Genomic DNA, 72,089 nt, shown 5'->3' on the forward strand with positions numbered 1-72,089 from the left:
TTTATAAACATTTTGAGTTTTCTATAGAATTGCATATAAAATGTAATTGTAAAATAGATCCTCTTGAATGGTTCCAGTGACTCCTTTTAGTTCTGACTTCTGTCTTCCGAATTAATAAATATGAAAGGTTCACAAGTTAAGATTCAGCGTTCACTAATCCACTCCTGAATGTTTATGGTACGTTTTTATTCCTGGAAGTATCTTGTGAACATATCCACAACTTTCACTACTATTTCTTAAGCCTGAGCCTAAAGTTGGAGCTAAAATTATGTTCAATCTGACCTTACACTGTATTCACAAAACCAGGAGATACAGAATGCTTGCAACTGCTAGTGGAGAATAATTTCCCTCTCCTTTTAACTATTTCTTATGTCTCTATTTCCAAAGATTTTGCTTCCTTTATTGAGGTGAAAAATAATAGTTAGTTTGAAATGTAACAATTAGGGGCTAGGGGTTTAGCTCAGCAGCATAAGCGCCTGCCTTGCAAGCAGGCAGTCGTGAGTTTGATCCCTGGTACCGATAAAAATGAAAAAGACCAAAAAAAAGAAAGAAATGTAACAATTTTTTGAGCTCCCAAACATCATTTTTATCTCAATAGCAAATACTTGAAATGAAAAGATTGGAATACAAACACACACGTCTAAAATTACTTGCTATCATTATAAATTGTTTTGCAGCATTTGATATTCATCAAATTGAAGTGCCCATGAACACAAACTAAGCAGCAGGATGGTCCCTAATTGTGTGCCCTGGAGCTTCCTGCAACACCAAGGCAACTCAGGTGGGACTCCGTCACTGTCCCTTTGCCTGTCACTGTGCAGAAAGTGCTGCTCAGAATGGGGCAGAGAGATACCCTGCCCTTTTTCCTCTGAGCCTAATGAAACATCCAGCTCTTTCTTTCAACATGACAAATCTGAGCTCAATGGTCTTTATCCTTTTCAGCTTTAAATCATTTTTCTCCAAAATTTAACAAATTTAAAATAAATTTCACTTTTTCAGAATTTTTTGAGACAATGCTTGCACTTATAGGGCACGTAATGATAATTTGAGACCTGTATAAATGTGTAACAATCAAGTCAGGGTAATAAGCGCTTTTATTTTGTCAAATAGTCCTGTGTGTTGAAAATCATACTCCAATTAGTTATTTTTGAGTTATATCATAGATTGGTGCAGCCAAACCCTACTGTTGTAGCCAAACCATAGACTATTTCATGTTACAGAAATCGGAATGAATTCTTCCTCTCTGTGTTTTGGTCCTTTGGCTTGTAACCTCTTTATTCTCCCAACTTCTGGCAACCGCTATGCAACCGCTTTTGCATTCAGTTCTTTAAAGACACCAACTTTTGTTTCCACAAATGAATAGGAACATGTGTATCTGTGTCTGATTTGTTTCACTTAAAAACAGTGAGATCCACTGGGCTCTATACATATTCAGGGTAGAGGAATACACAGTTTTCTTTGAGCCTTGCCATTCTCTAAGGATGGCCTAGGACCATGCTCATCCTGTGAACCATCCCAAAATTGATTAGAATTGAAATTATCTTTACCAACAGATAGGAAATAGGAAATATTGTAGAGAGTAGTGACTGTGCCCAAGAATTTAAAGACCTTCTTTATTACTCTGAAAAAAAATACCCAGGTATTTACAACCATTTTTTACAGACAATCTCTGCATCATTTTGTAAAAGCCAAGAACAATGCATTTCATTTAGAATGAAATGGACTTAAGGTAAAGGAACACAGCCTCAACATGGAAATGTTTGGATTGGACTGGCACACAATTATGCAGCTAATTCACACTGTCACCTGCATTAACGTCACAACTTGCAGGACAATGCTGTATTTACTTCTGTAACAGCAAATGTGATATAACCTGAAAACATCTCAAATAGATGAATTAAAACGTGATAATACAACTGTAGAATTTAAACACGCTGCAGTCATTTCATCTTAGTAGAAAAACTCCTTCCTCATTAGTTTTTTTTGGAGATAAGATATTGTAGTGCAGGGTGGCCTTGCTCACTTATGTAGCCCAGAACGGCCTCAAACTATCCTTCAGCCTTAGCTTCCTGAGTGCTGAGATTGGAGGAATGTGTTACCATGTCTGGCTCCTCAGTGGTTCTTAACTCTCACTTGAGCTCAGAAATAGCTGGAGTCTTGAAGAAAGTAACAATGCCCAGGTCCTGCCTACCATGCCAAGCATGGGTATTTTTGAGTTTCAAGGTAACTTAAATGGAAGAAAACTATAGACTTTTTTTTTTTTTTTAATCTTTTCATCATTCCCTGATTGCAGCTTGCTTCTAATTCAGTGTCTTTTTAAAATTTAAAATAACATAATACATTATCGAAGTTTTAAGACATATAAAACTTAAGAGATATAAAGATGCAAATCCCTCGGAAAAGCCAGTCTCTCTCAACTAAACTCAGGATTTACCATATTCTCCCTGCTCCTGCTACCAAATTATTAAGAATGGTTTACATTTGCAATCTTCATTTCCTCAGCATTTATACCTGATCACACTCTAGCATAGCTTCTGTGTACTGACTGCCACCAAGCTATCTGCCTAGATGCCAGGTTAAGAACTGTTAAGCTAAACAAATTTTAGTCCTTGCTGTGATTCCCCAGTATTCAATAGTATCATATTTCTATCAACTTCCTCCTGCTATTGTTTGTGGAGGCCCTCTCGAGTGATCTGCCAGTCCTCCTCTTACAGACCCTCTTTCTCTTGCCTGGTCCTGCACTTATTATTCTCTCTTGGGACCAAATACACACCAAAAACTTCACATACCACCTATGCATGATAATGGCTTCCAAAACTGGGTCTCTTGCTCCTGTCTCTGCAGGCCTTGATTTTCAGACCTATATAATCTCCATGCCCAGAGGGGCTTCTATCTCCTTTCCCAGCTCCAAACTTTAAGCCACCATCCATAGTAATAATGAGGTGTTATTACAGCCTCCCCACCCATTTGCCATCCCACCTCCTACACAGAATGTATTTATCTTCCGTATTTCTCAAATATAACCTTTCTTGTATTTGTTGTTATATATTATTTCTGGTCTTCATTCTTCCCTGGTCAATCTTTAGACTGGTAATCTTGACTTTCAGCTCCTCCAAACTGTGAAGTATGATTTAAAATACAGACTCCAGTACAGTCTTACTCATAAACCCTAAACCCATACTTTTTACTTGGTATCACATATGAATCCATTCGCATGATACTTATAGTATATAGACATGTGTTGCATTTCTCCAGCCTTGGTTTATTATTTTCCCTCTTGCCCTGATATTCTAGCTGTATTCAACTATTTGCCATTCTCTCTCATGCTCTTGTCTTTGAATGTCAGTCCTCGTCCACTTCTCTTGGACAATTTGATCTTTTCAGTGTCAGTTCAGCAGTGACTGCCTGTCGCATGCTTGCAACCCTGGCTTTCCCTGTCCACTCTAGTGGCCTCGTCTCTGACATCACTGTTTCACCACTCCTTACACTTCTGTGCCGTGAACCTTTACCACGGACCTGCTCACACTGCACTAGTCTGTGTCTTCAATTTCTACCTTCCCCACAAAGAGATAGTTCCTCTCATACTAGTCCTGTCTCTGCAATCCCGAAGTTCAGCAAGTGTCTGATACATAGCTGAATTCTCTTATTTTCTGGAAAAAAAAAGGATTGATTTGATGGAAATTCAGAAAAAGAAAATCTTTCTCACTAATGTAAAGGAAGAACTGTCCTGTCAAAAGAAAAATTGGCATTCTAAACAAGAATGCATTAAAATTAAAATCAACTATACAAAGAAAAGGATTTGTGCAAATTATTCCAGTAAGTTTAAGTTAAATCTTAAGAAATGAAAGGTGTTGGTAATTTTGACCGTAGAGGTAGTCACTAGGGAAGGAGATTTAGCACTGACTTGAAATTTCATTCATAAAAAAAGGTTTTGCCTGTTTGCACAACTTGAACCTTTTACCTCAATGCTTCTTAATCTTTTTTGGTCAGACTTTTTTAAGCACCCCGCTTTCCACAGTCTCTACCTGCAAAATGCAAAATCAAAATAACAATTATGCCTTCTTTAAGAAATGTCTTCAACCTTTTCTCTGACTCAATGATTTCACTAAGCATTTGTTTCACTATTCAATTTCTGTTAGGTGACTTTTACATCATCTTTTTTGTCCTGGAAGTACTGTGCACTTATTATTTTGCTTATGTTGTCTCTGTACCTTTGCCGCATGCTTCAAAAAGACAGGAGCCAGGTAAGCATTTTATTAATTTTCCATCATCCTCATCCCAAGTCTGCCAAATACACAAAGGCTGAATGACTTTTCACCTAAGAATGAGTTAGGTTCAGGTAGTAACAGTTAATACTTATTGTGTGCTTAGTACTTAACACCAAGTAGTACCAACACTAAACCTCTTTAATTCTCACAATCACCCTATGAGGTATGTGGTAACCACATTAGGAATCTGAAGGACACCAAAACTATCTTAACATCTCACATCATGTATCCAAGAAACAATGGCCCTGGTATTGGAATACTGCCAACTGGTTGCCTTGACTAAAGGACACCAGTAGGTCTCCTTCCGTATTCATATCCCTACTTGTATAATCCTACAGGAGAGGCAGATGTCTGTAGGCCCAAAGGGACACACACATACACACACACACAGGACACTGAACCCTCTCTTAAAACTGCATTATTTAGACTAGTTTTCTGTGCTTTGTTTCTTCCACAAAACAATAATTTGTGGAAATCCCCTAACTCACAGGTATACATCTAGTTCACTCTTCCTAACGGCTGTCTTCCACAGGATCTATGTGTCATACTCTATTCAGCCACGCCCCCACACACTGTGTCCCCTTTGTTTCCAGTAGTTTGACACCAAGAACAATGCTGCATTAACACAAAACATCAGCAAGGCTGGAGGTGGATCAGGAAGCAGCAAGCTGTAAGTTCTAAGGAGGAAGCTGCTGTGTGCATCTGGTATTCCCGAATCTTCTCCTTCTCAGACAACAAGAAACATTTGGCCTATTCAGCTCTCCTTGGTCAGAGATGAGAAAGTGTGACATATTTTGGTGATTCTCAGTATCAGACTGCCCTGCAGAAGCCTATAGATTTGAAAGCCAGTCTTTGGGATACATGGCTCATCAGCCTTTCCCCCTATTGACACAAGCTGACCCATACAAGAGAAATCCTATCAAGATCCCCATCAGAAGCCTCATCTGGACCCAGAAGTCAAGTGAAGAGGAGGAAACATATTCTCAGCATTAGTGTCCCCAGAATCTATTCCAAGTCCATCTAATAATTTAATGCACTGCTACAAAACGGATTTCAAGTAAAGCCATCGTATAGAAAATTTAAAGTAGAAATACATTGACACAACGCCAGTTAATAAAATTAAAATCAGAGTAATGAACTGAAGAAAAATGGAATGGAAAACTACTGCATTTCCTTCCCCTCACTATAAGATGAATTTAAGACAGAAGATAAAGGGTATTAAACAGACCATACTGCAAACATTTGTACAGAAAATGGCTTTATAACAAAGAATCCAGGACCACTTACGCCCCCACCAGCTTCTACTTTCTGTTACTCATGAATCTAATGGATCTTAGGATAAATATACTTACACTAACCCATTCCACAAATTATATACCTATGAGAATTTTGTAATTTTCAATTACTCTTTTGCTTCAGTGAATGTCCTGTTCACTCTTTTCTATTCAATTTCAGTATGTATTTTGTGATTTTTCAACTTTCTTCCCTAGCACAAACTTTAGAAAATATCGAGCCGCCTTTAAGACCACTTAGTAGTCATTCAATTTGGATAATCAACTTTTTGAAGCTTGGGAAGATGATTAACTATAAATGTACCACACAGAACTTAACACTATCCTGTGTACAATGCTTAGTGTTTAACTCATAATACATACATTTTTCTCATATTCAAAGAATACTGACAAAAATTCTAGCGTATATCACAGAGAATGTCCTGCCCGCACCACAGCTCTGCCTGGAGTGATGGGCACATTGCAATGCCAAGATGTTGATCTAATGAGGAGTAATTACCCCATGTGCCCAAGGCACTTTTGATCCTAGGTGGCTAACAAAACATATACAGCAGTTCTGGATGCTAAGATGGAAATTTTATGGCAGCTATGACACACTCGAAAGGAAACAGTCATGTAAAGCAAGGTAGAGAAAAGTTAGTAACAGAAAGTTAGATTGGTGAAAGTTAACTTTACCAAAAGCATCCCAAAGATTATCACAGCTCTGGACCAAAGGTTATCAACTTTTTGGCTGGCGGGTGGTATTTTATAACGTAGTGCTGCACTATCAGAAAAAAACCGAAGAGTAAGTACCAACATAAGACATCACAACCACTTCTCCACAGGGTTTCTGCTATAATCCTAGACATGGGTTGCTCATAAACATGCTCATTTTTAAACGTAAATCTTCTCTTTCCTCTGAACGACTCTCTCCCATGGATCATGTCTCTACATTCATGGAAAAAAATAAATTAAAAAAAAATGTTATCTTTTATTTTCATAGGTACACAAATGACTTGGGATACCAATTACCAACATTTTACCGATTCACCCTTAGAATTATTTACTTTAAATCTTAGCCACCTTGAAAATAGTTTGCAGTAGTCTCTTTACAGTTAACCAACTGAGATTATAATTGAGTTGTGAAGTAAATTAACAGTTTATGGTTAGTACGTGAGCTCATTTAAACTTCTGAGTCCTAAATACCCTGTAGAATAGCAATTCCTTGTCTTTTTTGTTTTTGTTTTTTTGAGAACAGGGTCTCACTATGTAGTCCAGGCTGGTCTTGAACTCACATCAATTCTTCTGTCCTTGCAAACCAAGTGCTGGGATTACAGGTGTGTGCCACCATACTCAGCCTTCCTCTCCCTTTTTAAAAAATGACTTTTCAGCTTTATACAGTGACCCTTTAAAAAATCATATCCTCAATATTTTATTACACCAGAAATCAGGAATATCCAGTCTGAAAACCAGCCAATACAATACTGACCATCATTCTGAAATCATATGTAGCTTCTGACTGAAACAAAATTCCACAAGTCCATCAATTGAGTCCAGAAATGTTGCTGAAATCTGTAAAAACGTCTTGTCTGCAAATGTTGGTGGGCTGTGAATAGCATGGACTTACCACATATGGAAAGATTCACCTGCACTAAACTAACATACACCTAAACATTTTCTCAAGCATTCTATAGAAAGCCCTACAACTAATAAATGCTAGTGAATGTTAAGTCACAGCACCCTCCTCCCTAAGGCGCACCCTTGTTAGTACTGTGGATTACCAAATAGCAACACAGGACATATGCATGCACCTTGCCATTTAGCTCAATACAGTAAGCGCAAATAAGAGTAACTACTGAACTTAACGGCTTCACAAGGAGGTGAAGTGTCTTCCAGTTGCATGCTTGACCTTCTCAGGGGAACTATCTTAGAAAGGTTTGCAGTTGTTACACAGTACATCAAAAGAATATAGATGTTCCAGTGACTTCTGAACATAAAACTCCAAATGTACACTCTGATGTAGCTATTTGGTCATCTTATTTTCACAAAACAAAGAGTATACATTTCAAGTTATTTTATAAATCAGACAATCAAGTAAAAGTGGACATAAAAGTACTGTAATTTATAAGGCAAGATTTGGTAAATAGTAAACAATATATCATAAAAAATATGGAAAACACAGGGAAAGGTCTTAGACACTCAAAGCAACTCATCTTTCACCAAATTTGGAAAATAGGTGGACTGTATGCTTCTTTAAGAGAGAGTAAAATGACTTTGACCTGTACAGGTACTTATATAGGTCAAAGTCATTTTACTCTGAGTAGCTTAAGAAATCAAAACATTTCATATCTAAAAATATTCACAAATGGAGGCATTTCGTAAATATATATGATTGGAGGGAAAATTTGGACATTAAAAAAAAAAAATCCCTTAGAAAGGTGTTGCTGCCCCAAGTGGGATGCAGAGTTAAAGATTGAACAAATAAGCATGGTAATGCTATGCACAATTTACAGTGAATGCAACAGAAACATCCAACAACCAAAGGCCCCTAACAGCACCATGCTGTGATGGACTGTGATGGACTCGGAGGCTAGTAATGCTGACAAAAAATACTGCAGCTACAGACTAATGTTTCAGAAATAGTCAATGCATACTATTTTAAGGAAAAAATGGATGATTTATTATATAAAATTATGATTGGCAGAATACAGAAAAATTATTTCTCTTTTACCTTTACATATTTAGTATAAGTACCACACAAAGTGTAACATTTGGAAGAACATTTTACAAACTACCAAAAGGTATTCATTTGGTGAGGTTATTCAAGTCACAAATGCTAAGTAAATAAATGCACTTCAAAATATATGAAGTGTGAAATAATTAAGAAATCAGTGATCTTAAATGATTCCTTTAACAAAAACTGACAAACAACAAGCACAAGAAACATGTTGACAAGTTATAAAGAAAAGAACAAAATGCACTGATCAACAGGATCATTAATCTAATTTTTTTTAAAAAGTTGAATAATTAAGACTCAAAAACAGGATATTCCAACTCTACATATAACTTTTTTTTCTACCAATAACAGAAGGAAAGATTTGGAGGCCAACCATCCAGGTGCCTGTCAGAATATTTTCTCTGAAGTGTGCTATTGTTACATCGAGTTAAGAGAATGTATGCATTATGAAGGACAGGAAAGCAGTTACATCTGTAGAGGAAAATATTAATCTCTAGCACAAGCCTAGAATAATCAGCTTCCAAAGAATTCCTTTGTAGTTCAGTAAATCAGGGTAACAGTTTCACCCTTTAATGAAAAGGCAAATAAGAGGTCTCTGATAAGGTGAAACACTCATGGAGAAAACAGACATGCCTAAGAGAAATTCCACATAATAACTATAGTCTCATTAGTAAGGACTAATAATTAATGGTATACTTAAACTATTTTAAAAATGAAGGTGATTGGGGCTGGGTATTTAGCTCAGTGGCATAAGCACCTGCCTTGCAAGCAGGCAGTCATAAGTTTGATCCCCAGTACCAATAAAAAGTTAAAAAAAAAATGAAGGTGATTAATGAATAATACACACATCATATGAATTATATGCCAAATTACTGTATTCTATAGTCATAAGTGCTATTAATAACTACACTTGACATCATGCTACTAGAGAAAGAATTGAGACACTTAATTTCACATTTCAGAATTCCTGAGTCTTATCAGAGAAAAACAAGTACCAAAAAACAAAACAAAATAAATTTACCTATAGTAGGGCAAATAATACAAACCTGGGCATTAAGTTATTTAGAGTTTTAAAGCTGAAGATTATAGGAACAAATATGTAACTATTTCAATGAAACTATAAACATGATTTTAAAGCTTGGTTTTTTCAAAAGGCGTTTTGATTAAACAAGGCCACCTGAGTGACACCTTCAATGATGGCAAACCCACCATTTTAAAGGAATAATGTCTATTTCAAAGCCTAATTATTAATACAAAAAGGGAAAAAGTTTTTTTCATAAAATGTTTTATTAAGATTGCAATGGGACAGCCCTTTGATGAAAGATAGGAGGAGGGTAAAGCCAATGTAACCAAATTAGAACACAAGTTCTAATTTTGAGCCACTACCCACTAAATAATTTCCCTTTTGTTTTGCATATTACACAGTGAAAATAAAAATGTATTTATCTTAAGAGCACTTCAGTCCCACAATGCAGGATTTAAGCTTGTGTGAAAACATGTAAATGGCCCTGCATTAATGTGATGCCTGCAAAGATACATTCAACTGAAAGTTAATGTGTTTCCTAACAAGTAAGGAAAAGGGAAGCAAAGTGGTCCCACTTGAAACAATAAAACAAAACAACACTGTTTATTCTTTCTGGAGGGCTACCTAAGCAAACAGCAGCCAATAACATACATGTAAAACGAATACTTTTACTCATCTTTATAAATAAGATGCATACTACTATTCATGAATTTTATAAATAAAGATACTAAGCAGAAAAAAACGTTTGGGTTATCTCTCTGTTTGTAAGTACCCAGAAATAAAACGATTAAAAAAACACTAAAGTGCAGACCTAGAGGCCTTTACAGGCATGATAAAGAGGTGCAGCCAAAATTGCATCTACATTTACAGTTTACATATCCAGAAAATGATTCTTGCTTTAAAAAAATTGTGCAATTTAAAAACTAGTCAGTTTTGTTTGTGCCGTAATACAAATAGAAATTGTCTCTGCCACTAACACAGTGACTTCTAGACGTTGGACTGCACACTAGGCCCTGACAATCACACCTTTCTCTAGAATCATACAATATTGATTCCACCTCCAGAAAATGCTAGGGTCCTCTTGTTGCAGAATGAAGAGCCGCTGGTATTTGGTTGACTGCCTTTAACCAGAGAGGTTTTCAGTTCCATTTCGCAAGCTACAATAGCTGCATTCAACTCCACTTGGGCTCGATGTACTACATAAAACATGAGGCCTATGCTTATAACAATCTGTGAAAAGAAATAAAATATTAGTTATCGATATTATATGCAGAAAATAAATAAATCAATAAATATTTGGCTTGGGCTGGGGATTTAGCTCAGTGGCACAAGCACCTGCCTGGCATGTGCAAGGTCGTAAGTTCGATTCCCAGTACCAACAAATAAATAAATATTTGGCTTAGAAGTGCTTCACACAGGATGCTTCTTAAATATGATAGGCAAAGGCTCACATTTTAAATACTCTAGACACAGTTATCATTTATTTTTGTCTTTTGTTCCTTCTACCAAGAGTGGAGAGCCAGCATCTGTAGTAGGTGCTGTCTGGTAAATGCACAGTAAATATACATCCCTTTACCCCATATGAATCATGTTTGCTTCCAACAAGTCAAAATTTTCTATTTGTAACACAAAAGTGTCCTTCGAGGAACAAAAATATCTACTTAATAGCTGATTAAACATTAATTAATACAGAATTAAATAGGTGAGTTTTTAAATCCTCTGTCTCTAACATGTCAGTTCTAAAAGAAACAAGATACATTTAATGAAAATTCTTAAGTGTGACTCACGTGGAAGTAACACTATGTAAAGAGATGAAGAAAATGGTCAGAGAATTAAATGGGAGATATATGAATGAAATCCCAAGTTCAATTTAGGCATGCTGAACTAAGGCACCTTCCCGGGATCCAGAAAAGTTCAATGAATAGATCTGGTCAGAAGCAACAGAAAGAAGTCTAAGATAAGGACGCGCACTGGAAGCTGGGCGTCTACACAAACTTTAGCATCCACCAGATCCACTGGATGGCCAAGGAAACGTATTTTCTGCATGAGATGAGAAAATGTAGGCAAAGAGTCTTCAGAAATTATTTAGGAGATGAAAACAAAGGCAACACACTTAAGTCAGGCATGTGAGGGAGAAGTACACAACGATGATTCCAAAGAAATGAAAGGAAGATAGTATGAATGATGAAGGCAGAGTCAGCAGTCTGGGACTACTAACAAGTTAAGCTGGATGAGAACTAGAAAGTGCACCTAATTAGACAAGATTAATGATTACCTCAAGAATAGAGCCTGTCTTAGATGACAAAGTGTCTCTATTAAAATGAAATGAGAGAACCACAGGGAGGACAAGCCTTCTACAGGAAAAAAAAAAAAAAAAAAAAAAGCACACCTCTGCTACTATCAACAGGAAAGCAGGCCGAGGGCATGAGCAGGAGCACACAACGTAACAGATTTCTCGGTGGAGAGAGGGATTTTCCTTTTGGAAGTCTCTGATTTTTCCGTTAAAGAAGAAAAAACAATTTTTTAAGAAGGAAAAACGAAGCAGGAGAAGGAAGAGAGTGAATATAACCTGAAACTATTTCAGGCTACATTTTAACTATTTCAAGGAAATACCAGAGTGAGAAGACAGACAGTGTGGACTCAGGGCAGCAAGGAGAAAGCAGGTGGAGATCTGCATCATGAGTTAAATATTATCCATTTGTATCCATTTGTACAATTTTGCACCCAAAAAAACAGGTGCAAAACAGATCAAACTTGGATTTATCCAGAATTTGGGTTTTACTTGAGGAGAACCCCACAATAGAGGGCATGGAAAACAGTGACAAAAAAGACACTGTGGAATCTACGTTGGACATCAGTACAAGAACAGCTGTGTCAGGGCTGGGGATTTAGCTCAGAGGCATAAGCACCTGCCTTGCAAGTGTGCGTCGTGAGTTCGATCCCTGGTACCGATAAAGAAGAAAAAGAAAAAAAAATTAAAAAAAAAAAAAAAAGAACAGCTGTGGCTTCCTCTGATCAGCTATTTTGAATGACTTCAATTTTACTGACACTGTAGACTCACTTTAGGTTGATGTTATAAAGCTCAGAAACAAATCTGTGGTTTGTTTCTAGCAAACAGGGAGAACCTCATGAATACACTTACTAACTTTAACGTAAGCTTCATCATTTTTCCTTGATGCTAATTTTCTCCTTCAAGATGACTTCCTCCCCATTCTTCCGTATATATTTCATAAGCTTCCATTAAATCCTAACTGAAACCAATCAAGCCCTAACATCAACAAATCAAATTGAAGCTTGATTAAATCTTAATTTCCTCCCATAAATGCCTAGGTTAAGCTGAGCTTTTTTTTGGTTTTTTTAAGGTTAAATTTGTCACCTCAATGAAGAGGTAAGAAATCACTGTATAAAAGATGATTCTATGCTTTAAAAAACATTAGGAATCACCGTGAGTATAGCTGTATAATTTACTAAGATAAAAAAAAATAAGAAGTTCTTCATGGGCTACTAATGGATTCTAATTACCAACCAAATGTCAAAAGAGTTTTGAGTAGATTACTCATTTTCAGGAAATTAAAACAACAACATATACTTAAATTTATATTAAAAAATATACTGAGAATGCAGTAAACATCAAAATCTTATAGTACCTTGAGATTATTATAAACATTAAATTACCACTATACTATAGAAATAATATATAAGAAGTTTAACATGTGATCAATGTTGTATTAAGATAAACCAAATGCAATAGATTCTAGTTATCCAAAGAAAATACAGATCTGTACAAAAAAGTAGTAAAGAAAAAACTGACTTCTTGAATATCAAAGATATTATGAAATTTTTCTTAAAGCAAGCCCTTCACACAAAGCCCAAATAAAATATTGCTTTGTGATGACTTTGAAAATAATCAGTGAGAAAAAGAATCCCATTCTTACTCCTTTTTCTTCAGTATGAATTTTCAGTACATATTAATTCAGTTCGAAAACCTTCCATACAACCATACAATTAAGAAAATGTCAAAATACGTAGTATTAAAAGAACAAGGAAAGATCTAAAAAAGAAAAATACTCTCTTAAATTATGTTCAGTGAAATCTGACAGGTTATTAAACCAGCAAGGCAATATACAAAGAAAAAGAGCAAACACAAGAAAACCTTTGGCCTTAAACTCACCTGTAAACAAAAAACAAAATATCCACTAACACTCTGTTCTGCAATGACATCTTCCATTGTCCGCAGGGTGGTACCCAAGTAAGAATTCAGAAGCTGAGTAGGAAGCAGTCCAATTGAAGATGCCATCAGATAGTTGGGTAATGACAGATCAGTAATCTAGAAAGCAGATTAAAGGGAATGATTCATTACCAAACAACATAAAAATGTGTACATAAACCTTGCTAGAGGGTTTTACTTGGGAGTGGAGAAGGCTGAAATATTTAAAAGCACTTTGACTTTTTAAAATGATTACCAAGGAAATATATGCAGAATACAGATTTAGAATAAAATACAAATTGAAAGAAAATGTTAATATTCTGTTATTCTGCCACTGAAAGAGAACATTTGCAACTATTTTCTTATATGTGAATAAAACACACATGCAGATTACTCTGTAAAAATTTTAAGTATTCCTCGTGTAATTAAATATAATTATTCTTAAATGGCAGTGTGGTCATGGAGATGAGAAGCCAGATCACCTCAAAATGGCATTTCTGTGCTGAGAACTTGAGCCATGGAAACCATTATCTTAGATCCAGAAAATATGCACTGCTTATTTCTGTTTCTATGTATTTTTTTCCTTACTATTATTAAAAAAAAACACACAAATATAACAAAAACTTCTGCATATTAACTTACATGGAAGACAGCACCTAAAACACTTCCAAATGGGTCAGTTTCCTGGTATTCGTGCCTTACGGGTCTTTCCTGCTTGTGAGAGAGCTGGACCTACTGCTTCTTAGCAAACAGACTACTGCACAGAAATGATATGTCATTTCCAAGATTAGGTTACAAAAAGAACAGGACTTCCATCTCTTCCTCAAGCAGGCCAGCTGCCATACTGCAAGTAGCTCCCCAGAGAGGTCCATATGGAAAGGAAATGATTTCTTCCACCAACAGCTAACTAAGGCCCGAGGCTTTCATAGCCACAGGAGTGAGCCAGCATGTGGACTGTCAATTAAACCCTTAAAGGACTGCAGAATCTGGAGGCCCCCACTAAAATGCAGAGGGATTCCTGACTCACAGCAATAAGGAGACAATGTTTGCTGCTTTTAGTTATTAAGTTTTGAAGTGATTTTACACAGCAATAAATGACTAATAAAACATCAATCTCAAGTTATTTTACGATACATCACTTCAGAGTGAAATTATTGGCTCAAATAATAAAAATTTCACTCTGCTCTAAAATGCTAATTTATCTGTCAAAATGAATGTGTATGATTATCTTGCTACTAAACTGTTATGTATTAAATTTCAACCATTTTTAGTTTCATATGTCTAAAATGATTGTTATTTAATCTTTACTATTTTCATTCATACCAACATCTTTGTTATACATATTTTTCTATTTTTCATTTATGGCTTCATTTATTCACATTTGTCCTTTTTTGAACGCTAGCTGTTTTCCCTATTTATAAGACCGCTGTACATTTTAAAGATAACCTATAATCTATCACATGTGTATTATGTTTGCCCCAAAGCGTCCTTCATCATTTTTTGTTGCTGTGTTGAGACGGGGTCTTGTGATGTCACACAGACTGGCTTCTCACTCCTGGACTCAAGTAATCCTCCTGCCTCAGCCTCCTCAGTCGCTGGGATTACACATGCACATGGCTCATCTTTTAGGTTCTGACTACTAACAATTTTTTAAACATCTACATAATGTAATATTATCAATTTTTCCTATGCTTTTCTATTGCTTTTAGCTTTAGAAAGTCTTAGATCTCATTGTCAGTTTTATCTATTTTTTATTCTTTTCCTTTCAAACATTTACCGCTTAATCCTCCTTCTGGAATTTAAGCAAATTAAAAATGAAGATATAGCCTTATTCTCTCCCTTTCCTAAGGGAGAGAAAATAAGCCTATTTTCTTAGCATTACGTATTAGATAAATAAATTACTTATTAACTTGTTATACTTACTGTAAATTAAGCTAATGTATATAAAAGGCCTCTGAGGAGCTTATTACTGACCATCCACATTTCAAATCTGGTAGTTAAAACCCAAATTATAGTAAAGACTACCAGTTACAATCTGGCAAGGAATTTCCCATTCCCTTTGCACCTCTTCACTCTTCTTAGAAGTATCACAACCATTCTCATTACTTACTTTTATGGATCATTTAGCCATTCAAAAACCAAACAAATTAGTAAATTTTCTGTTAGGATTAAGGTAAATTTATAAATTTAATGCAATAGAGCTGAAATATCCACAGTATTCTACATTTTTCTCTAGAAATATTTTTACGATCACTAAGCATCTTTTTTCACACATCTTAACTAAAATTTGCTTGTCTTATCCACATACGTCACACATTTCAATTTATTTCTAGACATGTCATGTCCTTGTTACCACTATCACTGATTTTGAGAATAGATTCTCTGTACCCCTGCTGGATATTATTGGTATGTAAGAAAGTTATTGGCCATTTTATTAAACTTTTTCTTAAGTATTTAAGATCTGGTTATTGTAATCAGCTACAGGCTACTTCATACTACAATATAATCTAATAATCATGGAAATTATAATTTCATGAAAGTTACATTCACCTCCAATTCACAGATGATTAGATGCACCATAATGGTTTGGACAGACTATTACAGCAACAATACTTTATCAATTACTGACTCAGTAACTGTTCATTCAGATGTTTCAGTAAGTGTCAGAAAGCAACAAGGTGTCGAGCCTTTAAGGATTTACATATCAACAACTACAGACCCTACCTGAGACACAGAAAGGAAGCCTGCATAGACTATGTACTCAGCATTAAAGAATAGTGAGGAATTAAAATGTTGTAGGAGTTGGAGCCAAAGGGAACTCTGTAGTGTTCAGAATGGACGTGAAAGCTAACTGTAGGTTTGGTAGGCAATAATGGGAAGGATGAGGAAGGCAGGTGTTCCAGGAAGAACTTAACAGCACAACGTGGCAAGACAAGTACACAATACGTTAATGAAGGTGACAGTATGCTTTGGATCATGTGTAAGCCATGTGCAAGGGAAATCCTGCAAAATAAAGACAGGAAAGTAATTGGGGAAATGCTTGTTAATGGCCGTAAATGAAGCCAGAGAAAGAGTACCGGGGGTTTACCACCAGATGCAAGAACTTTTTTTAGAATACGTATGTCAAACACATAAAATCAGTAAATATAACATCACTGTAATTATGCTGCAGTTAATAACATTACATACTATGAAAGTTATCTTTAAAAACTTAAGTTATAGTCCAAAATGTTAGAATGCACATTTTCAGTCCGTATCATTTAAATGTAATGAAGTTTCTCTTCACTCCATTTGCCATTCAAGATGGTACCAAAATATGCAAATGGGGAGTTTACAACAAATTTCATTAATCTGAAACAATCATAACACTCAACTCTCAATAAGACTGTGGTCCAATGCATAAATTAAAGTTTGTCAAAACTTTCATAGCCAACTTCATCTTGGGGAAAAAGTGTTCTCTATATACATTTTCTTCCTGTAAAGTTGAGTATGAAAAGACAACACAAAACCAGTTTCAATCACTGTAATAGTTTTGCTGCAATGTTCAATGATTTAACCAGGTGAACTACACAGTGAGTTTTTAAACTACTACTTTGTTAAAAATGAAGATTTCAAACTGTTTTATTACAGCATATCTGGTATGCCAAAATCCTACTCTGCACCTCCATCTAGCACTAGTCTTTAATAAATATTATTTAGAGTATCCGTTCCCACAAAGAGACCTATCCAATATTTTCTTCCCAGTAAGCCCTCACCAATCCAAAGTCATAAATATGTGTCCTCATTCTACTTTTCAAAGAGTGACTAAAGTGAACAAAGGAACTAGAATTTCTGCCTTTAGTTGCTGGCTCTTGACTTGGGAGCTGTCCTTTAAATCCAAAGAAGCTGAAGACACCTAGCATATAGATGATATCCTGCTGATTAGTTTCTATGATGGACACACTAAAGAATTTCACAGAGAGCAAACGACATCTGATGGCAGATATACTCTTATTCCCAGAGTTCCTGTGATAGAAACCCAGTACACTTACCTGGTTCAGCAGGTGTGTTACGGCTTGGGTCTAGATGTCCCCCAAAAGCTTCATGCAGTCACAGATGGGGCATTTTAGAGGTGGCTAGATCTAGAATGAGTGACGCTGAGATGGTGCAACGCTAGGATCAAGGGCACTAGAATTAAGGGTACAAATGCTACCTATCGTAGGTAGTCTGGATAAAATATAATACAGATAGAATATAAATAGAGTTGTGGTCATTTCTCACTTGCTCTTGCCTGCCTGCTTGCCATGAACTGTTTCTCCTCTGTGATGCTTCTCTTTGTGTCAGTCTTCTTGGAGCCAGTCAATTATGGACTGAAATCTCTAATCTCTGTGAGCTACCTAAATAAAGTTTTCCTCCTTTAATTTTGGGTGTATTTTATCTCAGCAATGAGAAAAATAAGACAAGGTATTAATGTAAAACGTTCCTTCACCATGTGACCAAACAGGTTCCCGTAACACAACAGTAACATTCTGGATGCATGGGGAGAAATTATGACAAGCAAGAGCTGCTTTTACCTCTAAACAGGGAATGCTGGAGCTGATAATCAGAGGGCTTCCATCTTTATATCTGGCACAGAACAAGGTAGAGCTCTGAAGGAACTGGACTTCAGAGCTCCTTGGCTGTTTAAGTTTGTATTTGCTCACAAGAGCTGTATCACCTATAATTGACCTAAGAAACACTGTCATTTTTATATATATCTTGCATGGACATAATGAAAAACCTAAAGGCATTCTGTGGTCAAAAGAACTCAAATTCTATCGATATTGGAGCCGTGGATTTAGCTCAGTGGTACAGCGCTTGCCTGCCAAGCATGAGGTCCTGAGTTCAATTCACAGTACCAAAAAAAAAAAAAAAAAACAAAGTCTATATCTCAATAAATCTATTAATTTTGGCAGAGCTGTACTTTCCTGCATAGGCATGACTCTAGGTTTACATACTTGGAATGCTGTTTATTAACAAAGTTACTGCTGAGCAATTACACAAATTCCAATTAAAACACCTAATAATATTACATAGAAAAGGTATTACATAAAACATCTAATATTACATAGAAAAACCATAAATTTCTACAATGTTTTATGAAGCAATCAAAAGAGAATGACTACAGTTCAATCTTTTTAATCATTAATAAACTACGTATTTCATTACATATGTTCCAAAAATACTATCAATGTTTCAAAAAATTGAGGAAGAAAGAAAATGTTCAGAAATGGAAGTAGTTCATTCTCAGGCAAATGCTGGTTTTTAAAGGTGACTTGAAAATCATTAACTGCCCATTCCTTTCTGTCCATTCCCCAGATCCTGCGAGGTCCCCAATCCCACCCTCGCTGAAAATCTGAGAAATCAGTCACACAGCTCCTACCTCCTTCCCCACATCCAATTGTCTACTGCGTCCTGTGGACTGCACCTTTTAGGAGTAAGTGTATATCTTGCTTCTACTTCTACGTAATCTCTTCCTTTATGGTCTTGACACCCAGGTTAACCCCTATTAGCCACTTCTATTGATTCCTGCAGAAATCTTTTTAAAATGTAAATCTAGTCTGGTTTAAAAAAGTCTAGTCAGGCTAACTGCCATCTGCAGAAGAGTCAGGTTCTTCACAGTGCCAAGTGCTTCAGGATCCGGCCATTGATCCTCTGATCCGCCCATGCTTCATGCCTTACTGTATTCCCACAGCATGAATATTCTGATTTCTAGAACTACTGGCATTCTTTCCCTATGGGCCTCTGTACCTTGTACAGAGAACAAGAAAACTCACCAGCTTCTTCCACCATTTTCACTTGGGCAACTATCTTTTAGGAATCAGTCATCAATTCCTCTAAGAAACCTTCCCTCATCCGCTGAGCCTGCCTAAGTGTCTCAAGGTCTGGAATGTAACACAGTGCCTGAAGATCTTATCCTCTGTGTGCCCCTCATCCAGACTACAAATTCTATGAAGCAAGAAACTTCTCCATTTTGTTCTTCGGTAGCATAATGGCTACTAAATGTTAAGTGTTAAATATATATGCTGATTGAGATCAAACATATCAATATCAAAATTTTTTTGCTAATAAACTTAGAGACTAACACGAGCTATTGGTTTATAAACAGGTAGAGCTGACAAATCTATCTGTAATTGATTGTTCAGAAACTGAGAGCATCCCTACCTGTTAAAACAGAAAAAAGCATTAAACTGCAAGTGAATTCTATCTGCAGAATGTTACTTACTGGACTGCTAGTGTCTTGAGGAATGGACTTTGCTTTGTTCACTGCTAAGCATCTCCTGCATCTAGAATAATAGTGGGACCATAGTAGGCATCTTCCAGTTACCTGCTGAGTGAATACTGAACAAAAACTAAAAGCATTTGCTGAAACCGCTGTGATGATCCTAATGCCAAGAAAGGCTAAGACAGAAAAATCTGGGAAAAAGAACAAAGTAGGGCTAACAGGAGTCTGCTAAGAGCAATGGTTCCACTGATATATCTGCTTATAATGCAAAAACCATCTTCACGTACACAAATGGCTTCAACAGTTCAATGTCCCTGAATCAGAACTTGCTTTTAATGGCTCCCAAATACTTTGAGTCAATGATCTTTTGAGAATTTCACACTTTCTCTCTCTCTCACACACACACACACACACACACACACACACACACACACACACACACAGAGTAAATCTTCTCCCCCAGGGGAAAATGCATACCTTAATGTACATAATCTCTGCAACACAAGTTGAAAAGTCCTTTATACTGTTTGAAAAACTAGAGTTACTCATTCAGTACAACTTTATCAAGTGTCTTTTATACAAAATGGCCAACTCTAATCAGGAATAAAAATATGTAAAGACAAAAAAGTACAGCTGACAGTGTGGACTTTGAAAGTCATACTATACTTTATATGGTAAAATGTTCATTATATCAAGTAAAGTACGAAAATTACTTGTAACATTAACTCATGATGATATAAAGGAATAAATATAAACCAATAAATGAAAAGACTAGAAAAAAAACACTAAAATGTTAATGGCTGTCTTCTTTGCACTTTCTATGCTTTTCAGTCTTTACTTACTTGTGAATACATATTAGTAAAATAAGTTTAGTAATACCTCCCTTTTAAAGAACATTTTGCTCTAGGAAAGGATATTAAAACATACTGCAAATATGTTGCTATGACAATGTGACAAGATAAAGGTTTGTGACTCACAAGCCTATATGTGACAAATGGAAATGACAGAAGCTAATGAGAAAATAAAAGAGGCACAAACAGGTTAAAGGAACTGGATTGGCCAATTATATTCAGTGGTCTTATGAGATCTGATAATTGGGCTAAGATGACGTTGTATTTTAAATTTACTCATCCTCTCAGTCCTTCAAAGTTAGACTTTATAATCCTCCAAAACAAACTGTCTCCGTCTTTCTATTCTGCATGAATTATAACCACGCCAGGAACTCAGTATACTTTAATAACAGGAAGAAATAATCATTTGACACACTGGCACACTGATGGCTATCATGACTTGTTATCATGACTTGTTATCTACAACTATACCTATGATCCAGGATGGGAATTTCATAAAATGAGAAAACAAACATTTTTACAAAACATATTATCACTGAAATGTTTTGGGAAAAGAAAGTATAATGTTAAATTGTTGCTCAGAATGTTTGTCTTTTTAAAAGCAAACTATGAGACATTGCCTAATTCTTCTCATTTTACAAAAAAGACTGGATGCCAGACTCATTAAATGACTTCACTGTACCTATTCAGTGGCTAAGACCGAGCCAGAAGTTCCCAGAGTTCAGACTAAGACATCAGCAGTCGCCTTACAGTCACTTGTCAAATACTTACCTTTCAGTATCAATATTTCAGTCAGTACCTGTTTCAGAAATCCCTGTCCTACCACCCAAAGGCTAAAAATGAAGACCTCCAGAACTGCTTCAGAAAATAGTAAGAATCATACAATAAGTATATTTGAAGGAGGAATATTCTAAAGGGTGCTTTAGAAATGTCCTTTACAGTAATTTTTTTTTAAATTCAGCCATTCACTATACATTTCTATCAAACTTACACGCGAGGATTTAAGGGCCTCCTCCTACGACTGCAGCTGCTCAGGCCTGTGGGTTATTTTGTTGCCCTAATGAAAAAGTAGGCAGTTTTTCTATGACATGCTAAGAGGTTTTGGAGAATTTTGATCTGTCCCAACTATTCAACTTTTCTTTTTTAGCTTAAAAGAGATCACGGACAGCACAGAATAAGCATTGCCGTATTGCAATAATATGCTGAAATTTGACCATCAAATTCTAATGCACATGAAATATTACTCTTTTACTATTTTTTCCTAACCATCAAAAAAATGGAAAAACTATTCTTAGCTTGTACCCATATAAAATAGGGCAACAGTTTGCTAACAGCCTCGGATGATAGCTAATTCAGTTGTGTAAAAACCTGCAGGGCCTGACATGTAGGAGGTGGTCTACAATGCGTATTTTTTTTTTTAATAATGTGTATGCAATACACAAGGTGGTCCAGGACAAGGGGAAACGGATGTCTGAGAAACTCAGTTCTTGGACAAACACTAGTAACATAGGTAAGTGAGTAACTCTAACCATTTAAAATTGTGTGACCTTGGACAAGTTTTCACCACTTTGTGCCTCAATTGCCTCAGTTACAAGATAAAGATTAGGGCTGGTGTGACCATTAAATGTATGAGGTATACATGCACTTAGTATGAGCAATATACATACTTGTTAAATTTTTAAAAATTGTTTGAGCTTCAATGTGTTCACTTTGGAATGCAGAGGATTGAAAGAAATAGTAAATAATGAGCACATTTTTTCTTTTTTTAAAATCATAGCTTTGAAGCAGGTGCTATTGGCACATTTTACAACACAAACTGTGGGTCAAAAGAGCAACTATAACTGCCTCAAGATGACAAAGTAAATATCAGAACTAAGTCTAACTCCAAGTTTGTAATATCTATCCTGTATACATGCCTCTTAGGATTGACTCCTATTGGAGACTGTTGTGATTCTTAAGGGACAGCACATATATAAATTTACTCTGTAAGTTGGAAAGTAGTATAGTTACAACATATGAACCAGAGGATCTTCCACACTGTGCTCTAGGTTTAATTTTAGGTTTCAAAGATTTAAGAATGACTGAAAACAGAATTTCCCAAGGGGACCTGCTTAAAGGGAAAAATTCACCAAAGTCTTTGACTTTTTAAATTCTTCTTTAACCAAAGTGAAAAAGAATGATTTTTATGACTTCCTGTAGAGCAGGTTAACAATTGACATCAGACTCTTTTGGAAATTTCAATCACAGTATGAATTCTGCTGCTTATAACAACTAATTATCATGTAATATTTCTGGATCAAAGACATTTTAGAGGAAGTAAATTTACAGTCTTCAAAGGGCATCATAGCATGTACCTTAGGAGGACATTTTAATGTGTACTAAATGCAAATGAGGTATTATTTTTGGAATGTTTACAATTTTCAACTTTTATCAACAAGTTTGCCCCAGATGGCTTTACTCTTTTAGAATTCTGTCCCCAAATCTGTATCAACCAACAATCCCTTCTTGTATCTAAAGCTTCTTTGTCAGCAACTGATATAAACAAGAACTTGAAGTTTCAAGGCTACGGATAGGATTTTTAAGTAAGAAATATCCTTAGAATACTGAGGATTAAATAAATGAGCACATTAAAGAGCACATGTAATCACAGCTTGGCAATAGACAGGCTACACAGGTAAACACAAGAGTGTCTGCTATTCATCCCAAGGGAAAATGAAAACCCATCTGAGGATTTCATGCACGAGTCAAGATTGCTAGTGAGCTAGACTGAAGTGTTTAAGAGGCAGAATCAGGACTTAGCAGATAATCAGACATGAGGATGAGACAGAAGGTATTCTAGTACTCTCTCCTTCACAGCACACTTAACTCTTGAGATTAGTTGTAGCCATGTAACTTTTTCAGGCTAGTGAAGAGAGAGATTATTCACTTTAAAAGCTGGCATACAATTCTCCATGGAATCAAGTACAAGACTGGCTCTATCAGTCTGGATCTCACATAAAACTACCATAAAAACAGAGGATGCCTCAGACCTTCTTCTCTCAACCGATTGACCTGGCCTTCTGTCAAGCCGAATAAATGAAACATTGCTTTTTGGCACACTGAGATTTGATGGTCGTTACTGCAGCATAATTTAGCCTATCCTGACAAATGAATAAGAAAGCAATGTTATCTAAGACGTGTTTTTGGAGAATAACAGTACTTAAAACACAGCGTTTTGTTGTCAATGGGCACCAAGATCTGTAGATACAAAATCTCATTTTAAAAATTTAGAAAAACAAAAAAGCCTTGCCTACGTCCTTGAAGAAATGAAGGATGCATTTTTAAAGAGAAAATAGATTAAAATGTGTTCTTGAGAAAGTATATTTTTTATGGTTTAAGAATTAGTACTATAAAGTGGTAGGGCTTTATTTTCTATTTTGAGAATTTCCAAAGTGAAGTTATCAGTTTGATTACCCATCTCTAGCATACATATGAGAAGGTAAGAGTTAAGAATAAATAAGCAAGGAAGTCCTTTCCTGTCTTCTGTATAGTCATCTTTTATAATCAGCCCCTGCCTCTAAGACATAACTACCTCCAATCAATAATAATGACAACTAATAATTATCAAGAAGCGACTCTTAGTCATAAGCTTATTTAATACTTATGCCTACTGCATTTTATATATAAGGAAATGAAGACAGTCACACCAAATTGGGACTAATCAAGGATATTTCCAAAGCCTGTGCTTCTCATGATCATGATACCTAACTTCCTTTTTTTTTTATATAAACCCAGATAAATTATCTTAATGACGGATATTGAGAAAAATGAATTATAACTGGAATTATAACCAAAAAAGACAATTTCAAAGACAGGAAATATATAATATATATACAAATATATAATAAGACAAATATGCCTGGAAAGGGGCCACTGTGGGCTGCTAGAGGGTATGAAGTAGAGTGCGAAAATGAAGCAGAGGCGCAGAAGGGAAAGTCTGACTAAAGCTAACATCTGCCTAAACTTTTTTCTTTCCTCTCACACGTCCCAGGTGAATTCAGAAGACTGTTTTAGTTGGAAGGGCTCCTTCTATAAGCAAACAGTTCAAAATAACAAGATGCACAAGCATAACAGAGTGTATCCTGTGGACTCACCAACACCCTGCTAATGGCTCTAAGAATTTCACAGTAAGATGAATGGTATCAGCAGATTCTAGACTCAATTCTCAGGTCTGTCACTTGGTAGCTGAATGACTCTGTAGAATTGCCTCAATAGTTGGGTCTCCATTTCTTTCTCAGGAAAATGGTGACAATAATAACAATTTCAATAGATCATCTTACTTTTTTTCCTTCTTTTTGTCCAGACTCCAAAAAGCCAAATTGAAAGTTGGCCTTTGTTGAGCTTGGTTTCAACTATCTGTACATGAATGCCTTAAATTATTTCCAAGTACAAAATGCAATATCTTATGTATTTCATATGTAAAAGCTATTATCAAAAAGAAGAATCTACCATATTATCAAGTAATAAATATATAATGAGTGTCTCCTGTATACTCATGACTGCACTAGGCACTGAGTATACAATGAGGAAATAACACCATGGGTTGGGACCCTATGATCAGACCACAGTTCAAAGTTTGACTCTACCATTTATTTACTACGGAGTCGACCTTGGGTAAAAACTACCAACCGTCAACATCAAAAGCCAACATGTGACTATGCTAAGCCAGGCTCTGTTACATACATTCACTTTAGTAATCTTCTCAGCGTCCTTATGAAGTTGGTACCACTCCATTCCCACCTTAAGCAGGGAGAATCTGCAACTTGACCAAGGTCACCAGCTTCTAAAACAGCAGGACTCTAGAGCACTAGTAGCAGAGAACAGTGTGTATGGGCACAATCAGCAAGGCTGGTGTAAGGGCTAGAAATAATATGTGGAATGGGCCTAGCATAGCAGTTAGCAGAGAGTAGGTGGATAAGGAAAGGCACAACCATACAAGTTATACTGGAAGACAAATCAATCAGAAGCAATCCACACAGTTCCTTAGTCCCAGCCTCTTTTTCAAGTCCTAGGGCAACTGGTCTATTATTACGCAAGGTTGAATCACAGTTCATGCTTATATTTCATACTACACAGGACTGTGAAAAGATAAAAATTTAAGGCTGAGACCATTCCAAATTACTGTGATATCTCTCTAGTTCAAGAGTTTTAAGTTCAACGGTTATGTTCCTGAGGCTCTCTATAGGAAGTCTGTAGTTTAAAAATCTTTGAAATTGAGAAAGTCATCTAGCTTAACCACCTTCACTACATAAAAGAGAAAAATGAAGATATGTTTCATAATTTGTTCCAAAGTCACAAGCTTTGCAAAGGTCAGGTTCCTTTCCTCCAACTGAATTATCTGCTCACTAGTAGTGTTTCTATACTAAAGCAGCTGCACAGTGACGTACACTAGAGAAACTTAGGTAGAATAAGTAGAGCTAGCACATGAAAGTGCAGAAAAGAGTCTATAGGGTGGGCATTAACAAGCAAAATACATGCTCACAAGTCAAAAGGTTGTCTGTCTGTTCTATTTTGTTTACCACACAATGGTTTCAAAATAAAGTCCCTCCAAAGAAAAGAGAAGGATTCTCTTTCTATCTTATTATAGCGAATGGGGAAAAAAAGGCCTGTTACAAACTTAAGAAACTCCAAAAGCTGGGCTCTACAACTATCTCTTCCATTTTTGATGCATCCTTCAGCTCCATGTTGCTTAAACTTGAGTCAAAGCTTTGGATACCTTACTGCAGGCAAGACAGAAAGCTAGGGATGTGAAGTCATACTCCCCAGCTGCTGCCAAAGCTGCTACAGGAATACAATGACAAATGTTAAAGATGAACATTTCCATTCATGCGTCCCCTAACGTAAAAATCGCCCCTTTTAAAATCATATCTAATATCAAAAAGTTTTTTTTTACCAGATCTCCTATTTAGAACTCGCAGCAGATATGTGTCTTATCTGAAGAATGAATTTCTCCGAATATTAAGGAAACTAACTATAATTCATTCCCATTGTCAATGTCACTGCTCTCAAAGTACTTTTACCTGTTGTAGCGCCCTCCCTCGGTGATCCGAAGATATCACAAAAAAGGACTTGGTGAAGGGTTGGGGGGGGTCCCTCACTCACCGAAAACACGGCATTCTGAAGCCCAAAAGGTATGGGGGTCAGTCTGGCCAGCGCCACCACCTTCAGGCCGCTTCCTCCCTCCACGACGCGAATGACGGCGCTCAGTTTGTCGTTGCTTTGGATCCTGGAGGCCACCCAGTCGGTGAGCAGCCGCTTGCAGACCACATGGGCGATGAAGGTGCCGATGAGGACGCCCACCACCATCAGACCCATTCCCAGCACGAAGCCATACAGGTAGCCGGCGGCGACGTTGAGCACGATGTAGCCCCAGCCGCAGGGGAACGAGACCACGATGAAGCCCACGACGAAGAGCAAGACGCCAAACAGCGAGTCGAGGCTCTCCACCCAGAGCAAGAGATGCTGCAGGTAGCGGCGGACCAGGGCCAGGGAAGCGAAGCACAGGGCGGCCAGCGCGCACACCAGCACGACGCTCCGGCACCAACAGGTGCTGCCGAGGCAGCAGCAACGCCAGCTTCTCACCTCCGCCACCCCGACCACCACGCCGCCGCCCCCGGGGCCGTCTGCCAACGTCCCGTCCGGCGCCGGCGACTCGGAGGCCGCCGGCGGACCGTGGCGCTCCAGATAGGCACTGAGCAGGGCGCCCGAGGCCGCCGCAGCCGCGGCGCTCGCTCCGCCCCTGAGGCCGCCTCCGGCCCCGCCCCCGGCTCCTCCTCCCGCCCGCGGCTGGGCCCAGCAAACAGGCGTTTCCGCGCGGCCCGAGCGCGCGGCGTGCTGCAAGAGCCCGGACAACTCCTGGAGCAGGCTCCCGCCGGGGATCCACATGCCTCGCTGCGGCGCCGGCCCTCAGCCAGCTGACCCCTCTGCAGGGTGGCAGCGTTCCATGGCGCCTGGCATCGACTCCCTGCGGTTGCTCAGGAGGCGGGAGACAGCCAGTCCGGGGAAGGTCTAACAGCCCGCGATGGGGACGGAGGAAACTCCAGACCCCGCGCCGACCGAGCCCTCCCCTTTCACCCGCTACGGGGGCGGGGCCTCGATGCGCGGGGCGGGGCGAGCGGCGTCGGACCCCGCCCCCGTGACGCACAGCCCCGGGAAGGATAGGCGGGACACGGCGCGCGCCAGGGCGAGCGCGTGCTTGCGTGTCAAGACGCGCGCTCCCCCCCTGGTGCCCCGCGACCCGGGTCCGTGGGCGGCTGCTGGGAACCTCCGGGGTTCCTCGGGTGGTTTTCGCAGTAACCTCAGCGTGAAGCTGGCAGCTCGGGGGCGCTCACGTCCGTAACCGGCTTGGCTACGTTAGGGGAGGAAAAATAGTTCCAAGGAGGAGGGGCCGATCGTCCTCCAGCACATCTTCCGCCTTGGATTGGCCTCCGCAGGTAGCGAGGTACCCCAGGCGCTATCGGATAAGTCGGTCGTTAAGGGAGCCAGCGAAATTGGGTGTAAAGTGCCACTTTTGAGGAAGTGTCCCTTTTCACTCCAGAGGTCTTTTAATGCCAGGCGCTGAACTGGGAACACTGGAAAAGGTTCTCCAGGGGAGTTTCCTAGGACTCCTGCGGTCTCGTCTCTTAGCCTTGCCTCTTTTCACCCCTTTAGTATTAGTTTTCTTCAGGCCCTAGGAGCAGCTGGTAGACACGTCCAGGTGGAGTGTCAGGTACCTCACACTCACCATGATATGATAAATACCAGCTTAAGTTTTGGTGGAAAAGATGTTTAGTAACTGTACCTGATAAAGTCATTAATCTCCGAATCACAGTATTTCTTTCTAAGCTGCAAAATGAAGAGTACAACATTACCTCATAGAGTTGTTGAAGATTAAATAAAATTGCACACTAAGGCAATTGGCATACTTCCTGAAACCGTTGTTCAATAAACGTTAGCTGTGCTGTGGTATCCGTAATCAAAAATATCATCTCTCACAGACTTGGTCTTCCTTTTGAGTTTCTTATCCCAACAGGAAAGCTGATGCCCTATTGCCTGCCAAATAATGACCAGGACGCTTGGGGTTGCTGGTCTCATCGGGTGCCTGCTTGCTCCTTTATGCTGTTCCCCCACAACCCTCGTCCCTTACACCAGATGTAGCTGAGTCAGCAAAAGTTTCTCTCATCATTTAGCCGAAGTTCATTTCCTCTCTACTAAAAGCAACCCACTTCCCCGCTATCGTCTCATAACTATCATACCCAATTTGGTATTTCCTTTCCTCTCCCAGGGTACTTTCTGTATAGCTACTCCACATTTGTCCTGTTGTCTATCAGTTTTTAATTTACCTCTTTAGATTTGAATTTCTTCAAAGTGGGCCCCTTGGTTATTTAAAAAACAATGTTTGCTTGACTTACAGAATTTTGCATGTCTATAGTTGAAGAAAGAGGCAGAAAAATCAGACAAAAACTGATAGAATTGCCTGAGCAAGAATCTATGAAGAGGGTAAGAATCTTGAATTTAGTAACATGGAGAAATGTCAATGAATTTGATGACTGATTAGGTGTTAGAAGGATAAGAAGTGAAGGACAGTCTGAATTTCTTATTTGAGATAGTGGATAGATAGAGGAGCCATCAACCAAGAGAGAATACAAAAATTGTCAGAAAGGTGAAAGAGTCCATCTTGATACAAGAGCTTTGAGATGTCTTTGCTGCCTTGCAAATGCTGTGTTCCAGTAGATGGTTGAAAATATAGATACAGGGTTAAAATGGGGCTTCCTTTCTAGGAATTTTGACATTGACCTACAGGCTGCAGTTAAAACCATGGTCTGGGATGAGTGAATAGTGGTAGGAGTGCCAAATGCTTGCCATTTTCTTTCATGTGCATGGCATAGTTCAGTATCCTGATCTCTTTATGTTTGGATTGAGCTACATGATGTTCTACCAGTGAATTGTGAGCACAGCATTTAACTGCTGCTGAAATACCCTCCAGAACACGTTTCATCTTTGCCATGATGATCAACAGTGTTCCATTGAGTATATGCTTTCTCAGTCTTGGGTCTTGAATGAGAAAGAATGCAAAATAAAGTCCTAAAAACCTCACAATGAACTTGTGAGGTGAGAAGAAAACTCTGGTTGTTTCTAGCCACTGATATTTGAGCGTTCTATTACCATAATAGATCTTTGTCACTCTCAACTGATGTGAATGAAAAGAGGTCTAAAAGGGAAGTGTTGGAACAGTAATATGCTTGCTAGACTATTATACATGTAAGGAGAAACTCACAGTCTGCCTTAATGAGAAGGAGGGGCAAGAATATTTATTGCAGTAGCTATTAGAACCCAGCTGCTCTTTTTTTCTTTCTCATTGTTTCTCTGTTCTTCTTTATCCCTAAGCTACTCTTATATACCAACTGTCTATTTAATCCTTTCATTAGTTTCTAGTCCACATTTCAGAGGAATGTTACCCAGATGTGGAACTCTTAACTCTAAACCACCTTCTGGACTTCCAGCCAATTTTTAGCTGGGTCACTCTTCGTGAATCAGGTGCATATTCTGATCTAAAGCAGTACCATTAGCAAAAGAAATCACCAACACTGTGAAAAGACAACCCACTAGCGGGAAAAAATTATAGCTAACTGACCCTCAGACAAAGGACTGCTATCTAGAACATACAAATAATTGAAAAAAAAATCAGACCCCCCCCCAATTCAAAGATCCAACCCAAAAATGGGCCTCTGAGATGACTACACACTTCTCAGATGAAATACAAATGGCAAATAAATATGAAAAACTGCAACATCACTGGTCATTCAAGAAATGCAAGTTAAAAGAACACTGAGGTTCCATTTCACCCCAGAAAGAATGGCTACTATCAAGAAATAAACCATTAAGAAATTCTGCGGGGGCTGTTGGGTTGTTTCCAAGATTTGTAATAGCTAAATATTGACAACAACCCAAATGCCCATCAATTGAGGAATGGATAAAAAAGAGTTAGCTAACATGGTGGTATATACCTGTATTCCCAGCACGGGGGAGACTCAGGCAGGAGGATTATTGTGGGCCTGTCTGAACCATATACGAGACCCTGTATCAAAAAGACAAAAAAAATCGCAGATGCACATATATAAGCATCATAATGTCTCCCTAGTGTGAGAAGCTGCAAGAGTAAATAAGTTCCAAACTGTACAATAGGTATTGTGAAATAGGAAGAAGTTGTTCAAAATACTATCTGATTTTTTGTATGGCAACTATGGCCAGGGAAATGTAAACTACAAGAGGACACTTCCATTCTTGTGTCATTGCAATTTATTTTTCAATATACTGTGTTAATTACATTTGATAATTTGAAACCAGATGTGTCTTTGTTTACATGTATCAGTCTACCACCATTAATCCAATGCTGTTTTACTGCATAAAGGAAATTACTAACTCCTTGCTTGGCCTACAAAACCCTTTATGACCTCACTTCTGCCTACACTTCATACCTCATCTTCTCCGCCTCCCCGGTGCTCTACCACAGTCCAACTTCCTGACCTCCTCTCTCTCGTTTGGCTTCCAGCTCAGTAGAATGAAAATCACACTGAAAACGGGCATGTTTCCTCTCTTAGAGACTCTTGTATTCTGGTTCCCTGGAATACCTGGCACACTAAATATGTTTGAAGGAAATAATTAGCAGTATGCTTGTGTGATGGCTGTTTTCCATTGTCCTCCATCCCAAGTTTATTCTCCACTCTTCCCTCCATTAATGGCCATCTCAAGAGGTGAACCATGAGAGCTTCAACCACGTTCTATTGTGTTACCTGTTTCTATTTAGTTTCAGTAGCAAGAGGCACCTGTGGAGGATTGAAGGCCAGTAGAAGTGAGAGGTAATCAAGGTACTTCTCTCTTCCCAATCCACTTTTTTTAAAAAATAGTTTTAGCAGTAGCTCTGTCCTTCTATGGCCAAAGTTTTTGTTTAACAAGTTTCTCGCTCTTTACCAGCCTTAGTAATAGTTTTCAGATGGTCTGAAGCTAAACAGTCTCACAGGGTATAGAGCCAGGGAAAATGGTAGCTGCTCAATCCAAGAGGCAGAACAGAAGGGCAAATGTTACAGCTTCAATATAAGGCTAAAGGCCTGAAAAAGCCCCCTAGACATCCCCTTGGTGCAAATCTATATTGATAGGGTAAAGAATCTGGAGTGTAATATTTAAAGGCAACAGAAGCAGGGAAAAAACTCCATTCAAAAATAATTGAATAGGGGTGTGTGTGTGTGTGTGTGTGTGTGTGTGTGTGTGTGTATGTATGGGAGCTTCTCCTTTCTTCTGTTCTTTCATTCTGTCCTAGCAGACAGGATGGTACTGTGCTTCAGTTCAAGACGCACAGGCCAATCTTGTCTGGAAACACCCTCCCCCAAAAATGTGCATTACCATTCACTAAGTACTCTCAAGCCAGTCAAGATGCCAATCAAAATTAGCAGTCATAGTCTTTACTGTCGCTGCTGTTGCATACTGGGACCTAGACTGACAGTGTGGCAGGCCAGAGGCTGCCAAGGTCACTGCAGCCGACACTTGGGTTCATGTAACTTACTCAAGGCCACACAGAAAAATGATGGAACCAAGTTTCAAATTAAAAGTGAATTCAGCGGTTATGAGGAGATCAAGACAAACTGTTATCCTAGAGGTCCAAGTACAGGGGACTTAAGAAGAAAGGTACAACAAGGTCCAAGAAAGCAAAGATTCAAAGCAAGAGGAGGACCCGTGAGCATCCCTTAGATATCTCTTTTAAAAATAATTCAAGAAAAGTTCTTCAGTAAAGGCAGATTACAGTGGTTTGAGAATGAATGAAAGGTGGATACAAAAGTGTGAGTTTAGAAAGTTTTTTTTGATAATCTTGAATATGATGGAAAAAGTGTCAGCTAGAAAGTAATAACAATGTGAGATGAGGACATTGTTTAGAGTGTAAATTACCAAAAACCATCTCTTTTATAGTTATAGATTTCCACATACTATACAATATTACCTTCTATTAAACTTAAGTACGCTCATAACAATAAATGTTTCATTATGTGGATCATCAAGCTAACTGGGACACTGTGATATACTGTTATGCAGAAAATTGTTCCTCAAGCAGAATTAGTAGTTTCTCTGATCTGGGTTTGGTAGCCTACTGTATTTTTACCTTTCTTTGCCATCTTATATCTTTGGTTGGGGAAGATTTGGGGATTTGGGGCTTATTAAAATTGAGAATCAGGCTTATTTTATAATTAGGTCCAGAAGCCTTAAGGTTTCCAGGAAATTTTGTACCAAGTAAAGACATACACCAGGCATTCCTCAAAAAGTATTTCTGCGCAGCCAAAGGAAAGTGAGAAGGGCTCTGAGTGGAATAGTGGCCTCAGGAACACAGTGCTGTACCTCAGCAGGCTCTCCTGCTAATGAGCAGAGTAGTCAGAGTAGTCACTTTCTTTGATGCATTTTCCAGAAGACAAGTGTCTTTCCTTTTCAGATTTGTTTAAACTACATTTAAATGAGTATATGTAGATTCTGCAAACAGTCTCTTTTTCAATGTTAGCAACGAATTCTTTCTGAATAACAGATTTTCAGTTTTTTTCCCTCAGTGAGAGTCTATCAAAAGTATAGCCTTGCCAGATGCCTGTGAGAATATAAAGATGAATTAGCTGTGTTTCCTACTTTTGAGGGCTGCTGTCTGATGGTCAGTTACAAACAGTGTGATGAACACTTCAGAGGCTGCTTTGGATTTGGGAAGGCAGGTATAAGAAGAATAATTCTTGATAGGATGGCCGTTTCCAAAGGCTTGTAGTTCTGTTCTTTGATTGTACTAACTAGACATTTTAAATTAAAGGTTTCCTTGAGAGACTGAGTTAATTGTGAAAAATAACCAATTTTCTTCAATAATTCCCAGGCCCAACCTTATCATTGTCTTGAGAATTGTCTCAGTGTCATCCATCATTGATCTGCCATTGTTACAGTTACATTCTGCCTGTACTTTACCAAGTCCGTACCTGTCTTGGTTGTGGTGGGGAGTGGGGTATCTACAGCCTCCTTCTCCTCTTACATTGATATTTACTATATATATTTGGCCCAGAAGAAGTGGATCTTGATGAAAATGACAGATAAATTTAGGGAAGAAAGGGGAAGCACCATCACTCTCAGAAAAAAAAGCTATAGATTTAACTCTATGGATGTAACTTCCAGCTTAGAAGAGTAAGACGACTTGGTGTTTCCAGTTTTCACTAGTCTCAATTCTGTGGGAAATAGCATTTTAGGGTTTCAAGGTTCCATAGGGGAATGTTACTCACTTATAATACATATACAAACCTTGAAGTTACAGTGATTTTATTCATATGTAGTCTAGCCACTGTATTAATTAACACTACATAGTATATTAGGATTAAAAAAACATAAAATGTCCCATTTATGTTTATTTAAATATACAAGAAAACTGAAAATTCAGAATATTCTGTTACCAATGGGTCTTTGTTTCCTAGTGTAGAAAATATAATTGAAGCTGATATTGATTACTTCTATCAAGTGAATCTGTCAATTTTTACCACACACATGTAAATTGAATTGTGTTTTCCAAAATTTATTACATACTTATTTTTTTTAACACTTCTCATAAATCAAGATACAACCTAAGGTCAGAGAAAATTTTAGGAATTTGAGCTTGATTTTATAGTTACACCATTTTTTTCACTTATTGGATATGCGTTATGAACTTAAGATGAACTCTTGATGTCTCTCTTGGCTTCCTGTGGCTGATTTGGCTGATCTACCTTAATCTATTCATGACCCTCAAACCTGTACTACCAGTTTAAGAGGAACAAAATAGAAGTCTGTCAGAGGATTTACCTTTAGTAATAACAAATGTCATTTCCAGCTAAATCACCAAACTCTTACTCAACAACTTCTTACTGAGAACATCTATGTTCTGAGAATTTTGCAGGACACCTTGGGGTAGGTCCTGAAGAACCATGATCAGAAGAAAAAAATAACTACAGCACAAAGATTAAGTACAGTGAGCACAGAAGGTAAGAATGACTAAATGTCTTTGGAAGAAGTCAGAGGAAGCTTTGCAGCATAGGTGATATTTGAGCTGAGTGTTGAAGGATGAGTATACACTTATTTATATCCTACTCATTCCAAAAGTATTTAAGGTGCCTTGCCGGATTTGCCTAGACAGTAGGGGAGTGAATAGCATTTCAGGCACAGAAAGTGCCAAAGAACAGAGGTGTGAAAGGGCACAATGTGCTTAGGAAGTAGAATATTCTGAGAGTAGACACATAAAGCATATACTTGAGCCTGAGGGAAGCAAGGCAGACAACATCGTTTATCTGTACTATCTTCTAGTAGTGGCTTTCAAACTTGAGCATGCATCGGAATCCCCCAGAGAGCTTTTAAAACAGTTCATTTGATCCCATCCCTGGAGATTTGGATTCCGAAGCTCTAAGTTTGATTCTGCTAGAAGTGATCAGGCAAGAATTTTCCTTTCTTACAAATTCTCTGGTGATGCTGGTGCAACTGGTATGCAGGTCATACTTTAAGAACCATTTTCAGATTTCTGGATTTTGTTCCATGATCAATTGGAAGTCCTGGAATGTTTATAGTTTGAGAAAGAAATAAATAGATTTGGATTTAGAAAGTTTAAAAGAAACTATTAGGAGAATCATGGAATAAAACCATCTGATAGATTTTTTTTCACATGTCCAAGAGAGTAAATGAGCCAGAACTCATTTGTGGAAAAATAAAACAGACTTGAGAATTTCTAAAGCATTAATTAATATTACTTGGAATTACTGACTATGGAGAACAAGTGAAAGGGGAGACACATTGAACATGTTAAAATTATGTTCCAGGGATGGGAATGTGGCTCAGAGGCCTAGTGCTTGCCTATCATGTGCAAAGCCCTGGGTTTGATCCCCAGTACTTAAAAAAGTCTTATGTAGATGAAATACTATACTTATGTAGTCAAAAAAAATCTTACTCTGCCAAAACCTTAAAATGGGTCCCAAAGGGGCTGGGGGTTTAGCTCAGCGGCATAAGCACCTGCCTTGCAAGCAGGCGGTCGTGAGTTCGATCCCCGGTACCGATAAAAATGAAAAAGACAAAAGAAAAAAAAAATGGGTCCCAACAAATCGTACAAAATTTCAGATCATTTTCTTGTCAGTGTTATGGCTTAAGCCCTAATATTTGAGGACATAGATGGCTTGCTGCTGGCCACTCAGCAGCCATACCTCAAAAATGTATGACCTGAGGCTCCTTTAGGTAAAAGTAAGCCATGCTAAGGAAATACCTCGGAGGGTATTGCTCACCAGTTGTGCACACTCCAAATCAGAACCTTGGTCTTGTGTGAATTCCCAGAGAGATGTGAAACAAATGTCTGCCTTTGGCTTGGTGAGTAAATTAATTTATTAGGATTTACTTATAGAGCTGTGAGCACCTTGCAGTCTACAGCATCAAAAAAGGGGCCAACTCCCTCTCTCTGCCCTACTGCTAGGCTACTAATTTCATAGAGTGCTAAATAAAACAGCAAAAGGATCAAAAGCAAGAAGCTCCTTGAAAGTTATGTGTATATCCTATTTCCAGTCCATCCTTACCAGAAAACTCGTCTCAGCACTGTCAAGCCTCAGTGTTAAATGACCTTGTTATGCTGCAGTCTGGCTTGCAGTCTAGGTACCTGGCGAGGCCCCAGTGGATGGCTAAACAGGGAGGAGCCCACTGTAGGATGGAGTGACTTTGGATAAGGCTTATAGGACAGTTCTCACAACACTTGATACTAATATCAATTGTGTTCTTTTAGAAAGGGTAGGAGCCCCTACTGAAAAACACAGACCCTGTTAGTATAGAGAATTTTATAGAGACAGCATGAAGGATTATTGAGACTGGCCAAAGCCACAAAAATGGAAAGAAGAGCATATTTGAGCAATTCAGCCCTAATAATGTTAAACACGTAATAACATGCTGTGAAATTTTGGTATGAAATTCTCCCTCTAGCAACTACTGAGATTTCAACCAAGTGTGCCTGAGGAACAGTCTCTGTTCCATTCTCTCTCTCTCTCTCTCTCTCTCTCTCTTTTTTTTTTTTTTTGAAGAAGCTTCTTCCTAAGGTGTTCAGGTTCTGTGGATTGTCTGATGTTTTGTGCTGTCCTTGCCTCTTGCAAGGCTGTTGAAATGCTCAAGTCTTATATGAACAGTTTTTAAAAGTTGTTTTTGTAATTTTTTACTTTTCCATCAATGTGATCTTTGCTCAAGGTATTTATAAGGTAGTTGCTTCCTTTAGTTCACCTTGATAAGTAGTGGTAACCCATTAGCAGTAACTCAAGTGCAGACTCAGTGTTCTGCCCCTTGGCAGTGATTCAGTGGATGTGGGATGAAAGGATGCGATGGGATGGGGGCCTGAGTAAATGTTATATTTTGTTCCTTTTAACCGGCACAATAACTTATTGAGTCTAAGATGAAAACAAAATTTCTTTCTTGGAGAGAAATAATGTCCTTTAATATTTATAACAATTAAGTATAGTCTTTAGCCAACAACTTTTCAGAAACTTTCTGATTCTTCACTGTTTTATGTGCACAAGCCATGTAGAAACATGAATTTAATTACTATTTAAGTTAGAGGGAATTAATCTATTACTCCTCCTCACCAGTTGAATTTTGAGCCATATCAGAAAGACACATAGTCAAATGAATGAAGATCAAAACTTTAATACTGTTTCTGAGAGAGTAGATAGAGAATGTGCTCTAGAATAAGAAGCTAATAATAACTCCATGCTGCAGGTCCAGTCCTTTGAACAGCCTACTAGAGAAAAAATTTAAGACTTCAGGTCAAGCACATTAAACATTAATCTGCAATAGCTATCACCCACCTACCAGGTTATTCATTTCACCGTGGTGGGAGGAGAGGAGAGTGTGGAGGGCAAGAAGCCATGGTAAACATGACTGCACCTCGTGAAAGTTGGAAGACAAATTAGTCAGACCCTTTTTATAAAGGATTTTAAAGACAGTTATAAGAATATAACAATGACTAACAATAATTGTGTCCAGCAGTGGTACTAAACTACAGAAATACAATAGTTTCTTCTTTGAAAGTGATGTCAAGAGATACCAAGAAAGTAGGTTTTTTGGGGAGGGGGCTATAAATGAAGGTGATGAATGCTATAATCAGCTGCATAACTTGTATCAATTCTATGCTATATGTAATAATATAAAGCCATAATTAAAGTTTTTTTAAATTGTCACATATTGTTAATTTCCTCCAATCCATTCCTTCACCCAGACAAAAGGAGAGTTAAAGTTCGAATCCTGGCCACCTCACTAAAGATGCCTTTATCAGCCTGGCTTGCAGCTGGAGGAAGCCATGGGAATATATTGTCACAATGGAAAGACAGTTTATAAGTGATATGTGTGACTCTACCCTCACTTGTTTAAAATGAATTGCCCCACTCTCCACTTTCTGCTGAGCTGAGATACTAACATGACAGAAACCCATGATACAGGGGCCCTTAATGACTAATAGAACAGAACAACCCTACTAGCTGAGTCTTAGATGAGAGAAAAATAAAAGTTTATTTGGGTGACTGTGGTTTTTAAAATCTTTCTTTTTTCTTCTTTTGTATGTATTGTCTTAACATTTATACTACCAAATACTAATCTATCTCTTTTTAGAGACACTCCTAAATAATCAATAGAAAAAATTTGCATAGTTGGCTACAGTAGTGGATTGAATAGTGATCTCCAAAAGATGCTTACACAGAGGACCTATTATGTAAGATTATTTGTGAGAAAAAGTCCTTGCAGATATAATTAAGATAAAGATCTCCAGCTGGTATTATACTGAGTATACAGTTACAGCTTAATACTTCACTGCTTTGAAACTTGTCAAATTTGTTTGGTGCTTGCGCAAGCTAGAACTTGCTGGAGTCAATTGCTTTGTGACTTGCTACCTTTTCCAGCCAAAACAATTTGCTTGGTGCTTGCCTTTTTTTATCTTTTTACTATCTGTGTTGTCTTTTGGAACCAATTAATGATGAATATCAATGAACCACTGTATTGGATTAATCAGGTGATCCCTAAGTCCAGCAGCACACATCATTTTTTTAAAAACAGGCTATTATAGATTCCCATGATAGCTCACACTGTGTTTCTGAGATGCAGAGTATACTTTTATCTTTGCTCTTACCGTCTTTTTCTATTTATTTGTCATAAGCTCACTCTGCAGAGCCAGTTTCTTTCCCAAACTTCACTTTTATTTTCTCAGGTAAACTTTGCCACTACTTAAAAAAAATACAAACATCAGAGGAAAGACAGAGATAGAAGGAAGCTATGTGCAAATTGAAATTTGAAACTGAGGTTCATGATGTGTCTGTAAACCAGGAAATATATAGAATTACCAGATGATGGAACAACTTAAGAATTCTACTCTAGAATTTTCAGAAAAATGACCCTTGATTTGAGACATCTGAACTTTAAAACTGTGAGAAATAAAGTTTTAGCTACACAGTTTAGTGCACTTTGTTAAGGCAGCCTCAGAAAACTAGCATAACTAATAAAAGTTGATAATGAAGATGAAGAAGCTGGACATTCAGATTAAAAGTAATAATTTGCTTTTCTATGAAATATTGGCAATCATAGAATGCTGATTCAATATGTCAACTCAGAGATGCAGGTAAAAATGGAGAAACATAGTCCTAGCAGTTTCACTGTCTCTTTGGGAGATAGAGCTACACATAGAAAACACTGAATTACTGAAAAAAGAAAAAGAAATTTCATGCAAGATTGTAGGTTGTTTGGGAATGAGAAAATCACCTACTGAGTTGTTGGACAAATGAGTCTGATCATATAAAAATCAGATACATGAGGAATGATACAAATACATTGTGAACATTTAAATTTTTAAAAGTATTAAATTTTTAAAATACAGATTTAATACAAGTATACTCTCCTTTACTTATCCCATCTGTCTCATCACTTTCTGAGGAAGTTCTGGCAGTTTTTCCATGTGTTTATGAGGTGGGATCAAAAAATGTCTACCGAGTACCATCCAACAGAAAGGGAAGTTTGTGAAAGCATTAGAAATGTCCTCATCTGCCCCATTCACTGGATTTGTCACAGTGCAACTACTTGCTCTTCCCTAAAGTCAAAATGACCATGAAAGGTAAATATCTTTAATCTATTTAGGACATCAAGGCAGCCATGACAGCACAACTGAAAACACAGAAAAGAACTGCCAGAACTACTTCAGAAAGTAGCAAGAATAATCAGGTAAGTGTTCAAAGCAGGGAATATTTTGAGGGGGATTAATGGCAAGGTGTCCTTTAGTGTAATAATAATTCTCTTAAAAAATTATACATTCACTGTATTTTTGGACCATGCCTCACACAATTTGTCGCTCTTGATAATTTCCAGTGATGAAACTGTTAAAAACTTTTATTTTTAAAAATGCTTTTTGTATTTATAAAATAAGTCACATTACAAAAGAAATTCTTTAAAATATTCGCTTACTATAATGCAGAACCTCAGTTCACCAGTGCTTCTGTTTGGGAACAATGTGGTTCCCAAATAAAAGTGTTCCACAAAGTTTTGCTTCTTCTATTCACTAACTCCAAATCAAATGATGAGTATGACTAGGTAATTTGTGAACGGAAGTACTTAGTTAAATTCTTATTAACCAGTATTTGATGACTTTAGGAATATACTAGAAAGAATTTGAAAGCATAATTGTAACTATTAATCATAATGAAGTTATATTTTATATGAAAATGAAAGACTCTCTTAAAGGGGCAAATACTTCATGTTCATTTTAGTTATTTCTGTTACATTAAGAGTTAGGTTCCAATAAGTCATGTGAACAATTTTAACATGATGCTTATTAATTTTCCTTTTTGAAAAATTTTATCTCATAAAAATTTATAAAATAAAAGAATGTGGCTTGAATAAATTAACAATAAATGCAGAAAATAATTGTTTTATACAAAATCTACTTTAAATTTGAAAATAATACACTTTAATATTTTTCAGTTTGTTCAAAAAAATCCTGACCAGTGTCTTTTTTAATAAACAAGAAATTTAAATTATTACAGATCTGGACTCCTTTTTCTATACCTTTATTGCTTTATAGGTAAATTGATAAAATAACTTTCTTTTTGATGTGAATTGTTCCCTTAATTCAGAATAAGTTAGAAAATCTAATGAATAGAATGTTTCTAGGTAGGCATTTGTGCAGAATTCTTTCTCATATATCTACTTTTAAAATATATTATAAATATATTTTCTGGGCCTAAAAATAATGGACCTTCTTCAAAATTACGTCTGTACTGGGCCATTCCTAAGGTTAAAAGCCAAGAAATCAAAAATCAAACTTGTCTCCTGATCTGATAGAAATAGTATATTGATTATTATACTTTGGAGTACACTCAGACTAAAACTTATTTTAGATTAGTTTCATATTGGTGGTATAAACTACAGAGTTACCCTAAAGAATTTCTTTCCTGATATTGCATATAAACTACAAAACAGTATAGAATCTATTATCCAAGTCATCTCTATTCTAAGGCCCTTGTTAGATTCTCTCATTGAGGACAGGGGTGAGAAGAATCCTGAACTGCTTAGGATAAAGTCATATGGATGAGTCCTTCTGCATCCTGCTAATCCTCTAGTCACATTTATAGAAAATGGACCGAACATGGGAAGAAATGGCACCAAGCAGGTTTAGGAGGCAGTTTATTATGCCAGTGGGCTTGACTGGGATCTCTCTTGAGTCAGAGCCCCACCCAACAGGGTTTTGGGGCTTTTATGGGGAAAGAAGAAGGAGGCACAGGTACAGATTTAGTGCATTGTAATTGGAAGTATGAGTGACATCTTGGGCTGCTGAGGGAGTTTAAACATTTTAGGTTACAATGCAAGGCCATCAGCTATACAAAGCATGGGTTATACAGAGGAAGAAATGTTCTATTACAGTTTAAGTTACGTTGTAAGGCCATCAGTTATACAAAACAGTAAAGATAGGGGTTACATAAACAAACACTTCAAGTTAACATTGTAAGGCCAGCTGTCAGACAAGCTCAAAAAAAACGAATGTTTTATTATCAGGTTGGTCCAAACATGTCTGCTTGGTTTTGGCGGGTATTCTTGGCAGGATTTCTTGGAAAAATTTTATTTAAAATTTTAACTTCCCTTTTAATATAGGCAAGTAGAGTTACTCTTCTAAACATATTATGCAATCCAAAGTCATTGTGAAGAAGAAACATTTACAATCATATTATGAAACAAGTCCCAATGAAAAACACAAATTAAATGGGTTACTGACATACTCGACCTTAGCCACAGTTTTAAAACAGTACATTTATAAAATTGCATTTTTGTTTAAGTGCCTAGGTATTTACTGTGTTTTAAAAATTCCATGTGATGTTTATCAGCTTATTAGAAGCTTAAAATGTATTTGTATACATTTGAGATTGATAGCATTTTAACAAATTTTTGCCATTCTATTCATCTCTTCTCTCAGTATTACTGAAGTTTTGTTAATACAATATTTGATATAGATAGTTAACATAAAAGCCATTGCCATTTTATTAAATTAAAGAAGCCAGAATTCACTTTTTAAAGATTATTTGGGTGGTAGAAAAAGTAAAACCAGCTTTGTGTTGGCATTGCTATTTTTTAATCTGTTTCTGTAAGATTTTTGTTGAATTAAAGTCATTTTCTTTCTCAGATTGAATCTTTTTAACTTTAAAGCAAGTTTTCATGAGTATTATCAAATAAAACATGTGGAAACAATAAACCAATAATACTGCTTTACATGTATTCAGTTTTAAGTTTCACACACACACAAAGAAAAAAGCAGATGGGGCTCTGAATAAACATACACTGTTTTTAAGACTTACGACATCTGTTTATAAAACTGCTTTCTCAGACAATTGAAAAATGTTCCCCTTGTGAAATAATGTTTGTTATTATGTGATATGTAGTTAAATGAAAAATAAGGGCAAGAGTAGACTAAAAAAACTTATTATACAAATATCCTCAAAAAATAACCTTGGGAATAATATTTTTCACATGTAAACATTATCACGGAGTTTGCTACTGTATATTAAAGTCAGTGGTAGTCATGCAGTCATATATTTCTAACTAAGCGATTTCACTGATTGCTAAAGCTTCACAAAAAGGTGTATGTGACTTCTTGTTTTAATTATTTTCAGAAGGAATTCCTGTTTCCATGTTCAACTTTTCTGCTTATTCAATGTTTTGAAACTCCATGCTCCTAAAAAAGAAAGGATGATGCCTATTGAGTTGTAAGCGATCAGATTCTGTATTTGTTTTTGCAAACCTGATGTTCAATTATTGCTTGAACATTTATATATTAATATAACAACAGATAACTTCCAGTTATGTTTTGGTAATGTTTGTATACACGTTTCATCTGAGAAAGGGTTAATATCTGTGATGAAGCCTTCTGAGTTAGCCTACTATTTTGTTTACCCGACTTTGGTGACTATTAAAGAATAACATAATTGGAATTACAAACAACCTTTGTTACTTTTCACAAATAGAGAAAATATCTTGTAAAGATTAAACAGAAGCAGTTTTAACTCATTAGATTTGATGGAGACTGTGTGCTTTTACCGCATACAAGATTTCTCTTCCTTGAGCTACTGATTTGCAGGCACTACTGAACAACCCCTTTCTGCAAGACCAATCCCCATTCAGGCCTGGAACAATATGAATCAAACAAAGTATTTTGTTTTTCAAGAAGTTGTTAGCAAGCAAATAAACGTATCAGTAAGAAGATAGGCCAGAACTCTAATCTGCAGGTGTAAATCTACAGGGCACTGGTATTTGAATCACAACAATAGATGAGATCATCTAGGAAAGAGTGGACACGTGGCATGGGGGGAGGTCTATAAGTAGCCTAAGCTTAGGGTAGTGCCCTAGGGCCATTAGGGATGCACAGGTATTTCATTGGCACACGTTTAGTGCCAGGGGTAGATCCCTAAGGGTGGGGGGAGATAGAGTTACAGGTAAATCTCTAGGGGCGGGGGAGGTAGGAGCTCCCTGGTTCCTGCTGAGGCTTTTTCTGGCTATAGTGTCCCATCTGGGCCAAAACCCTTTCAATAATGGAGCTAAAAATTTCTTATGAGATAGTGATATAACCCATTACTTAGATGTTTGTGGTAATATTGGTATAAACAAACTTGTACTTGCCAATTGTATATAATTATGCACAGTAGATAATAGATAATAATGTGTGTTTATATATTTGCTATACTCTACCTCTTATCATTATCTTAGCTTGTACTCTTTTCAAGGAGTATTTACTCTAAAGCAGCATGGTGCATCAGTTCTGCAGTAACCTTATATCTTGTGTTTACTGCATCTTGATCCCATCAAAAGACTTTATGGAATGATTGGCCTACATACTATCTATGTTAAGTATACCCTACAATGTTTGTAGAAGAATAAAACTAGCTAATTAATGATAGATTTCTCAGACCATATCTCAGACATTAAACAACATGTGACTATAACATAAAATTTAATGTGTATTTTCAGCTGTACATTGAAAACCTCTGGTGAATAAAGGAGCAGCCAGCTGAACAGGGCTTGACAAGGGGGCTAACCACAGCCAGCCTGCCCACCCCACAGGGTTGCTAAGAGCAGCACCATATGTAACCATATATGTATGGAGACCTTTGAGACTCAGTGTACAAAAGCCAGAATCTATGTTAACACTCTCGTTAGAAGCTTGGGTGCAATTGGAAATTCTAAAATGGTATATTGCGGAGATTAGTTTTATTCTTTGTGCAACTTGATCTATGGCTACAGCAGGCTTCATGCCAAATATATTTTATTACCAGCATTGAAATCATTTGCCCCTCTCTTAATGTTCAATAGTTCTGTATTTCCAAATCTAGCAAGTCAAGTAGAGCAGCTCAAAATTAGCACGTGTGTTATGATAGACAGCCTTTATCCGGGTGGGCAGTCCTGGGTCACTGTCAAGACCTTGAGCTCCATGTACTGGTCTGCAGGTATCTGGTTGCTCTGTGTGTTACACCATTTATAGTAATTGTTAAGACTTTCACTGATACCAGTGTCAATAAAATAAAATCTGCAAACAAAAATAGCATTCTTATTTTTAATCCAATTTTTCTTGCTTATACTTTTTGAAATTTGAGCAAGATTAAGATACTATTTAATGGTGGTTAGTCAAAGTGTACTAAGAATATGTCTTAACTTGCCTTAACTAATCATCTTTTCTCTGTGGAGTATATTGTCACAATGCCAATGATTAAGGCAAAAATAACAACAGGGCAAATCTATATTGGTTGAGAATTTGGTTTAAATCCACAGCCCAAAGCTCTAGAAAACCTGGTTGAATAAAAAGCAGGCTGCTTTTACTTTGAGTTTTTTTTTTCTAAATAGCTTCAGGCTACCACAAATTTACAATGGTTCATTCCCCACCCGGACTTTCCCCTTGTGATTTCAATGTGCCATACTAGAAATACTAAGAGCAATCAGGACCCTGTTAGCTCTCCTGTGTATTGCTGAAGTTGTCTGGGTTAGGGAAGAAAGATCAAGATGGGCTCCCCCATCCCCTCACCCCATCTTCACCCTGGCCTGCCAGACAGCTCATAGGAAGGGAGAGAAGGCAGGCATTTGCTGACCTCTTTCCTGACCTAAGGGGAAATTTCAGAAAAAGGATCAAGATCCTGTGATTTTTTTAACAGTGAAACTAACTCCTCTCTCTAAACTGAAAGAGTGAAAATGTAGAACGGAGCTCTATATCTAAGGAGCAACAAAAGTATTTCAAGTATCTGAGTACATCTCGTAAGGAAAACATATTAGTCTTCTTGTTTTCTGTTAGCCCTCTGATAAAAAGGCTTTTATCCAAGTCCTTGGAAAATAAATCAGCCATCTCCTTGATTCCTTGGGGACCAGTGAAAAAGTCTGAGCACACACACATTTTTTACAATACGTCTCTGGCACCAACCCAGAGCCCTAGTGAGCAAGGCTGACTCATGGAGTTCTACAAGGATTCCTTTTGTGTCCTTGGCCCAAAGCCTGGATGAAAAGAAAGCAGAGGCCTCTTTGACTCCTCTGCCTTCAGCCTATACTCTTTTTTTGTCCTCCGAGTCCTGCTATTCAGTAGTAACAAGGGGAAAGTAAAGTGTCAGAAAAACAGCACCCCAGGCAAAATATCAGTTCTCCTTTATGCTTAAAATTGTTCAATCTTAGTTACCAAGTCTGCGGACATTTTACATGTGTGTGTGCGTGTGCACTGATGGAGAATCTTTTCATATAAAACAACATAAAAGGATGTAAAACAAACAGCAGTAAAATCAGCATCCCCACCGAGTCCTAAGGTGCCAGAGTCTGAAGTGTTGACTTAGCTGCAAGCCCCTTGGAAATGTGTAACCAAGGGCTTGCTGAGTGCTGTATCTTCCCTCAGCCTTTGAACTTCCTTGTTGAGATATTCATCATGTTTTGCTATTTCTCAACAGCCTCTTCTTGGGCTGGAAGCCTTCAAGGGGCACGACATGTCTGTCTTGTTCTTTGTTTAGCACTTGATAGTCACTCAAGAGGCTTTTTATTTTCCTTGAATGATATTTCATCACACCCTGTCACCTTTTCAGAAGACCATTAGGTGGATCTTGGAGAGAAGTCCTCTTTCTATAAAGCATTCATTGTTTAGCAAGTTAACTCTACATTGTTTTTTTTTCTTTTCTAGTCACTTATATGAGTTTTATGGCTATTTGTCCATAGCCCTGTGAAGACTTTTTCACTGGTCCCCAAGGAATCAAAAGGATGTATGATTTATTTTCAAGGGCTTGGAAAAGAACCTATTTTTATTAGAGATCTAAAAGAACACAAGAAGACTGTAATGTTTCAGTTAAGAAATATATTCATATAAAATAGATATATCTAAATAAATCTAGATGATATAATATAGTTTTCACTGCACGAGCACATATATATATATATATATATATATATAGACCCAATCTTTGTTTTCCTTCTGTATTTATAATAGCCATAAGTAACTTTTGATTCACAACGGTATTTCTGTTCTAGATAATACAGATTTACTTATATAATGTACCGTTTGTGCCAGTCAGTGTTTTTCTAGAGAAACAGATATAATACAAGATACAGAAATGTGTAAGAATTTACAAGATTGGCTTATCGTGGCGTCTCATGGAGTAGGAGATAGAAGAGTGTAGAGGGCATCTGCACACTGGAGACCAAAGGATCCAGTCCAAGATCTAGAGCTCACTGCAGTGTCCCGTACAAGTCCATAACAGGGTCCACAATGGTAGGCTAAAGATTCTGCTCTGGAAGCCAGGGGATGACGTCCAAAGTGGAGGATAAGACTAGAGCTCCTTGGAAGAAACAGAAGCAGATGTGTCCTTCCTCATTTCTCCTTAATATCGTGCTGGCCAAGAGTGTCCCTAGGGTAGGTCTTCCATACCATAAGGTATAGAATTGCATAGCCAATTAGTTAAACCTCTCTTAATGTCTCAAATTGACATAATCACTCAACCATCACACTTATATTAGGAGATCTTTAGTATTTAACCTAAATATAGATACCAAAAATTACTCTTTGCTTCTTTATTATGGACTTTCCAGCCGGTAATACCCTATGTTTAATTTTAAAAACGTAAATAAAATTTGGGAAATAGATTTTAAAAGCCAGTTGTCACCTGGTACTCAACAAATTTTTTAATTCTCTAGTAATTGAGAAGAGTATAAGACAGTGGTAAATTCTAACTTTTAAACTATGTAGTTTTCAAAAATTATTTTCCATTATCATATTAGATATCTTTTAATTAATATTATCAAGGTAATAAGGCCCTTAGAAGTCAAAACATTCCAGAAAGATTTCTGTTTAGAGAATAAATTTTTAACTTGAATATAGCATTAATACCTAGCCCTGGAAAACTGAAACTTTTCAATAAACATTTGAACACAATTTATTTTCATAATATGAACAGTTGTGTGGAGGAGGAATGACAAATAGAAAAAGGAAAATATAAATCAAAAAATAGTAAATTTCATACAGAAGCAGACAAACAAAGTGAGATCCTAAGATATAGGTAAAGTACTCTTGTTACAGTTTATTAGTTACTTGGGCTGCAAGATTCTGCAGCTGACACAATTTGCCACACCTTTGAAGCATGAGCTTTCATGGATTAATTATTCTAGGGGCTCAGACTTCCCACTCTGGAGATACAGGAATGGCTACTTGCCTTCAAAGAGGCAGACAAGTAATCAGGGCACCATAATTCTTTCCCAGAATTTTTTATGTCAAATATTAAAAAAGCATTTTAGAACTCCCCAGCTTTAAAAAAATGATGTTAGTTGATGTTATGTTAGTTGCAGTTATGGTTTGAATGTTAGTTGCAGTTATGGTTTGAATGTGTCTCCCAGTGTACTGGAAACTCACTCCCTAAGGGGACAGTGTTGGAGGTGGTAAGAAGCGAGCACATCATGAGTGGCCTGTGATTAATGTCATTATCACAGAAAGGCTTTATCTGCCTGCAGAAGGGCTTGTTGCACAAATTGAGCCTCCTCTCACCCTTTCTCACTTGTGCTCCCTGCCTTTGTGCCTTCTACCATTAGATGAGACAGCAAGAAAGCCTTTATCAGTATGGATCCCTCAACTTTGGACCTCCCAGCTTCTAAAGTCATAAGTAATCTGTTGTTTATATGTCACTGAGTCTCAGGTATTCTATTACAGCAACATAAAACAGACTAAGTCAATTGCATTTAAACTATGTATTGTAATAATACTATTATATCTCTTTTTAATAAAATGAGTGCTGTTTTATACATATTTCTAGCCAGTTTGCAATTTTTTACAGAGTTCATATGAGCTGAGCTTATTTCACAGTTGATTGCTCAGGGTAAGTGCATAAGGATAAGAACCAATGGATTTAATATTTAATTCCTTGCTTTCAAATATAGCTACTGTTATAGTCAGGGATTGCAAGGAGAACAGCTACATACAGGACACATAATTTATAGTATTATTTATAATGGTCACCCAAGGAGTCAAATACAAAGAAAGTGCAGGAAATCTTCCCACAACACTAAAGACCTAGAAAATCCAGCTAAGGGCCTGGATCCCATGGCAATATCCTGCATGAGTTCAGCTGAAAACTCAGAGCCAACAACAATAACTCATACAAGTCAGTCCCACAATTCTGTGCTGGGAAGGCCCAAAGGTCACTGATGGAAGCTAGAAAGTCTATGCCAGCAAGGTGAAGCATCTGTGCCAGCAGGCCAAGAGTTCTGTCCTGGAGCCAAGAAGCAATGCTCAACATAAGGACCAGGGCTCCCCTGAAAAGAACGACAGCCATCCTCAGTTGCAGTGAGGTCCTGAGCTCCTCTGTTGAGAACAGCTGAGTTCATATCAGAAAAGCCAGCATGACATGCTCCATTGGGAAAACCAACTGCTCCAAACAACACCACCACTTAGGAGAATCCACAAGGCTACTCTTCCTCTCCAGGTCTTTTTATGTGACAAAAGTCCTTAGGTAGGCCATCCACATTCAGCACCATGCTGATTCAGTTCAGCTGGTGTGTAAGTTGACCACTACAGCTATGTAATAAGTCCTTTGCAGTTGCCCTTAAATTTTCTTTTAATCTGGAATGTTGTGTGCTGTTGGTTCCGTGGGAGAATGGGACAGTATTGCCAGGGTAACTGCAGCACTAAGCACCTTTTGTGCATGTGGCGGTCATGGTGATTGCTTTGGATATAAAATCAGGTAAACCCTACATACTCCAGGGGCAACAATCCCCTATTGGAATTAGTATTTCAACTGAGCAAAGCATCTATGCAAAAGGCTACTCCAGATGAGTTCATTTGAAGACACATTTTGCTAAGTTTCAAGTGTGGAAATCCATGGGCAATAGAGAGAGCCAGGAGCAAAAATCATGAAGGATCTTTTACATAAAGGAGCTTAAACTTTGTTATGAGTGTACAATTTCTCTGACCTGGTGATATTTCAAAATCTAATGTTGATTTAGACAGAGGTCCTGCTGCCTAATTTATTTTGTCAAATACATGGTTAAGTTTAGTCACTCTAAAACAAAAGTCATGGTTTGAACAGATGGCTATCTTCTCTAAAGAAGGCTGTATTATCAGCCAAGAGGTGATTATATCAAAACTTGAAGGAGAGAGTCATGCTAAAATTCCCAGTGGACACTGGGGATAAAAGGAGATCACAGAGAAAAACTGCTGAGTTGAGGTCAAATATGTAAAGAAGTCAATCAACACACACGTCTGATTCCCTTTAGGAGTCCTCAGCAACACTAAGGCAGAGAAGGAAAATTCTAGAAAGGTTAATATTTTGCTACAAAGATGCATCTAAAAGTATCAGCAACAAAAAGTATTGGTAAGAATGTTTGCCTTCTAACTTTATGAATATCTTGTATTTAAGCTACATTTTAGAATAACACCTCTGGAATTCTGATGAAGGATTGTGATTCTTGCCAGGGTAGAGAGACTAGAAGCCAGGGCAGCCATGCAGGGAGCATGCATGCACTCTGGACATGTAAGGGGATGGTGGTGGAGATTAAGATTTTTTTTTTGTCTTTTTGACACAGGGTCTCACTATGAAGTTTAGACTGGTGTTGGGCTCACTTTGTAGCCCAGGCTGGTCTCAAAATTGCAACGATCCTCCTGCCTCAGCCTCCTGAGTGCTGGGATTACAGGAGTGCACCATCACACCCGGCTGAGTACAGTTTTTATATAGAATTAAATAAGAGGTTTGAAGAAGTGAGATAAATAGGTGATTTCTAGGTTCTTGATTGAGGTAACAAGGGACATTAAAGTGCAGGTTGGAGGTGGGGGGAGACTGCTATAGGTACCTCCATGGGAAGATGCCAAGAACATGGTTGGGTGCATAGAATAGTCCTCATGTTATGGTTTGAGTTCTAGGTATAATTCAAGAAGCATCAATATACTGGTGACTTGACTGTTCATCCAAGGAAGGCTTATATATATTGGGGAAATTGAGGATCAAGAAAGAATTGCAGGGAAATACCAATATTTATGGGTAGAATGCTTCATAAGGAAATAAATAGGACTACATGGGGTTGTCACAGAAACCTCAGAAAAGGAGAATTTAAAAATACATATAAAGTGGTGAAGAGTAGTAATCACTGAAGAATGATCAGGTGAGATAAGCATTATTGAGTAAACTCTGAATTTGGAAATTGAGAAGAGCAGTTTCAGTGGCGATGGCAGAGTCAGTTTCAGTGGGTTAACGAGTAAGTAAAGAAGATGAATTCCTATTGTTCCTCAGGAGGCTTGCTAATAAAGATGAGTAAAAAGAAAAAAAAAATAAGAGTAAAGGTTATACTATAGAAGAGTTCAGGTCCAAAGAAATAATGTTTTTATAACGAGAAACATGTAACCACATTTATGTGGATGAGAAACCAGTGGAGAAATAGCTTAAGATAAAGGAGGAAGTAGATACAGCAAAAATTTATACCAGTAGAGACAGTGATTCAGCACTGAGCACTAGTGAAAGGATTAGCTTTTAGGCTGGAAGACAGCGGTGATAGACAGCGGAGGACTTCAGGATGCACGGATATCCACCGAACTGTTCGCAGTCACATTTGCTTTTCTCATGCTTATTCTCAGGAGGCAAAGCATGCCAGGCTGATTACTGCTTCACTCAAGCCACCTCAGGAGAAGTGCGATAAATGATACTTCTAGTAAATTTGGTTGGGCTTATGCATCTCTATTAATAATAAAAGATGATTTTTTGTTTCTGTCTAAAATCCCTTTTACTTCTCAGTTAGCTCAGTACTAAGTAGGAAATTTGTAAGTCATTCTGTGTGTCAGTTAATACTTCGTTCAAGTGCAGCATGGCCAGTTGTTCCTGAGTACCCCAAATCTATCTTTCTTAGTCAGACTTGGTATCCAGGCAGAAACTGTCCCCCTGACCTCTTGTACCAATGTGACCGTAGAGTTTAGCATCAGCATGGAAAATGATCAGAAGCGATGAGTGAGATTTCTGCCTCACTTGCTTTAAAAGAAGTTACTTGCTTGCATTCTCTTTCTTGTGGGCTGGATCTAAAATATGGCTTCGAGCTGTTTTGACTACGCAGAAGAGTTTTAATCCGAGGGATTAGCACAACAGAAAAATGGAGAATATCTGAGTCATTCAAAGCACTAGCACAGAGTTGGACCTCTGTGATGCCCTATGTTACTACATGACAGAGAAAACACATTTTTTAATTTATGCTATGTATATTTAGGAGTCTTTCTTATAGGAACTTAGACTTGACCTGAAATGCCACAATAAATATGATTTGGCTTTAAAGAATCAATATTTTAAATTTTAATTTAGTTAGAATTTGACCCACTAAAGTCCTTAGCTTATAAACTGGAGTTAGGGCACAGGTACTATTATTTGAATGACATATTTTCTAATGTAGAATAATATGGCAACCATATGTATGTTGGTAATATTTTCTACGAATGTCTGGGAAGAGAGGAAATTCTGGGTTTCAGCTTGTGCTTATAAGCCAAGGGACTAGGCCACGTATAGTGGTACAGGCCTGTAGTGCCAGCACTTTGGAGGCTAAGGCAGGAAGATCACAAGTTTTAACCCATACTGGGCAACTTAGTGACTTAGTAAAACCTTGTCTCAAAAAAACCTAAAAAATTGTAAAGAATATACTTCAATATGGAGGCTGTATGTTCAAACTTCAGTGTTGAAAAGAAAAAAAATTTTTAAAAAAGAAAGGTGGCTAAATATTTACTTGCATCAATTAGTTTCATTTTTTTAAAGAAAATTTAGTTAAGAGAATTCTTTAGGCCTTTAAGGTAGAGAGGACCACAAGTATAAAAGTCCTAAGCAAAGAGTGAATTCAGCATGTTTGAGTCAAGGAAAACATTGTACTTGGTGTAGTGGGTCAAGAAGAGACTTGGGAAATTCACTTGGACAGACTGATAATGATCAGAACAGACAAACTTTGTAAATCAGTATAAGAAAAGTGGGCTTTATTCTAGATATGGTAAGAAGCCATGAGAAAACTTTAAGCAACTGAAACACATAAATCTGCCTTAATAAAAATACCATTCCATCCAAAAAATGGGTGCAAGGAAAGAAGCAGGGAAACTCGGTGCAAATAGCTGCGCACACTGCAAATAGCCAAGGCAGGAGAAGACCACTGGCGCAGTGGTTCCGACCTCCCAGGCACCTTTGGAATCTTTTGGGATCCTTTGGGATTCCTACCCAGTACTGGGATTCTTGAACACAAGAAGTCCCCGTAATTAGCAGAAAAAAATAAACACATTAGTTGAAGCTAAAACCAATAAAATAGCAAAGATTTTCTTTTGTCTGCCACTTACTAACCAGAACATTCCTTCCTTCCTTTGCTATGATGCTGCTCTTGGCTTCTTCTGACCTGCCTTTGATGTCACAGACTTCATTTCTTGGCTCAGCTCAGCAATTCAGAATAGGGGCCCTCAACCACAGCTGCTTGATGACGGGAACACAATCAGCAAAATGGATGTCAAGATTTGAGTTAATCAAATCAAGTGCTGGAGAGGGCTTTTGGCTTGGTACTTCCAAAGGAAGTTGCTGCCAAATCCAGTGAACATTTGAAGCTGTTTTGAAAAGAGGCTTATGCTATTGCGTGACCGTGGTGAGGCTTACAGATGGAGAGCTTTCTGTGTTAGTTGATCCACAAAGCTGAAAGAAGGAAGATAACAAAACTGGCTAGGGATAGACACCTGCTGATTGGCACAGAAACAAGGTAGCAGGAAACTGGGGCAGGTGAAGTTGATCTGAAAGAGCACTTTATACTGAAGAGTAGATCACATCTTTTCCATACAAAGCTAGTCTTCACCCTCTAATCTTTACATCTGGTAAAATTTGGACTCACTTGCTTTGAATACAGGAGCAAGTGCTCCAGCAGCACAAGAGGTGGACCATGAAGCGGACTACAAAGCCCTCTTTTAAATTCCAAAAGAAATTCCACTCTCCTTAGTTCAGGGATAAAGTGTCTTCTATCTGTGTTCCAGCAGACATTTTCTCAAATGACAAACTATCCATCTAATTTAACCAGCAATTTCAATTTGGTGGTTCCTGTGTGTGTGTGTGTGTGTGTGTGTACCTCCATGTGTGCAGAGGCAAAGTAATCTGTTGATAAGAAGGGTAGAAAAGAAGTATCAGGGACTTTGAAAGGAATAGTGTCTTGAAGTGCTGCTGTAATTCAAATTGTAGACAGAGATGGCCAAATGTTAAAACACTCTGAGGCCCATGTGATATGAGAGAACACGGAAGTGCACAGTCAGAGTCTATACTTGTTTAAGGTTCTTTCCAACAGCTCTGCAGACCGCAATAAGGGAAGAAGAAGTAGATGGCTGTGTAGAACACTGAATAGGGGTTTCCAGGAAAGTGGGCAGGAAAGTTAATGTTAACTGTTAACCATGTGTTTGGGACCATAGACAAGGCTGCCTAGGTTGGGTATCGTTGGAAGGAAAACACAGGTAGGAATCACAGGTATAACTTAATTACTGTCATGGAGATTATGGAACCAAAGAGCATGCAAAGTGAAAGCAAGAGAAAGAGACGTCATGAAAAATGACAATAGCTTGAGGAGGCATTCTCATGTATTTAGGCCAGAGCCTAAATAATTTCACCTGCTACAATTGCATGTGCTCAACTAACGGTTCTTAAGAAAAAAATCAAGCAATGTTTCATATAGTATCCCTACTTCATAAATTATATGAGGATTCTATATTCAATAATGTTATATTTTGAGTCTTAAATGTCTGACATATAATGTAGCAGGTGAAATTATTTGGGCTCTGATCTTTTCAAATGGTGCTTCTCCTCTTACGATTAGATGGTAATCAGAAAGTATCTCTCCTGCCCCAACATATACTGAAAACTCTTTTGGCAACCATGATTAGAGATTTTTACAAACAATACTACACTTGATCCTAACAACAGATGAGATTTTACATGCCTAGAACAGGTTACACCTAAATTGAGTGACAGAACTGGGATTCATATCTGGCAGCACACTTACCACACCTGGCTTCTCCCCCTGGTTTAACCATCATGCTAGTCTCTCCTTTAAACATAGGATGGAACTACTTAATATTGTTAACAAAGATTTTGTATTTGAAAATTATTTGTGTTAGTCACATTTCTGTCTTTGGGGAAAAATTTACCTGAGATGAATCAGCTTACAAAGAGGAAATACTTATTTTGGCTTATGATTTCAGAAGGTTTAGTTCATGGTTGCTTGGTCTTTGGACCTATGATGAGACAGAACATCATGGTGGAGAGTGTGTGGTGGAGCCAACCTGTTCACATCATGGCAATCAGGAATGAAAGTGGGAGAGAGGGGGAAAAGGAAGAAAACTGATGGAGAAATGGGTTGGTGTCCCAATATCCCCTTTAAGGGCAGGCCCTCATTTACCTAACTTCTTTCCAGTTGGTCCTACCTTCTAAAGTTTCCATTGCTTCCATACAGTACCATCAGCTGATGGCTAAAACTTGGGAGGTCAGGCATTTAAGACTCAAAACTTAGTATTATTGAATATGGAATCTTCATATTATTTATGAAGTTGGGATACTGTATGAAATAATGCTTGATTTTTTCTTAACCTTTAGTTGAACACATATAATGTAGCAGGCAACATATAATGTACATTATGAATTAGTGTTACCATCATCACATGAAATACCCTATATTTAGCAGTGAGAAAAATATAGAAGTTTGGCTGCAGATTTGTTAGAATTCTCTATGTAATTCCTGACCTTATAACTGAGTTATGATACAACTTTGAGTTATTAAAAAATATCCAATGAAATATGTAACTTATATGTAGACATTGGAACTCAAAAATTATGGATTTGATAAGAAGGAAATATAAGAAAAATATTAATCTCAGCAATTATTTGTTTAAGACCTTGTTATTTTTTGGATTTTTTTAGTGAGGTTTTTCGGTCTTTTTTTTTTTTTTTTTTTTTTTTCAGTGCCAGGGATCAGATTCAGGGATCCTCACACTTCCTGGGCAGGTGCCGCACTGCCCTAGGAAGGGCACTGATCTAGGTCCCCAGCCAAAATCTTGGTTATTTTAGACTGATTTTAGCCTTACTGAAAAACTGGCAAGAGGGGAAAGGAGAGCTCCCATGTAGCCTCTACTTCCAGGCACAGAGTCTCCCCATTATAAATGTCACTCAGCAGAGTACATTTGCTGTAACTGATACACCTGTATGGACACATAATATACCTGAAGTTCATAGTTTACTTTCAAGTTCACTGTTGATGTTGTGTACCCTCTGGGTTTGCACAAATGTTCAGTGACATGTATCCTTCATAATAGTATCATTTTCACTTCTCTAAAAATATCCTTTGTGGCTGCTTACTCATCACCCCCTTCCCCCACCCCTGCAACTATCGATCTTCTTACTGGCTCCATAGTTTTGCCTTTTTCAGATCGTCAGAGTTGGAATCATACCTATAGCATGTAGCCTTTCCAAAATGGTTCACTTCACTTAATAATATGTATTCAAGCTTCCTATGTATCTTCTCTTTTTCTTTCTTTTCTGGGTTTTTTTCTTTGTTTTTTGGATAGGTCTCACTATACAGTGCAGGTCTGCCCTGAACTCACAGCGATCCTCCCCAGTGCTTGGATTAAAGATGTGCACCACCACGCCTGGCTTCCTATGTATCTTCTCATAACTTGATAATTCATATCTTTTAAAACACTGCATAATATTCTATTGTCTGGATATACCACAGTTTATCTACTCACTAGTAAAAAGATACTCAAATATTGGCAATTATGAATAAAGTTGCTATGAACATTCATCTGCAGGTTTAGTATGAATGTAAGTTTTCAGCTAATTTAGGTGAATACCAAGGAACACAACTGCCAATTTGTATGGTAAGAGTGTCCTCAATGTCATTTTAACAGTAACTTTTATCTAATACTGGTAGTTAGGAAGAAGCCTCTTGCTTTATATTATAAAATACAAAAAAAAAAAAAGAAATTCTAAAAGAAAGAAATGAGCAGTTACTTATATCCACGAAAGGCACATATAGAAGACCCAATCAAGCACTGTAAGAGGAGACATTCAGGAGAGATGTAAGTACTTCTTGCCTGACTAGAAAGCCACAAAGCCCAGGGGCTCTCTTCCTTGAATATTTAAGAGAAGACAAAGGACAGACAGTTATCTCCTGAGTTTGTTTCATTCATAAATTCTGGGTCACCTCTATTAGACTGATTCTAACAGTCTTCCTCATCTGTAAAATTTGGGTACTGGGGCAGGTTTTGTTTCATGAAAATAAGCACTGCATGATAGAACAGTTGGGTCCATTGTGGCTTGGAGTCCTGTAGAGACAATGTGTAGAGAGAAGAAAACAGCTGTAAATAGAAAGAAAACCATTCCTCATTTAAAGAAATCTCCTGTGGTTATTTCTGCATTTATCTTTTAAATAACAAGAGAAACACTGGAAAAAGTAACAAAGTATCTTGAGTCTGAGGCTAGAAGAACACAAACACTGCCTAATCAGAGTCTCCTTACATCTGCTGTGGGAACAGGATGATAAGTTGAGTAATTATTGTTTATTTTATTTCGAAATTATTCTCTTGTTTGAGTCAGTTCTTTAGTTCTCTACTAGTTAAGTTCATTCAAGTGGAACATGTTTACAGGGAATATCCTTAAATGGATAAGGCAGCATCGCGGGTGACTGGTAGAAATGGGGAAAAAAACAAAAGTTGATCCTCAGCATTTTGTGACAGTAGAAATAATCAAGAATTTTTTTCTTTTTTTTTTTTTTTGATTTTGTTAGAAAGGAAAGAAAGAATCTTGGTCCAATTAAAATCAAATTTTAGAAGAACTCTTAATCTTTGAACATAGTAATCTCAAAATTGTGTCTGTATTTTGAATGGATTATCTTGTTATAAGATTCCACACCAATGGAACTATGACGGTAATAAGGGGTAAATGGATACAACAGAAATAACTGCACTTAAATTTTAAGATTTCTGTCTCTGATACATTTCTAGGTAGTATTATTTAAGAATTTGTACATTCTTCAAAAATGTACTCATAGCAGTTTTAACTATAAGCCACGCTTCCAGTCAAGCTCTACTTTTTATATAATGTTCTCAGATACCTCCTGCACCACCCTGCCACCCTGCTGTTATTTTGGGGATCTTTTATTCTACTCGAGGTCATCTCCTATGGTGCACTTTTTCACTTCCTGTCTCTGTCTTTGTCTGTCTCTCTCTGTCTCTTTGTCTCTGTCTCTCTGTCACTCTCTCTTCCTTTTTTCTTTCTTTTAGTCTTTTTGAGGCAGGGTTTTACTATGCAGGTTAGGCTGGTCTTGACCTACCAAACTTGAAAGACAAAGACTACCATATAATTTCAGTTCATTAAGCAGTAGAGTTTTCCGATGATAAAAATGGACTTACCCTTGCCTCAAATATTCTCAGTCACCCCAGACATGAAGAAGGGAGAACTGTAGCTAGAATGGAGGTTTACGGAGTTGTACTGAAAAAACTGTTTTGTATATCATTCAATTTTGTTCTTTTCATACAATCTTTTTACTCTGTAGTCTTGCCATTAACACAGAGAGGCAAAGGCATCAGTTCAATGTATAAAGTTTGAAGTAACTTGGTATAAAAGGGTAGTTTTGAAAACCTGATCTTCAAGATGAAGATGAAATTGTTTACATTTTACAAATTTTAAGTTTTTTTTTAATGGAGATTTAGAATTTCCTCTTTTCCTTTGTGTGTGTCTATGCATGTATGTTATATATATATATGGATATATATATGGATATATATATATATATATATGTTAAATGAAAGCAAGTTGATTATGAGATGTTAATGAAAGTAACTGACTGTAAAATTGACTGTAAGATTACAAACGTGCAGAAAGGGAAACTCTTGAGTGAAGTTGAGTTACAGACCAAAATAGACAGAACGTTACTGCGCAATCCTAATGACTAAATTTTGAACTGTATAGATTAAAATAATAAAGGGAAAAATAGCATAGAACAGTGTGGCTTCATCCTCCACTTGAGGCTAGCTTTAGTTCAGTGGAGGATGTTGGACCTAAAACCAATAGCAGCAAAATAAATGAGGTGGAACGCAAAGGTAAGTCTGGGACTAAATGACAGGAGAGGTACATAATGAGGCAGAGACATAAGTCATTCCCATTTCCCTTGAACTCCGAGATCATAATCATCTTATTTTAAAAAGGAAATTGAAAAGGAGGAAGACAGATCCTGCTATTCCAGAAATTGGGGCCACATCAATACATCTGGATTTGCAAGTATGGAAAAGAAAGATGCTTTTTTTTCTTTTAAACAGCAACAGCAGTAACAACAACAAAATCAGTTGCTCCATAATACTAATTAGCATTTCATTGACTATATAAACACATCTACTATATATACACTTTTCTTTACAGTTTACACTTACAGAATATAAACTCTATTATATTGTTTTTCACTTTCAACTACCACTACATATATAATTATGAATTCTCAGTGTCCCTGTACTTGTGCTTTTATTTCAAAAGGATACATCACATTACTATTTTATGTACTATAATTTATTAAAACAATTGCTTAATAACAGATATTGATTTTGGGGGGGAGGAGAATCACGGTAGAACTAATGTACATTGCCTTTTTTTTTCAGGTTGCAGTTATACTGGTTGGAGGTGGTTGGCTTGCTCTCATTCTTTGCATTGAGTTTACTATGAGAGAAGAGTTAACTTTTTAAAGTGAAAACAGAACTTTGAGTTTCAATTTAGACAACAAAATCCTCTGCCAACAACAAAACAGATAAACAAAAAAAAAATTGAGAATAAAGATGTGCCAGTGTATTTTTTTGTTTTCAACCAAACTTATATCTACAATTTATTCAATTTTCCTTCCTTTTAGACTATTTATTTCAACTACTGTGATAGTTTGCTCTGTATAACAGATATTCTAAGGGTATGAAATATTGATTTTTAAAAATCAATTGATACTGGTATAAATGGATTTCCTTAATTATCTAAAAGACTTAAGAGGAAAAGACCTTATCAAAAATCCTTTCTAACTCACCACATAAATACAAGATGTGATCGACAAATACAGCGACTATTTTAATTTTAACATGTATCACACTAACAAACACATTGCCATTAACCCCACTTCCTGCACACTCATCCCCTTGTTCTTGCTACTTTTTAAAGCAGTTCTGGAAGTTCTTTTTCTGGAGTGTTTTTAACTACATTGTCTAGCTACTTCAATGTCCTCATTAATTCAAAATGTTTATTTTTCATGATTGTATTGACTTTGAGGAAGAGTCAGTAGTAATATGGTACCACATCCAGTGAATAAGGCGGATGAAGACACACTGTAATATTTTTACAAGCCTGCTTTTCTGTTGAATGACACTCAGCAGCAACATTCACCTCTTAAAGGCACTCATGAGGGAGGACTTCGTCTACAACTACCTCGGAAATGAGATGTGTGTTTGAAGAGAAAGAGAGTTTCTTAAAGGGAATTGATGACAATATATCTTTCACTGTTATACATTTTTAACTTTTAAATATTCACTGAACATTTTGATTGCACTGTCAGGATCCTACAGATTAAAAAAGAAAACGCCTTCCATTTTTTCACTGTCACCTTTCTTTTTCTACTGGTCCAAGTACAGAACATTGTAATAGATGGCATTCTTTGCTAGGACTCCGTGAGGGTCCCTTGAATTTCCACTGCACGGAAATACCTTACCTGCTTGCTTGAGTTTCCACTGCCTGCCTGGAGGGTAGAGTTTCACTATCACTGGTGAGACAAGGACATAAGAATCTCTAACGCTTTCGGGATCCTCTTGACTGTTAGGGCTCCCCCTTATCCCATCAGGGCCCCATCCCTGGGCCTGGGTTTCTTCAGTAAGGATAGATCTGCTTCTTAGCAGGTTGTGGTCCACAATAGAAGTGTGGGCATATTTCCCAGTGGCCTCATTACTCCTAAGACACAGAAAAGCAAGTGGGTCCCAATTATTGACTGCTCTTTCTCTGAAAGATAAACTTCACCCTGATCATAGAAATTAAAATAAGGTGTCCAATCCACACTGAGCAGTGTAATATTGTACTATTGTCAAAGTTGAGTCTAAGGCTCATTGTACATACACATTAGGCTAAGGCACATTGTACATGATCCTATTTAATCTTCATAACACCCTGAAGAGCTACTACTCTTACTTCTATTTTACAGATGAAGAAACTGAAGGATAGATCAAATAATTTACCAGATAAGTCACACATTTAGTGAGTGGTAAAATTATAGTCTGTCTTAGTTACTTTTTACTCGTTGCTGAGACAAAATACCTGAAGCCCAAGTTAGGAAAGGAAAGGTTTATTTCTTACAGTTTTTGGAGGTTTCAGTCCACACTCAGTCAAACTGACTCCAAAGCAGGCGGGCATGGCTGGGCCACAGTTCATGGCGGCTGCAAAACAGCAAGCCAGAACCAGCAAAGAGCAAGACACACCTTCTTCCTGCCATTACATTACATCTTGGCTCCACCCCTTTGTGGGTGGAGCACTGACATCATCAATCCAAGCACTAGACAATGAAGCATCACAAATGCACAATGCAAACTCATGAGGCCTGGGGGCCACCAACATAAACCATGACATAGTCCAAACTCAAACCTGTGGTTTTAATTATGTTGCTGTGAATATCCATCCCTACTTTCTGGAATATGGTGAAGTCAATAAATATTTCAGAAATGAGTGAATAATAAGTGTGGAAGACCAGAGAGGAAGAATAAGATCTAATTGGCCTCCTCTGTGAGCACAAAGGAGAAAGGCCACATGCAGGAATGATGGCATGTTGCAGGTTGTAGAGAAAGCTAATCTATCGGAGATTAAGGTGTTTATCTGACGAATCTTGTGTTACTTTAATTGCTTGTACCCCCTTACGTGAGTAAATAAAAGTAGGACTACAGCCAGAAGTATGGAGTTCTGCTGACTAGAGGCAAGAGTCCCCTGGCTGCCGGTAGGCTAAAACTGTCTTTTTTCATTATCCTCATTTACCCTCAAGGCAGGATGACAAACTAGCAGAACTTGGTCCCTGCTAACAGTGTCCTGGGTGGGGAAAGCTCAGAAGCATGGACTGGTTCCCTTACGACTGAAAGCAGGGATCTGGGACCTGTAGTGCAGGCCAGACTCTGACAAACAAATAGTGAATGAATGAAACTTTTCCCATGTGGTAAATCTTTGAGTGGTTCATGTCTTGCTTGACTTGTGTTAAACTAGTTTATTAAAAATAAACTTCTGAAATACAAAGTGCATTTTTGTGTGATTTTGAGTGTTGAAAAAGAAGAGCAAATCTTGTTTAAAATATATATATATATAAAGATTTGTTGTCTAAAGGATCTTATTAAAAGTGTCCATAGTGATGAAAATAAAACAGGAAAGGAAAATAGAACTAAACAGTTCTTAATTGAATTAAGAATGTCAACTTAGAAAGGAGAGATTTGAATACCTCCTGTCAGTCCAGATTATATGAGTGTGATATAAAAAGCAATAATCACCTAAATTCAGTGAGAGGGTATGATATTCTATGACAATAATAAAAAGATTGTTGAATCTTTTATTATTTGGTTTCAGCCTTTTGTACTGATCAGGATGTAGAGAAAGACCAAAGGCAGGAAGTGGGAAACAGAGGAGGTTTCATTAAACCACAGCCTGGATACACTGGTAATGTGGAAGAAAGCATTTGAGAAGCTATTCCAGGGAACAGAGACTTCCTCCCCATTTAAAAGCCATTTTGAATATGAAAAGTACAGTAACATAATTAGTTTCTCTTCCTGACTTCTGAGAGTCTCCTTTTCACTTTATTTTTCATCCTTTTCATTGTTAGTCAGAATTGGATTTTAATTCATTGCAAATAAGCGTAGGCCAAAGAAATTTTACATGTGAATGTTATTGAGTTTCAAACATTCATATCATCTAAGGAATAATGTCACTGAAAATCCAAAATCATACTTTTTAAATTTTCAAATTGTGTTGTGTTGTAATATATATGGCCAGATAATTCTTTTTAATTTTGTTTTACTAAGAGAGGGAAGTAAGTTTACATATTCATACAGCAAGAGAGGCAGTCAAGAAATAGTCTGGAGAGAGAGTCCATAGTTAACTGAGTTTGTAGCAGATGACCAAAAGGCAATTTGGAACTGAAATATAAACCTGAAAAATAAACCTAAAAATGAAGAACCTAATAATATGAATGTTAAATAATTTTTTAAAACTAAGAGCCTAATAATATGAATGTGAAATAGTTTTTAAAAATTAGGATCCAGTCTCATTAATAGTTACCTTTCAAATACTAGTGTCATTGAGCAACTTACTCAGAAAATAAGCATAAAAGGTATACAATGACACAGGTTAAAATTAAATTCAATCAAACTAGGAATACTGAACTGTTTGTTTGATAATATATTCTTAAATTAAGGTGGTTTATCAGAGCTATGTAAATATTGAGTGACCAGAGAATTGCTTTGCAACTGTAAGATTCTCCAAGATTGTTTTTTTTTTTTAGAAACTCAACTTGTATTTACACAAAAGAAAAATTAAGTTGAAAATTTGTGTGGAAGAATGGCACCGTTCCTCTTTTGAGTAATACGTTTCTTTCTCAAATAGCACTGCTTGTAGCTTCCTCTCTCATGCAAGGAATAAAGCTCTGAACTCGTCAGTGGGGCGCACACAGCGGAGGAAAGAGTTCAGTCACAGAACACACAGCAAATGCTTTAAAATCTCTCTTAAAGGATCTTTCTCCAAGATTCCAATCTGTATGGAAGCTATCAAATATCTCTCTTGTCTCTTCCAGAAAAATCCTTTCAGCTGTACCAATATAATTCATGCCACTATCCTTTCCTGCTCTTGTGTAAAATTCCACAAATTCTAGACAAAAAACAAAGCAAAACAGCATCAAACTAAATCCACAACCATCTATTGTTCCTGTAAGGATGACACTGATGAGGCTGTTTCCTGTATTATATAGCAATAAACAGTAAACATGCTGAAAGTGAGCATATTTCCCAAATAGAAGCAAAACAAGGCACTCCTTTGTTCTCCCCCATCCTCTAACTGCTATTTCTTTTCTAGCAGAGTACATTTCACTGTCATGTTTTGCTTTTTAAAGACATGTATACCAGTCTATTTGCAAAAGTCTCAGTATTGGAAAATATTAGTCCGCCAGCTGACACGTTTACCCAAGAAATATTTTTAACAGGTGCTGTGGAAAATGAGAACCTAAATTTGTAGGTGAGAGTTCCAAGAGCCAGTTAAACTAGGAGTCCATGTGTGCACATAGCAATCTTTTTATTATTATTTTAAATATTTATTCAGCTGATGGTCAGAAGACACTTCTGCAACAGCGGTTAACTATTTAATGGCTTGCTTTGAAAAGAGCTGTGGTATAAAGACATTTTGGAAATTAAAGGAAAAGTCATCTTAGTTGCATGCTGAGGTTGGATAATCCAGTGCTCCAAGTAGCATTACAAATATTGTTCATAATCTATGAACCTATGAGTGTATTTGTGTGTGTGTGTGTAAGACACAATTTATTTACTTAACAGCTCTCTCTGCTACTACAGCTGAGTATTTGCAACTTTGGGTGATGAGCTTCAGAGAAAATATAGCAAATATGAGAATTAAATCATATAAAGTCCAAAACAGAGTTCAACTAAGATTAGCGGGTATGTTAAGATATAAAGTTGTTTTTTGACTTCTATGAAGACAAATTGATGAAACAACAGAGCATACTTAAATTATTGCAAATGTATTGTTCACAACAGAAAACAATGACTTTTAGTTAATACTACTATTCTTGGTAAAATGCTCTCTGGTCCTGATGTTTTGCCCTATGATAAAACCCAATTCCCACTGGAGTGGAAACATGAGGACCAGAACTCATTGGCTGTGTTTGCCGCAAAATAGTGCCTGACATACAGCAGGTGCCCTAATAAATACTTGTTGAAGAAATGGCATGAGGCTGCACTGCAGATCTGATCTCTCTGATCTGAAGGACCTTACAAGTGATGATGCTGATGATAATGATATTGCTGTTGAGGATGATGATAAACAATATCTATGGTTTATTGTATTCTTTCTTCTGACAGAGATGGCACTGTAAATTTACATATTTATTTCATATGTCACCTAATCTTAGGAAATAAAATTATCATTGCGATTTTACAGATGGTAAAACAAGTTACATAGTTCAGGCTAAATTCTACCCAGGTCAGTCCTGCTCCTCTTACTGAATTTGTTTGGACAAACATGTTTGGTACTAACACTGTGAACGCAGACCTACATTAAGGACAATGGGTTGGGAATAATGCATATGCTTGGCTCCTAAGAGACACAGTTAAACGTAAAAAAAAAAAAAAATACTGGAGATACTGCAAGTCCAGTTTGCCAAATAATTAGTACAGAAACCAGTGTTATAATTTCAGAAAGAAAGAAATTGCTGTGTCCTAAAGATCCTGAAAAACACTTCTGGGGGAAGGAAGCTTGGGCAATATGATTAGAATTTGAATGGGGAGGAAATGAACATGAACCAAGCTGAGAAGCCGGACACCCATGTGTAGTTAGAAACAATGAAAAAGCTCAAGGGGCTGGGACCTAATCAAAGGACAGAACTCATTCTGGGAAATGTTTGCAGATATGGTTAGAAGGTAGCTTAAATGTTCAACTAAGAGGTTGGAAACTATCCCATAGCAGCCATGAAGTTTTGGAGATGGTATCTTATTTAAACAATTATTTTGTTTTTCATTTAAAAATATTCTATATAAATATTTCGAATATCCTCTCCCCAGTGTTATTTCCATGAGTCTACCAAGGAGTTTGGGATCATTTTCCATATATAGCTTGAAATAGAATACATCAAAGTTAAAACCGAGTCTATATCCTGGCTGCAGAAGGATATTCTTTTCGTGCTTAGTGCAAGAAGTGACACCCATGGGGCTGTCCAGGGCTCTGCAAGGAAACTGCTTGTGGCTGTCATCTGTGTGCTTCTGCACACACTCGCCTATGGCAGAGGGTAGAAGTGTGTTCTTGAGCAAGTGGCCCCCTGAGGCTGGCTGGCTCCTTGTTTGTTGTGGAGGAGGACTAGTGGCTGCTAGGAAGCTCAAAGTTTCTTCTCCTTCAACCACCACAATATTTACTTTCAGTGTTTACTAAACTGAGTTACACTTACATTTTTTACTAGGAAAAAATCTTTGTTGATGATAAGCATTTGCTCCTTTACACGCATGACTTGGGGCAATCATTGCATTGACTGGAGCAGGAGCATATGCTGTGGGGAGATTAGAGTACCACAGTGTGTTTACTGCTTTCAATTTGTCATTTGCCTTCTTTGTAACAACACGATTATTTTTTGACTCCTTGAGATTTTAAAATATTATGTAGCCAAATCTGATTTTTCCTTTGGAATCTCTTTCATAACCCTTCTTTGGAGAAAATTCTTTCTTCTCCCAGAGTCACACTGAGTACACATTTTCTAAGTATTAGCAATATTTGGCTCCCCATCCTTCTAATGGTAGCTCTTTATCTGGAAAGTGTTTGGACTATGACATGAGCATTTAGTTATTGTAATAACAATTTTACCAATTTCATTTGTTGCATAATTCATTCTATCCCCATTAACATGGAGTAATTTGTACACAAAGGCTTTTAAAAATACAGTATTATTTAAATTTTATTAACCTCTTTCTCATTGTTTATTTTGTGTACAAAAGTATCTGCAGTACCTTGCACTAGGCCTGACTTGTAGAAATAGCTCTTTCAATTTGTCCTCTTTTCCAAATGAGTTTAATAATCATTTTTATGTTTCCCAACCCTCCTCATCACCCCTTATACACACATTTCCAAAACTGGGTTTTAGAAAAACAATGAATAGTTTTGACACTGTAGTGTAGGTTAGACCTTTGAAAGGAAAATGGAGAGCAGTGTTTCTGTTTTTGTTTTTGTGGTTTTTTTTATTTTCATTAGTACATAATGATCACATCCCTGGTGGGAGTTGGTAAATGTATACAACATATTTTAATTTTTTTACTTCCCCTTCCCTTCCTCTTTTTTTCCTCTGTCTCTTGGTTCCCTTTCTTTTGCAAAAGATATTTCTCCATATTTCATTTAAGGGTTTCCCTTAGATCACTTTGTCACAGTTATCAAATTAGCACCTTATAAGGGAACCAGGAAGTGGGACTTCAGAACAGAGTGCCACCAGTGAAAAAGCACAGGTACAAGTTAAGAGGGCATTCCACTGTCTAGGTATGGAACAACAGTGTCAGAATACAAGTGGGGACAGAGACATAAAAACAAGTGTACTGTATGCCAAGGTTAGATTTGATTGCACTGGTCTTGGACATCTGATTCTTTTGAGCTTGAGTTTGGAGGCTTAGTAAAGAAATATGCCACTGTAATAATAGAAATATCAAATTGAGGAAAGATTTTTTCCTTTCTAAAGGAAATGATTAAATTAATGTGTAGATATGTTGAATTCGACATAATGTAAAGATTTCCAGTCATAAACATGTGAAAGGTAAATGAACACATTTTGCAGGTCCAGAAGAAAGCTCTGAGCCAAAGGTGCAGAGCAGTTAATGCGATGGCTGTGGGAGTGCCACTGTGTCTGGCTTTTCCTCTTACAGAGTTTGCAAAGCCAGAGTTCTTTAAATGTTCAACTCGTCAACGGGAAGTGGTTGCAATGGTTGCCCATAGAGAGCAGCTTTTCCAGTGGGGAGTGGGTAAGAGTGGGGAGCTGAGGCAAAGAATTGAGACCTGAGGAGCTACCATATTTAAAGAATAGCACAGTAGGAAGAAAATGGAGTGGTAAAGGAGAAAATGGCATTGGAACAACAATGTCTGGTTCACTTGTCTCCTCTCAGTTCTGATTCCCTTACCAGACTGGGTGGGACTATGATTTCCATTCAATCTTTGGGTTAGCTGTAGGGCTGTTTCTTTAAATGCTGCTAGTGGACAAAGTACTGAGATGCCCTGACTGTAGTGGAAGGGAGAGGCAGGAGGCATGGGCATTCTTCTTTCTTGGCATCTCCAAGCTGAGTACCAGACTTTGCCCTTAAACTTAGGTTAGAACCTCGGAAAGTAAGATATTTGTAATCGGCATGGCCATACCCACTCTATCTATGGAGTACCAGGCTGAACTTTAGTGTCCCTAAGAATAAAGAAGAAACAATTTTGCCTGTGCAAAAACTTTGTCTAAATATTGACCAGGGAACTTGAAGAAGGCAGGGTTTAAATTCTTAGCCTTGATCAGAATAGAAATGCTGCTACCACCGATAATACTTGATAGCAGTCGAGAAATGAATTCTCCTTAGTACATTTACTTTCATGTTATAAACCATTGTAGATACATGTTATTTAAAGATACTTATTATTCTAGTTCATCAGACAGTTGATAATAAAGACTGTAAAGAAATACAAGGAGAATAGGTGATTACAGAGACATGCAGGAGGGTCACACGAGTTTATCTTTTATGGCTCTATATCTTTTTCCTCTTATCTAGTACCTTGGACATGCATTCAGAATTTGTCTAATGTATATTATAAGTATCTATCAACATGATTTCTGTATCTTTTGCTTCTTCATGATTGCTAGTCTTCTAAATTGCTCTTAATAAATACTTTTCCCTCTGTTGAGAGAGATAACAATATAACCAATTAATTTCCCTTTTAAAATTCATTCTGGCTTTTGTAGTCTGGTCTTTAGAGAACTAAAATTAGATTACAAATTACTTTAATGAAGGACACAAAATTCTGCTATGCAATGCAACTTTCTGTAATTTTCTGAGATTTAGGCATCATGCTGCAGAATTGATAAGAAAGTTCAAAGCTTTTCCTAGAAAAGTGGGTCTATTTATACCTTGTAACACTTGGGCAATAATTTGCCTAAATAATTGAGTTGTTCTCAAATATTAGTGTAGAGTAGCAGATATTTTGATTTTAATATATATGTCATGGGCATCAAAGATCTGCATTTAAAGCAGTGTATATTCCAGTTGGCTTTAATGAAAGTAATCCCACAGGTGATAGTTTGAGAAATGCTATAGTACAAAGCAGGTTCATCTCAAGGAAGTCCACTGAGAGAAGCCATGGGTAAGTTTCACTGGACAAACTATGAAAAGTTTCCACTTCATCTAGCACCCTTAAACTTTAGACAAATGCAAAGATGAATAATGCCAGGCTGTGAGCACATTTAGCTAATTCAAATTAAACCTCTGAATGAGGAGGTACACAAAAATACTAAGGTAGTTGCTCAAGCCTTACACTTATTTGTGTTTTGGCCACTCTGCATTTGCCTGTGATGATATCCTAACAAACTCTTAGAAAGCAGATTTTGTCTCTTTCAGTTCTGTAAACCTTTGTTTACCAGCTCTGCAAATCCCCTGTTCAGAAATTACCTTAATGGCCACGTTTACTATGCTAATCATCAAAATTTTTCATTTCAATTCTTCCCTTAATATACCATCACATATTAGAATTATCTCCTCTGAAGACACTGAAAAAAATAAGTTGTTTGAATTTTAACCAGCTTTTTGAATTACAAAAGTGTTTCTCTTGAAACACATATTCAAATTTAGACTCATTCATGAAAGAATTTCCTTCAAAGGATACTTGTGGAGAAAATATTATTGTCCCATTGGTCTCAATGGTAACTAGGAAAGAGGGGAGACTTACCTTTGGCCTATTGGTCTCCACCTGTTAGTGACATTACTCCTGCTTACTAACACAGGCAGTAAAATTTTGCTGCCAAACCACCAGGTGCTGTCAGAAAATTAACACTTGTGATCTGAAGTCAGCACTTGCCAATGATAAAACTTTAATAATTAATGTGCCATTTTAGTTCTGTTTTCTCATCTATATGCACTTTAATAATCAATATACCATTTTTAGTTTTGTTTTCTCATCTCTATATATTATTCCATCCTCTCTGATTTGTTCAGTCACTCAGTACATTCTGTTTGATATCTGCTATTTGCCATATTCAATACTTTTTGTTGTATACCTAAAAAAGTGCCCTCCAATGTGTGTGGATAGAAAGGAGTATGCTGGTCTGACATAAATACATATAAACATTATTTCAAGATATAAAGTGTTATATAAGTGTAAACTACAATTATACATAAAGGTGTCATTGATTTTTTTCTCCTATACTGTATCTGGTAAATTGACAATTAGTCCATTGGAAGCAAGTTGCCAGATTACTTTAAGGGCCAGGTGTGGTGACACACACTTGTAATGCCAGCATTAAGGAGGTTGAGGCAGGGTGATTGCCATGAATTTGAGGTCACCCTGGAATTCATGGCAAGTTCAAGACAGCCCAAATTACTTAATGAGACCTTGTCTTAAAAAAGAAGAATCCAAAAAGTCTTTGTGATGATGCACATAGATGATTGTCAATCTCTCTGTTCCCCCAGGACTGAATAGGTGGATGCAGATCTGGGACCAGGATTTCAACTTTCCCATCATTGCTTGTTTCCTTTATCCAGTCCAACCCATAGAAACCTTTGAGAATGATAAAAGCAAAACATGGTGGTCTATTCAGGGTTACAATTTTAAACAGGGCCTAAAGATTGAAACAGAAAATCCTGTGAAGTTCTGGTTCAAGGACAGTTTGGTTACCAGGCAACTTGGCGCTCAAGGTTTCCTGGAGCGCTAAGAAAATGTAAATACAGGATTCCATGGAGTAAAAAATGTCAGAGACATTAATTTTCTGATTCTGATGAGATGACAGCTTAAGAAATCAAAATGCTATCCTCCTCCTCCCCACTATTTTTTTTCAGTACTAGAAATTTAATGAAATCCTTCCCACTGAACTACTTCAGTATAATTATAATTTGTAAATTTGAGACAAGTTCTTGCTAAGTCACTGAATTGTGCATACTAGAATTGAATGTGTTATCTTCCTGCCTCACCTTCTCACAGTACTGGGACTATTTTACTTTTAAACACTTAAAGAGTGTATCATTGGTGGAATTATCATGCCTAACTTTTCTCCATCCTCCCTACAGGATTATAATCTTTGGCTTTATCATGTGACTTTCACTAGTGCCTTTCCTATTCCATTTTTACCAGGCTGCCCCAAGGGACTCTTTGGTCAGTGGAATGTGAGTGGGACAACAGGTGCTGTTTGAGCAGAAGTCTTAAGACCCATTGGGTCATTCTGCCATACTTCTCTTTTCTATCTACTAGAACAGTGTGATGAAGCCATGACATGCATGCCACACTTGGCTGGTTTTTGGTCACTGAAAGCTCTAAAATGTTTGCCATACTGCCCGAGAATCTGTAAGCAAGGGAAACTGCCCCTTGAGCCTGGATTCTGGAATAATATTATGAGAAAAGTTTTTTTTTTAGCAGATTTGTAATATAAACATGACATGTTTGTTGTTGTGAGTACCAAGATTTGGCATTTTTAAAATGCCTACAGTATCACTTAATGAAAGCTTCCTGATGCACACAGAGCTAACCTGAATAGCCAGGCTTGTTGCAGAAAGTTTTTTTTTGTCCTTTTCCTTTTTATGGGTACCGGAGATCGAACTCATGACTGCCTGCTTGGAAAGTTTTAAAATGAGAGAAAGGAGGCAGCAAAACATAAATCCTCATGCCAGAGCCTCCCTGCCTAAAGGTAAATGAGGAGGTCAATGACAGGAGGCTGGCTGATGTGGCATCTCGGCTCCAGGTGGATTACTCTCTGTCCTTAGGATCCTGGTTAGATGGGTTAAGATTTGGCACTCAAAGCATGTTTGGTCATCCATGTGACATAGTCATCAAAACTGCTCTGGGAGAATCTCCAAATGTACAAGTCCTTGTAGAAGGGAAACAGGCAAACTAAGGCAGAAAGTGAATGGTTTGGCAGCCTTCTCAGGCACCATCTTTTATTGTCAAGTGGGGTTGCCCTCTCTTGTGAAAGTGCAGAGTGTTCAGAGTTTGGAAGCAAGTAGGATGTTGAAACACATCAAAGAACATTTATAAAGATCCAGATAGTTTAAGCTTTGCAAGCCTTACTATGTCTGTCCCAGCAGCTGAGCTCTGCCTCTGTGTAAAGATAGCAGTCTTAAATAACATGAAATGAATCGTGGTGATTGTGTTCCAGTGAAACAAAGCATTTTTACAAAATCAATTACGGCAAATTAGGCCTGCGGGCCATACTTTTCTGACCCTTGATCTAATGACACATTTGGAAATTTGGTATCAGTTAAAAGAAGGGTGTTGTATATACCTTATTCAGAGAACACTGAAATGACAATGTTCACTTAAAGAAGCCATCATTACCATGAACAGAACTAACCCAGGGATATACTAGCAAAATTTAATCAAACCCAATGAAGGATTAAGTTTCTTAATTCTTCATTGGCTATAAGATGTCTTGTCCCCTTATTGTGTATAGATAGCTTCTTGGA

General features: G+C 37.3%; 1 protein-coding gene across 1 annotated transcript; it reads right to left on the bottom strand.

The window, feature by feature from the left end:
• Positions 1-8,195: 8,195 nt before the first annotated feature.
• On the bottom strand, positions 8,196-27,674 carry Tmem64 (transmembrane protein 64). The gene is made up of 3 exons (XM_003479887.5): positions 26,744-27,674; positions 13,472-13,627; positions 8,196-10,530 (listed from the first exon to the last, which is right to left on the bottom strand). The coding sequence occupies exons 1-3, from the start codon at positions 27,524-27,526 to the stop codon at positions 10,339-10,341; spliced, it is 1,131 nt and encodes a 376-aa protein (XP_003479935.1). The 5' UTR covers positions 27,527-27,674; the 3' UTR covers positions 8,196-10,338.
• Between the last annotated feature and the right edge of the window lie 44,415 nt (positions 27,675-72,089).

Source organism: Cavia porcellus, unplaced genomic scaffold, assembly GCF_034190915.1.
Source record: "Cavia porcellus strain 051 isolate PalLab524CR breed Dunkin Hartley unplaced genomic scaffold, mCavPor4.1 scaffold_10, whole genome shotgun sequence".
NCBI classification, from domain to species: Eukaryota; Metazoa; Chordata; class Mammalia; order Rodentia; family Caviidae; genus Cavia; species Cavia porcellus.

Bases quoted from the DNA above. Each gene is read 5' to 3' on its own strand.
- Tmem64 (XM_003479887.5), bottom strand. From the start codon at position 27,526: ATGTGGATCCCCGGCGGGAGCCTGCTCCAGGAGTTGTCCGGGCTCTTG. The intron at 13,628-26,743 runs GTGAGTGAGGGA...TCTGCTTTCTAG, and splicing joins TTCAGAATGCCGTGTTTTCG to ATTACTGATCTGTCATTACC. The intron at 10,531-13,471 runs GTGAGTTTAAGG...TTCTTTTCACAG, and splicing joins ATTTTGTTTTTTGTTTACAG to ATTGTTATAAGCATAGGCCT.